This window comes from Phaseolus vulgaris, chromosome 1, assembly GCF_000499845.2.
Source record: "Phaseolus vulgaris cultivar G19833 chromosome 1, P. vulgaris v2.0, whole genome shotgun sequence".
In the NCBI taxonomy this organism is placed as follows: domain Eukaryota; kingdom Viridiplantae; phylum Streptophyta; class Magnoliopsida; order Fabales; family Fabaceae; genus Phaseolus; species Phaseolus vulgaris.
In genome coordinates this window covers 11,545,484-11,617,572 of record NC_023759.2, presented here as the reverse complement: position 1 = coordinate 11,617,572, position 72,089 = coordinate 11,545,484, and the positions used below count along the sequence as shown (strand labels likewise).

The window sequence follows — 72,089 nt, the reverse complement described above, 5'->3', positions numbered from 1 at the left end:
TGAATCATGACCCTCTAAAATTTGGAAAATGGTTAACCTTTATCCACTAGTGGGACATAGGCCACCAGTGCATTGATATCAGTTCCTTGAGCATCTTCATTGGCATTGCTTGATCCAGGAATATCATTAGCATCTCCATTTTTACTAACCCATTCATCATTGATCTTCTAAAAACTCATTTTATATTGGTTTGCTCTTAACAGAGTTACATCCAGTCTCACCTCACACTAAGGTGGATTTCATTAAAACACACAACTTCTGTACAAGAAATCACAAAATTGTTCATGAACACTACAAGAACATAAACCTCACTGCAACACCCTATCACAGTTGAGAAACATACCCAGGAACCCTATCTTGGCCACATTCTAATACAAAAATACAATACAGTATAGAAAGGCACGAATTAACCTGAAAAGTGAATCAAGAAACACAAATGGATTCCTTAAATTCATAGTAGTGTAATATCTTTGACCTCAATCTAGATGAAGAAAGTTTTTCTCCAAAAAAACCTCAAAAATCTTTCAAAAAAATATTTCTCACAAAAACTTGAATCACAAAGGCTCTCTCAGATGTAAAACTTGTAAAGTGTATGAGTAACCTTTTTCTAAAACAATGCAAACCCTTTTCTTAGAGAAATTTAACAAAAATGGATTTACTAGAAAAAGGTGTAGTTAAGTAAAATCAACATGTTGAAAAATTGAAGCAATATATTGATTTCACTTAAACAAATATAATATACATGAAAATTGTTTTTTCTCAAATGGAAAAAACTCAAACTGAAAGCATTTCTTATTTTACATATTAAAGCATGGTTTTCAGTATATAAAACATATTTCAGAAAAAGCTAAGACTTTTAAGTATTTTTAATCAATTGATTTAAAAGATAACAAATTGAAAAACTATAACTTTCAAGAAATCAATTTAAAAACTAGTTGAATATATTTGTTCTTGGATTCATCATCATTTTTTAAGGCAAAAGATAAATCAAGACACAAAAAATCAAAACTAAACTACCTAGACACTTAAGGAAACAAGTCTTGAATATGACTTCATCAAACACCAAAGTTGGATTCTTGATATTTCCAACAAGGATATCTTCAAAGAAAAAGTTTCCTTTTGGAGCATTTAATACCAAATTGATGATGTGTATACTCAAGCTTCAATGATCATCATTTGTAAGTTATATAAATAGCTAAAAGTCGAAGAACAAGACACAAAAAATACACGAGAAACACGAAAGAAATACAAGATACAAGAAGAAAATCATTTTAAAAAACATAGGATTCACATATGTTATATATAGAGCTTTTAGTCATTCAGGTTATGAGCTATCCATTGTAAATTCTTGACTTTGTGAAGTATATCCAATGAGCTTTCATTGTTCTCTCTTTGGGATTGTTTTTCTCATATTCTTGAGAGGTCTTAATCTTAGGAGGAGATTAAGATTGATGTACCTGGAGTAGTGAAAATACTTGTTGTACTTGAAGAGATGAGAATACTTGGTGTACTTGGATATGTTAGAATATTTGTTCTTAGAGAGGTGTTGAAACTCGGTGCAACTCGAAAGGTGAAAATATTTTTTCCTAGAGAGGTGCCGAAACTCGTTGTAGTCAAAGTGTTGTTGGTTAGTGAAAACTCTTGAGTGGTGCTTAAAGGAACTTGGCGTAGCACAATCAAGTTCTAGTGTGAACCAATATAAATTTGTATTTACTTCTCTATTTTCTTATTAGATGTTATTTTATATTGTCTTTGAGTTCAGGCTCCATTCAACCCCCTCCCCTCCCCCTTGAAGCCAGTTGTTCCTACAAATGATGATGTTATCGAACCAATATGTGATGATGATGATTATAATGATGACACCAGTGAATTAAGCAAATTTTATCAAGAGCATGATGGAACCTACATCGACAATTGGGACTTTGACAACAATGACGACTAAAGTATAATATATTTCTATATTATTTGACAACTCATATTAGAATGTGCCAAACTTAAATGATCATGTAACTTTGTTATTTGCTAGAAAAATGTTTAGGAGTAGAGATAGGGATGATTCTATTATCATACATATCCATTGTTAGGCGTAGAGTTCCCAACCAATACATGGTCATCTTGCAATAGAACTTGACTCCTCCCTTATTCTAGTCTGCCACCCTAACCTCGCTTTTCTCAATTTTTCATCCTCTTCCTCCACCCTATTATGCAACGTCAAAAACTTTAGTGGTTCACCATCTCCATTATCATAACATTATACGTTTATCTCATCTTCTTGTACCCCCTGCTATACCAGTAGAATCTACTATTTCTCCACCAATACAATCCTTTTTTGCTCAATAGTCCATCCCACTTGGACTCCCTCATTACAATCTACATTGGGTCCCTCAATCCAGTTTCTCGTTGCTCCATTAGTCCACATGACTCTTATTCTGCCAGTACAACCCTCCCATGCTATGCCAGTCCAACCACCCCACCTACTACGCACCATGATGTATTTGAGGAGGAGGTGCAACATGGTAGTAGTGGAAGGGTCATCATACGACTAGTGGGTAAATGGTAAGTTTACTATCACATTCAAATTTATTGTTCTTGTTTTCTATACTTAATGCTTAACATTTTGATTTGCATGATTCGTATGTGAACACCTATTCATTATGTAATTAAGGCAATTGGCCATAGAATCATGTCACAATTTAAGGGTCCCTACCATCACTACAACTAAACAACCGAGGAAGTCTAACTTAAATGGTGCACTGAATTTAAGGTCACCTTAACTATTCATTTTCACTCCTTCCCATTTAAGCGAAAATCATAGAAATTTACTTAATTGTGATGTTGTTTTTACATAATAGAGTGACTTTGGCTCCTCATGATGAATGAAAAATTAGAAAAGTGTACGAGTCAGAGGTTAGAAAACACCTTTGTGATATGCTTAGTAAAGCAAGGGTAAAAAAGACCATACCTAGTTGGATTGGTGAACAAGCATGGATTGGCCTTTTGAACTATTAAGATTCCAAAAAGTTCAAAGAGAAATCAATCCAAAGTAAATTGAACCGATCATTGTCTCGAGTTGGGGCATTGCACTCTATTACCCTTAAATCACACCTAGACATTGCATTGGGTCTAGTAAATACATGACTTGTATATTTCATTACATCTTATTCAATTTAGTAAGTATGTTTAATATTGCTAATTGTTTCCTTTTATTTAAGGAACATAAATATGATCTACCTGTTGACTCAGATGAGTTATTTATGGCTGCACACACCAAAAAGATTGGTGTTTGGGTAGATAGTCGTGCACAACACACTTATGTAAGTTATTGGTTTACTTTTGCTTACATAATTTATATTTCTAACTTATTACTGTAACATTTACAACTCCGACAGATCAACTAGGATACCATGAGCAGCTGAAAGTCTTCCAATCAGACAGCTCTGAAGGATCAACTTCCAACCTCCAACAAATAAATGCATGAACAAAGATCCAATGCTGGAAGGATGTTGTTGGAGGCAAAAGAAAAGGTCGATGTTTTGTCACTCTAGACTTAGTTGCCAATATTCGTAATGGAGTGTCATCCCTCACTCACCTTCATTATTATCTCCTTCCACTAATCACTTATTTGAGAATAAACAGTTTCATCAACAAGTTCTGGAAGCAAATTAAAACACTCAAGAAGCAAATGAAAGAAAATCAAAAGTTTGCAATGTTGAAGGATAAAATTAAGTTGATGGAGCAAAAATTAACCATGATGAAGAAATGAAAACATGGTTGCACCTCAACAAGCATGAGTCAGGTCCACCCTTACAATGTTGAAGACTTTCATGATCAACCCTTGCCTTCAGTTCATTATCAATGTAAGTAAAATTAATTCTAGTATCATTTCATGTACTGTGTTAGAAGTATCATATCTTGGATTATGTTAGAATAAATACACATGTATTCAATTTCATTCACTAATTAAAACTTGTGTGTTTAAAGTTCACTATGTTTTGGTTTATGTATTACTTCATTCGTTATTGTCATACAAATACTTATTTTATTTTATTTGTTCTCATTATTTTCAATGGTTCTTCCAATTGAGATTCCAATATGATGTTTCTGGCAACCTTGTCTATCTTCCAAAATTTCTTTTTTTCATTCTATAGGTCATTTTATCTTTATGTCCATTTTCATACATTATTTACGTTGACTAAAGTGAATGGATTTGATGTGCTCAAAGCTCAACCATGAAGGCTACAAAGTTGTGCATGTGTGTGTGTTTAGGTGGATTTTGTTGTATCTTCACCATTATGCCTTATGGTTCAAGACATCTCCAAGAAAACAATTTTAAAATCTGTTATGTTTTTAAATCACTTGATTCAGGTTTTTAATCGATTAAAATCACTTACACTGAAGCCTTATGACCTTAGTAAAGTATTTTAACAGGTTGATTTATCATATCAACTGAATGAAAATACAAAAGTCTTTTAAATGATTTAAAAGTCAAATGTTTTTATTGTTGACCTTAAGACTTTAATATTATTTTTTTCTTTCTTTCCAAATTAATGAAATCAACTAGTTATTTTGATAAATAAATCAAGTGTTTTAAAGTTGATTTCTTCTTCTAAATGAAAACAGTCATTTATTTCAAAGAATTAATTAAATGTTTTAACAAATTTTTGTTATGATTTCTAATCTTATTTTAATTCAAACAACTGTTTTCATTAAATGGAAAAATGTTTTTGGCAATCATTGTAACATATAAAAAGGTGTTTTATGAACATTTTAAAGTAATGAATTTCTTGAGAAAACAGATTGCAAAAAGAGTCTTTGAGTTCTTGGAGATTTCTTTTATCTTGGATCATTCTGTATTGTGAAGAAGTTAATCCTGAGTTTCTAATACGCTGCTTTCATATTGTGTAAAAGACTCAGGTGCTTTTGTTTCATATCCTCCTTGTATTATGTGCTTAGGTAGATCCATATAGGGTTTCTGGTTCTTGAAGAGTTCAAGAAACAAAGCTTTTGTGTGTAGTTCTTGTGTAATCTTTGATTCTGTGTTTAGTGAAATCTCACTGGGGACTGGATGTAACTCTTGATTAAGAGTGAACCAGTATAAATTTCTTGTGTGATTATCTCTATCTTTATCCTTTTACTAAAGTGTTGTTTTTTGGTTTCTGGATAGTAATCCAATCAGTTAAATAAACATAACAATTGATTTATATTTGTTTTGTACGTTTGTTTCTCCTTTAACAATTGATTGAACAATGATTTTAGTTGGTTGATTTTTTTGAAATTTTCAATCTAACTTAAACAATTGCGAAAATCTCTTGAAAACAATTCCCCCCTTATTTTTAAGTCACATATTCTAACACTTTATTATTAAGCAGGTACTATTGAAGTTTCAAACATGATTTATTGTTAAAATTTAAATGACATTTTTCTTTAGAATTATGATAATTGAAATTAAATTCTCATTTCACTTTGGTCTGGAATACAATTTAGTTATAATTGAAATTCATTTTTCATTTGGAATTGAAATTAATTTGAAAATATAATATATGTATTTCATTGAAATTGAAATTCGCCTTAAAAGTTTTACCAGATCTTACTTATCAAATTTTTAAATTCATTTCAATTTTGAAATTTGGATTGGAAGTTAAAAGCAGTTACATTTGTTATAAGTGTAAATTACTATCTTATAATTCAATTTGCTTATTCATTTGTAATCGGAATTTTGATAATTGTAGGTGTTATAACTTTAAATGGGTGTCTTATACTTCAAATTGCATATTCATTTCCAAAAATTGGAATTTGGATTGGAATTGCAAACAACTGGAGGAGTTACAAGTCTAAATTGGTGGTGTTATTAATTTATTTGTTATTCATAATTAATTTCAAAGTCTTCTATTCATTTAAATTGTATTTGGATTTAAATTTGATTTTGAAATTAATCCACGTAAACAAGTTTAAATTCACTATGAAAATAGGTTGTTAATATTTAATATTTGATTTGCTTTTCCAATACGAACATAAAAAGAGTCAAACAAAATAATATTATATCAATACTAACGTCGACTTCATCCATATTACTTTTAATATTTTTATATTTAATATAATTTCTGCATCAACTAAACCAAGTTTTAATTTATTTTTGTATTTTGTTTGTCCATTGTCGGCTACACATCCGCAATAAATAATATTATTTATATTAAATCTAATCTTGTGTCCGTTAAACTAACTCTTAGTTTAAATTTATTTTAATAGTTTGTTAACCGATATTACATTTAAATTAACATATAAATTCACTTATTTTGTGTAGACTTAGTCGACGACACTAAGTTTCAACATTGCATAGGCTTAGTTTTAGCCGACACTTTGCGTCGGTTGGAGAGGTACGTTCTATACCACATAGTTTCGTTTCATTGATTAGTGTACACTCTTTATGATACACTAAAATCTCTGTTATTTTATCGTTAGACTTTTTTCTTTTTTTATTGATGGTTTTGTTAGTGAAATATTCCGTATTTAATTAGAATTGGTTATATTTAAAGGTACTTGATTTTAGTTAACAATAATGTGTTTTAAATAATACTTGTCTTTAGTCATGAGTTGATTTAATTCAAAAAATATTTATATTTAGGTAAGAGTAGTTGAGTTCAAATAATACTAAATTCTGTAATTTGCAGCATTAGTTTGTCTTACTAGAACTTAGATTATGTTGATAGAAGTTGAAACTAGTTTGAGTTATAAAAAAATCAATATAAAAATATTTTATACAAATTTTTTTACCTTTTATATATTTATATTACATGTTATTAATTTTTTCTTAAGAAGTTTTGCAAAAATTTAAAAAGTATATGCAAAAATTTAAAAAGTATTTTTGATAACGCATCTATCAAACTTGAAATGGCATGCAATGTTCTTCATCATCAGACATGGTCTCTCAAAAAACTACTTGACAACATATTTGTCAAGTATATACTCTATCTATTCGTGTTCATGAGGGAAAGATTTAAACAAAATTAATACACAATTTAACTCTTTTTTTTCTATTTCTACATGCATGTTATTGAATCCATGCTAACAAGAAGGAAAGTTTTTACAAGCTATGTTTACAAAAAGTTTTAATAGATCCAAATGCATGAAATGTGCAGTAATTTGAATGCAGCGCCAATAGCCACCACAACCATAATGGAATAATCTTCACCACCACCGCTTGGCTAATTTGTAACTTCAATTAAAATCCACGTGTCTGCTTGCAACTCACGTATTCAATGCATCAAATCTCCAATTCTGAATGAATCGGTTGTTCGAATTCAAGCCACCGAACATTAATTCACTGTCAAATTCGATTACTGCCTCAATTATTTCAAATTACGAGAAACCTGCTATTTGTAGAAACTCAATTACAGTAACCGCACCGAGACCTTGATTCCATTAGAAAGATTAACAGTAATGTGATTAATTTATTTATAAGACATAAAATTGGAAAGAGAAGAAGTAACATGATCACTAGCACCCCAATCAAGAATTCAAGTTGTTGAATTTGTTCATTTTAAGATAATTAATTGTGATGGAATCCATTTTATATTAACATATAATATTGCATCAATACTATCTTGTTGTTTGGTGAATCAATGTCATTAAAGCCTGATAATGTTGTTGTGTTAGATGCATCTCTTGATAAGAAACAGAATGTTGGACGTTATTAGATTTTCATCTTGCCTCATATCCAAGATTTTGATAGAATTTTTGTGTAAAAAAGGAAAATAACACAATAAAATAGGGTTAAATTGTGTTTCGAACATTTTGTAACTTTTCACTGATATTTTTTTATTCAAAAGTTGTTGGGCGATATATAAAGAAAAGATTTGAGAAATCTTTGTAAGATTAGTTTTAATTTTCTTTCTTTCTTTAGTTAGTTAAATATTAGAATAACATTTAATGTAAAAAATTAAGGAAAAAAAAGATACTTAGTATTTTTATATTGGTTTGTCTGATCTTACGTTTAGTTCTTTACCAACCAATTAAGTTTTACTAAGCAATCTACCACTATGAAGTACAATTGAGTACTCTTTGATCAAGACACTTCTGGCTAATAATCTTTAGCTCATATCCAAAGGTATTTTTGAACGTTGTGGCTTGGTGCGTATTATCTTAGGATAAATGTAGAAGACATTCTCTATTTAAGCTTTGGAATATTATTCATTCAGGTCAACTTGAAGTCTTAGTCTGTACTTATCGTCTGAATGATCTTCAATTAACTTATAAAATGAATTAGAACTTCGCTCTGTTATTTGTTAGACGAAGCATATGCATTTGTGATCTGATCCACACTTGTCAGATGTAGTTGTTTCATGTGTTCTAAGCACTAGGCTTGTTTTGTTTTGGCACAATAAAAATATTTAGGGTGTTGTATTCCCGTTTTTTATGGTTCTTAAAACAATACATGTGACCATGAACAAATTATAAGATCAGATAAGCAAGAAAGGTTGGTCTTTATATTCTATTGATGAATATCTACAATTATTTTAACACTTGAGCAACAATCGACGGTTGTGGGTTGTTGATGTGAGTTAATTTTAAGATTGCACATTTTATGAGTTTCACTTTGTTTATGATGTTTGGGTAAGCAAAATATGGTGAGAGACCCATAGAAGATTGTCACTGAACACAAACTTAACCAAGTGGTTAAGTAAGTGTGAAGTTTCTCTTCTAGAGGGCAAAGAGAAAACACGATTATATGGTTATGATGATGATGTGTAGAAATAAAGAGCATATAAGATGAAAGGAAACAAGATAAAAATCGACCTAAAGAGTAGAATAAGAACTTAAAAAGGAATGGTAAGTGGCGCAAATAAGAAAGGAAAAAGATGAAGAGATGAAGAAAGCTTATGGAAAGGGAGCAAGGAATCACGCCACTCGGAATGGTGGATGGTTCTAAGATGATGTGAGTTGATTTTAAGATTTCACATTTTAAGGAGTTTTACTTGTTTATGAGTTTTTTATTTTAAGCGGAATATGGTGAGAAACGCAAAGGAAGATTCCCATTGGACACAAACTTAACCAAGTGGTTAAGTAAGTGTGAAGATTCACTTCTAAAGGGGAAAGAGAAAACATAATTGTATGGTGTTGATGATGAAGAGGTACGAAATTAAAGAACATATAATGGATAGAAACAAGATGGAAACTGTATAAGAAAGGAAGAGCACAAGAACATAAAAAGGAATGGAAATGGCACAAATAAGAAAGGAAAAAGATGAAGAGATGAAAAAATCTTATGGAAAATGGAGCAAGGAATCACACCACTTGGAGGGTGAGGGAATTCCAAGATGAGTGGTGAGGAGCCGCCACTTGGGGTGCACTACTCTTAAGATAAGACCCAAGAACAATTTAGGAGACAAAAGCTCACTAATCACTCAAGCAAAGTTTCTCTTCTTAATTCAAATTCAAGTGTGTGTAATACATGAGGCAAGACACTATATTTATAGCAGAGAGTGTCTTGGAGAACAAGATAGAAGGGTAGGGGTGTCATTTGTGAGAAACCTTCTAGAAGGTAGGTAAGAGAAACCCTAAACCTATAAGCACTTGTCATGAAAGGTGGGCTTGACACAAGCCTAATTTATGCGAAGTACACCCCCAATTTATGCTAAGTGAACCCTACTTACCTTATTCTTCTATTTGGACCCCCAAAGTGAGCCCAATTTATTTACATAAACTTGTCTTTTAAAAAGACCAAAAGAAATAACATCTGATGCGCTGGCCTGAGGTCCTTCTGAAGTTTAGTGGGGCCTTGTCTTGGATGCTAAGATGACTGACTTAATTGTTGTGTCCTTGGTTATCTCCTTGTCTAATTGGGTTGTATCAAAAGATGAGTGGTGAAGAGCCACCACTTGAGGTGCACTACTCTCAAGATAAGACCAAGAACAAATTAGGAGACAAAGCTCACTAATCACTCAAGCAGAGTTTCTCTTCTTAATTCAAATTCAAGGTGAAATTACACGAGGACATACACCCTATTTATAGGGGAGGGGTGCCTTGGTGGGCAAGATGAAAGGAGAGAGGATAGGGGAAAGGGGAGAGGTGGCCCTAGGCTGACTCTAGTCAATGCCACCCCCTAGTCCTAGTTTGTAGAAGCTAGGGTTACAAAGACCTAAACCTAGGTGCTCATGAATAGAAAATGGGCTTGGCATAAGCCCAAATTGCTAAGCACACTCCAATTTATACTATGTAAAACCTAATCTACTGAAATTAAAAACAAAGAGACTAGTAGCTCAACTCCCATCATGTGGGTTTTGCTCATGGTGATTCTCTGAGAAAGGATAGGTTAAGAGGCACTGGCTAGGGAATGATCCTGACCTAGCCCTGGTCCTATGTCATGCTCTGGTCATCCTTCTGGAAGGTTGGGCTAGCTCAGGAAAAGCTCTACTTCTGGAAGGTTGGGCTAGCTCAGGGGAAGCTCTACCTTTCAGGGCTTCATCAGTTGTGCCCCTTAGCTTGTGTCTCATGAGAATTTTCAAAGACTCTTGATGTTGGTCTTTTTCTTTTCTCTTCTTGGAGGCTTCTCTTGGATACTTTCCTTTCTACTTTTTAGAGGTTCCCCCTCAGAATGACATTCATCTCATTATGCCTTTATCTTCTTTTAAGCACGCGTTCAACTTGCTCCATCTTCATTTATCTTCTCTTCTTGCGAGTAAAACACCATACAACATGTCAATAACCAAACACTAATAATTTTTGTTATGAGTAAAGGATAACAATATTCAGTTTGTATAGTACATATATGAGCACTGGATGGAAAGAATGTAATGTCAACAAAAGGTATGGACGGAAGGGTGTTGACATATTAAAAAGGTTTCTCTTCTACTTTAAAACCACTTGTGATGTGATTCCAATAGCAAAGAAGAATGATTCTTGACATTCTTAGGAATCATCTTGAGTTGGTTAAGAGATAGGCACTTTATCATAGAAATGGATCAAGGTTCTATGAACAAGAACTCACCAAAACTAGTGCCAAAACACAAACTCATATAGAAGTTCCAATTATAGTCAAATTGAACCGAACAAAAAAGGCACAAAAGCTAAGCAAATTGAAATAGAATGCTGGAAATTAAATTGAACCGAACAAAAAGCTGGAAAATGAAGAAGAAAGATGAAGAACAGCAAGGCACCATAAAAGAACCGAAGCAACACAAATTAAAACTGAAACTGCCGAACCAAATTCAACAAGGAAACAAGCTAAGACAAGGAAATAACAAAAGAAGAAAGGAAGGAGAAGAGAGTGCTCATGAAGATGGATGTATGGTTGGATGATCACGCCACTAGAAGGATGGTTGCTCCTAGATGAGTGTGTTGCCGCCACTTGAGGACACCATGGATCCTTCAAGATAAGACTAGAGAAGAAGGCTCAAAAGCTCTCCAATGATCACTCAAAATTTGAGTATAGTTTCTTTTCTCTAAAATTCAAATCTGAAATTTACAAAGGGAGCACCTCTATTTATAGCCTAAGGTGCTGAAATGCAAGCTAAACAATTTCAAATTTGCCCCCTAAACACATTCTAGAACCGGCGCCTATTTACAAGGCATGAGGAAGGTGTGACCTCTTCCTTCACTTTGGCACCTCCTATTCTACTCCTACACCTATCTACTAATGCACCCCCCTCCTAAAGCTCCTAACTAAAGCCTAAAAGATGCTATAACAAAATAGGTTTCTAATGTTTCCCTTTAAGCACCTTCAACCAAAGAAATTACAAAAAGAGAAAATAAATGTCCCCTAGCTCCTAAAGCTTTGAACATGCTTCTTGTAAGCCTTTGAGGTGGGCTTTGACCTCCATGGGCGTCCTCCATTTGTGCATCTACCTCTTCTTGATCTTGTTGATTGGCCTCCATGTCCTCTTGAGCTTGATCTCCATCATACTCCCCGACTTGGAGAGAATTTGACCACGAATTCTGGAGGCCTACAGAAAAAGGAGTTAGATCGCTGACATTAAAAGTATGACTACCTAAGAATGTATCAGGCATATCTAACTCATAAGCATTGTCATTAATCCTCTTGAGGATTTGGAAAGGTCCATCCCCTCGAGGCATTAGTTTGGACTTCCTTTGAGTAGGAAAGCGATCCTTCCTCAAGTGAAGCCAAACCCAATCGCCCTCATCAAACAACAATGCTTTTCTCCTCTTATTGGCAAGTTTAGCATACTTGCCAACCTTCTTCTCAATTCTCTTCTTGATGTCTTTATGCAAAGTTTTCACAAAAGAAGCCTTTTCATCCCCATCTTTGCACAAGACATCTCCAAGAAGGGGAATAGGAAGAGGATCAAGAGGTGTTAGGGGATTAAACCCATAGACCACCTCAAAAGGAGAATGTGAGGTGGTAGAATTTACTACACGATTATATGCAAACTCAACATGGGGTAGTAAATTCTCCCACACTCTAGGATTCCCCGAAATAAAACATCTCAATAGTTGTCCCAAAGTTCTATTCTGTGGGTGGCAAGTGGTAGAAAATAAAAGCTTAGTCCCAAGCTTGCCCCACAAGGTCTTCCAAAAGTGACTCAAGAACTTGGGATCTCTATCGGACACTATAGACCTAGGAATCCCATGTAGGCGAACCACTTCTTGGAAGAAGAGGTTTGCAATGTGGCATGCATCATCCACTTTGTGGCAAGGAATAAAGTGAGCCATCTTTGAAAAACGATCCACTACCACAAAAATGGAGTCCTTTCCCTTTGATGTCTTGGGTAAGCCTAAGATGAAATCCATAGATATATCTACCCAAGGCATTGAAGGGATAGGAAGAGGAGTATATAGACCATGGGGATGCATTTTAGACTTAGCTTTGCGGCAAGCTATGCATTTATCACACAAACTATGAACATGTTTATGCATATGAGGCCAAAAGAAATGTTCATGCAACACATCCAAAGTTTTAGCAACCCCAAAATGTCCCATTAAACCCCCCTCATGAGCTTCTCTAACAAGAGATAATCTAATAGAGCATTGAGGAACACAAAGACGTTTTCCTTTAAAAAGAAAGCCATCTTGAATAAAAAAGTCTTTGTGTCCTCCCTTAAGACACTCTTGATAGATGAGAGAAAAATCAAGGTCATCATGATAAAGTTCCTTAATGTGATCAAAACCAAGATATTGAGAGGTTAAAAGATTTAGCAAAGTGTATCTTCTAGAAAGAGCATCCGCCACAATATTTACTTTGCCTTGCTTGTGTTTGATCACATAAGGAAATTGCTCAATGAATTCCACCCACTTAGCATGCCTCTTGTTAAGTTTGTTTTGGCTTTTCAAATATTTAAGAGATTCATGATCACTATGTATCACAAACTCTTTGGGAAAAAGATAGTGTTGCCAAGTAAACAAAGCCCTAACAAGTGCATATAATTCCTTATCATAGGTGGAATAATTGAGATGACTTCCCTTCAATTTCTCTCTAAAATAGGCTATGGGGTGGCCCTCTTGAAGGAGAACAGCCCCAATACCTATGTTTGAAGCATCACACTCAATCTCAAATGTCTTAGTGAAATTAGGAAGGGCCAAGATGGGAGCATTAGTCAATTTTTCTTTCAAAGTGTCAAAAGCATTTTGTTGTGCTTCTCCCCAATGAAAGACCACATCCTTTTTCACTATGTCATTGAGTGGTGCGGCAATGGTACCAAAGTTTGGGACAAATCTTCTATAGAAAGAAGCAAGTCCATGAAAACTTCGGACCTCATTCAAAGATTTCGGTGTAGGCCAATTTTGAATGGCCATCACCTTTGTTTTGTCCACATGGACCCCTTTGCAACTCACAACAAACCCTAGGAATTCTATATGATCAAGAGCAAACATACATTTAGCAAGGTTAGCATACAAATGTTCCTTCCTAAGGGTTTCTAAAACTTGTCTAACATGCAACCTATGGTCATTCAAAGATAAGCTATAAATGAGAATGTCATCAAAGTAAACAACAACAAACTTACCAATGAAAGGTCTAAGAACATGATGCATGAGGCGCATGAAAGTACTTGGTGCATTAGTTAGGCCGAAAGGCATAACTAACCACTCATATAAACCAAAGTTGGTCTTAAAAGCCGTCTTCCATTCATCACCCGGTTTGATACGGATTTGATTGTAGCCACTTTTAAGATCAATCTTTGAAAAGATTTTTGAACCATGTAATTCATCCAACAAATCATCTAGTCTAGGTATGGGATGCCTATACTTAATTGTTATGTTATTGATGGCCCTACAATCCGAACACATTCGCCATGTGCCATCCTTTTTTGGCACTAAGATGATAGGCATAGCACAAGGACTCATGCTATCTTGCACCCACCCTTTCTCAATCAAAGCCTCAACTTGTTGGCGAATTTCCTTGGTTTCACTTGGATTGGTCCTATATGCTGGACGGTTTGGTAAAGAAGAGCCCGGTATCAAATCAATTTGGTGCTCAATCCCTCTCAAAGGTGGAAGTCCATTTGGAGGATCTTGAAACACATCTTGGAACTCTTCTACCAAATTTTCCAAGCAATGAGGACTATCAACAAGTGATTCTACTTTAAGAGTTCTAGGGATGGCTAAGAAAAGAGGATGATGAGCCACTATTTCCCTTTCAATGTCACGCCTAGACACAAGGAGTGTAGGCTTAGAACTCTTATCTTTTTTATCTTTTTCACTCTCCCTCTTTTTCTTCATGATAACTTGGTCCTCATGGACTTCTCTTGGAGAGAGAGATTTTAAAGTAACCCTGTGACCATGGAATTCAAAAGATAGTTTGTTGGTAAAGCCATCATGTAAAACTTTTCTATCAAATTGCCAAGGCCTTCCCAAAAGAACATGAGTGGCTTCCATGGGCACAACATCACATAATACCTCATCTTTGTATTTTCCAATGGAGAAATGGATGAGGACTTGTTTATTGACAATTATTTCTCCTACTTCACTAAGCCATTGTAACTTGTACGGCTTTGTATGAGAGATAGTAGGCAATCCAAGCTTATCTACTACTCTTGTACTAGCCACATTTGCACAACTACCCCCATCCACTATCAAGGAACAAATGTTGTTTTGAATAAGACATCTTGTATGGAAAATATTTTCCCTTTGACTTTCATCAAAAGGTTGTGAAACTTGTCCAAGAAGTCTTCTCACAACTAACAAGTCCCCTTCAAGTGGACATTCGCTCTCTTCCTCACTAGATGCATGAGAATGCAATGAATGCTTAGGAGAATCCGAATCATGCTCACTAACTACAATGCCCTCATGCATGTACATACTTCGTTTGGAAGGACAACTTGCAGCTATATGACCATAACCCATACATTTAAAGCATTTAGTATTGGATTTTCTAGTGGGAGACTTAGGTCTAGAAGTAGATGGCTTAGTTTCCTTGGGTTTGAAAGAAGAATCTTTGGAAGGATGTTTAGAAAAAGAATTTTTGTTTCTCCAATTCTTAGAGTAGTATCCATCATTGGAAGCATTTCTGAAAGAGTTTTTCTTAGCAAGTTGGGCTTCCACCTTCATTGCAAGATGAACTAAACTCAACAATGTCTTGAATATCCTTCCTAAGACCACTCACAAACCTAGCAATCATAGCTTCCTCACTTTCTTCTAATTCAATTTTAAGCACAAGCGTCTCAAGCTCCTTATAATATTCATCCACATTTAGCGTGCCTTGTTGAAACCGTTGGAGTCTCAACATGAGGTCTTTCCTAAAATGTGGGGGCACAAACCTAGCGCGCATATGATCCTTTAAAGAGTTCCAAGAGTCCACGGGAGGACCCTTGTGATAGATAATGTCCTTTACAATTCCATGCCACCATTTCATGGCATAATCACTAAACTCTAGGGTGGCTAGCTTAAGCTTATGCTCATCTTGGATCTCATGGATCTCAAATATTTGTTCACACTTAGCCTCCCAATCTAAATATACATTAGGATCACTAGAGCCATTAAAACAAGGAAGCTTGACCGAAGGAAGCCTAGACTTTGCATCATGATAGAAGCCATTGCCGTAGTGAGCTCTTTCCCCTTGGTGATGATATCTTTGTCCATGGATTTGGGGTGGAGTTCTCCTTCTCCTATGCTCATCTTCACGGCCAAAATCATTGGAAGAAGCTCTTGTTGAAGGTCTATGATGCTCATCATGGATTGAAGGAGATGGTCTAGCTTGTTGCACCTCCATCTTTTGCAATTTCTCCTCCAAGCGTCTAATGGTTCTTTGAGCTTCATGTAATTCACCAAGGATTGAAGCTTTGGAAGGAGAATTCTGCTTGTATGATGCATCACTTGAAAATCCAGCCATTTTGGAATTAAAAAAAAAAAAACAGCAAACACACAAAAACAGCAAACAAGTTAAGAAACAAAAAATTAGCAAAAAAACAGTGAGTGTGTCCAGCAAGAATGCCGAAGTGAAAAGAGGCAGAAAAATAGGTCACTCTCAAAGAAATAATTTCCTTGCACCAATCTGATCTTGAGGCCTTGGAATCCTCAAATGAAAGATGTCAAAGCAAGCACACCAATCTCAAAGGCAACCACCACAAAACCAATGAAACAAGAAAAGGTATAAGCAAAGAAAGGTAATTGCAAAAGGAAAACTATATGTAAGACAAACTCAAAGAGTAAGGAATGAAAGACAATCAAGAAAATAAAGAACTCAATGAGAAAGTAGGCACACAAAAGAATACTTAAGGAAAAGCACTAAAGTAGATGAAGAAAACAAAAATTTAGCTACTGGAAAAAAAAAATTAATGCAAACTGTGCTTGATATTCACTGATTTAACTGGAATGATGTAGAGCGAACTGGATTATGAAATTTAAACCACAGAAACTTCAAGATGTTAACTCAATAATGGCACTGGAATCAATTAAAAACAGTAAGCCAATTATTTGAGATAAATTTTTTAAAATCGCTGCCAGATTACTGTATTCTTTTCGGCAGAATTGTACACTTTTTTATTTTATTTATCATTTTTTGTGTACTTTGAATTTTTGAATGATTCTTTTTTCTAATCTTTTCTAACACTTTGAATATCACAAATCCAGAATTTCAGAATTTTCCAGTGAGTAAATCAATTGCAATAAGGAAAAACAGTAAGCACTTTTTTTCAGAAACAGAGGAATCCTAATAGGAATAAAAAAACAGAATTATGAACTAGCAAAGACATAATGGAAAATGATGTATTGGAACTTGTATAGGTCTAGAATACAAGTATGAACTCAATTCTAAAAAGAAAATGCACAAATGATCAATATCAATTCAGAAAATTATATGACACTAAAGCAAGAAGCAATCAAAAACAATAAAAGTACTACTAGAAGTAATGACAATTATGGAATAACATGACTAAGACAAAACTTGACATGATTCAAAAAGGAAAATACTCAAACATATGATAGGCAAAAGAATTAAAACAGCAAGTAAACTCAAAATAAGCCTAAAACAGAAACTTAAATTGCAAGAAATTAAAAGAGCTCTTGAAATAAAGTGCTACACAACTCAACAATTAAACAAGAACACACCTAAACTCTTGATACCACATGATGTGATTCCAATAGCAAAGAAGAATGATTCTTGACATTCTTAGGAATCATCTTGAGTTGGTTAAGAGATAGGCACTTTATCATAGAAATGGATCAAGGTTCTATGAACAAGAACTCACCAAAACTAGTGCCAAAACACAAACTCATATAGAAGTTCCAATTATAGTCAAATTGAACCGAACAAAAAAGGCACAAAAGCTAAGCAAATTGAAATAGAATGCTGGATATTAAATTGAACCGAACAAAAAGCTGGAAAATGAAGAAGAAAGATGAAGAACAGCAAGGCACCATAAAAGAACCGAAGCAACACAAATTAAAACTGAAACTGCCGAACCAAATTCAACAAGGAAACAAGCTAAGACAAGGAAATAACAAAAGAAGAAAGGAAGGAGAAGAGAGTGCTCATGAAGATGGATGTATGGTTGGATGATCACGCCACTAGAAGGATGGTTGCTCCTAGATGAGTGTGTTGCCGCCACTTGAGGACACCATGGATCCTTCAAGATAAGACTAGAGAAGAAGGCTCAAAAGCTCTCCAATGATCACTCAAAATTTGAGTATAGTTTCTTTTCTCTAAAATTCAAATCTGAAATTTACAAAGGGAGCACCTCTATTTATAGCCTAAGGTGCTGAAATGCAAGCTAAACAATTTCAAATTTGCCCCCTAAACACATTCTAGAACCGGCGCCTATTTACAAGGCATGAGGAAGGTGTGACCTCTTCCTTCACTTTGGCACCTCCTATTCTACTCCTACACCTATCTACTAATGCACCCCCCTCCTAAAGCTCCTAACTAAAGCCTAAAAGATGCTATAACAAAATAGGTTTCTAATGTTTCCCTCTAAGCACCTTCAACCAAAGAAATTACAAAAAGAGAAAATAAATGTCCCCTAACTCCTAAAGCTTTGAACATGCTTCTTGTAAGCCTTTGAGGTGGGCTTTGACCTCCATGGGCGTCCTCCATTTGTGCCTCTACCTCTTCTTGATCTTGTTGATTGGCCTCCATGTCCTCTTGAGCTTGATCTCCATCAACTTGTATAGTCTACACAAAACTTGTATCTATCGAACAAATGCAAGTCATGACACATCTAAAGATTTTTCTTTTTTAATAAGAGATTCCAGAATATTTCGTGTTAACCAACATTGAGACTCTTTATTTTCGTATTAGACGCTCTAAGAGAAAACTTCTTATTTGAAGATTTTTATATGTAGTGAGTGTTTATCTGTTAATGTTGATCTTCAAAATCATTCTACATTTGTACATCTTTAGACTTTGAAGCTTGATTCTTCTAATCTTGAAGTCTTCTTGAATCTTGTATTATAGTACTTTCGTTTTCCATTAGACAATCTATAAGGAAACTTTTTATTTGATCTTATTTCGCATCTTTAGTGCTATAAACATTTTCTGGAAACAAATTGAAATTCATAATTAGAAATAATCATCATTAAATCAAATGGGTAATATCATATACATTTAATTTCAAAATCTCAATTTAAAGACCTTTTATACCATAAACTTTATTGGTAACATGAATTCAAAAACTTTATAAGTATGTATAAATTTTAAACATTAAAGTAAATCAGATTTTAATTGAGATTCAATACTCAAACCTTGATTGCGAAATCAGATTGAATCTATAATAAATTATATCTCTATTTTTCAAAACTTTCTTGTTAACCACAACATTTTTAAAACTTTCCAATACTGATATAACTTTTATTGTTAAGCATATTAGTACATAAAATAATTTATAATCATCTCTAACGATATATTTTAAATATCATAAAGATAGTGAAGATATGATTTTTTAAAATGCTTTTCCAGATCAGTACAGTTGATGCGTTTAACTGAAATCGTTGATTTTGAGTGGTTAAATACTATCAAGACGAAGTTCGACGACATTTAAATAAGATTGCAGAGCAGTTTAAGAACATAAGCATTAAGTTTAGAAACTCTTTAATGCAATAAATAGTTTATCGTGAGAATGAATACTAGATTGTCTAATGTGATGATGATGATTAGACCATCTAACATGTTTCACGTTTCGAAATTGTCTAGCATCATGCAATTCTCTGAGAACGTCGAGCAAGTCTAACATAAAGAGAATGTCTAACATGTTTAACATAACAAGACCGTCTAACACATTTAGTATAATGAGATCGTCTAACAAGTTAATCATCGTAAGAACATTTAGCATGTTATATAAGAAAATGATAAAAAATGGTAAGAAGAAAAGATGTTTCTTATTCTCTTATGTGTATATTACATCAGTCATGTATAGGAAATATATAGGGAGTTTCTCTCTCCCAAATTACAATCTAATTAGGTAGGATACTAATCATGAGATTCTATAATTATTAAATTAATTGCATATAATTGGGTACAATATCGTCAAATATTGCATACAATAATTGCATATAATTTTATAATTATTATTTCCTTAATACTCCCCCTCAAGTTGGTAGGTGAAGATCAAGAACCCCCAACTTATGTCGTAGCGTCAAAAATCGTTCCTTGCCCAATGCCTTCGTAAAAATATCTGCGAGCTGATACTGTGTCGGTACATATGAAGGACTGATTATCCCAGCTTGTAATTTTTCTCGCACAATGTGGCAGTCTATCTCAATGTGTTTTGTGCGTTCATGAAATACTGGGTTTGCTGCTATATGTAATGCCGCTTGATTGTCACAAAAAAGTTGAACTGGCAAGTTACATGGCACCTTTAAATCCTGCAACAGATATCGCAACCAAACTATCTCCAAACAAGTATTGGCCATTGCGCGGTATTCTGCTTCCGCTGATGATCTTGATACGTTTGTCTGTTTTTTTTACTTCCATGAGATAATAGATGAACCAAGAAAAATGCAATATCCAGAAACTGATCTCCGAGTTGTCTGACAACCTCCCCAGTCTGAGTCGCAATAAGCTGTCAATGTCAGATTGTTTTCGGATGGCAATAACAATCCTTGTCCTGGTGATCCTTTGATGTACTTTAGGACTCGAATTGCGGCATCCGAATGAGGTTTCCGTGGATCCTGTATATATTGACTTAGGGTCCGAACCGAAAATGCTATGTCAGGCCGAGTAACCGTGAGGTATATCAGTCATCCCACGAGTCGCTTGTATTTGACTGGATCCTTTAATAACTCTCCATCGTCTGGTGTGAGTTTTAGGTATTGTTCCATTGGAAATTTAAAAAGTAAAAAAACAGCAAGACAAGTATGGAATTTAAATGACAATATGAAATAAAGAAGAACTGAAAAATTTAAAAGACCAAGCTACTCATCTTGAAGAACCAAAAGCTCTGATACCAAATGATGGCATTTTCATGTGTTCTTCTTGAATCAAAGTAGAAAATAAGGTGCGGAAGCAATGGGTGAGATGATCAAGACCCTCCTAGGAGTTGTGTTGGCCTTGTAGGTGCATGATAAGTATGGTGTTTGAGTGGTTCGGCCAGCTCAAGGGATAAGGTGAAAGGATTGAAGTTTAGAGCCTAGATTTCTAGGAGAAGTAAAGCTTGTGCACAAAAATGGCAGCATAACCTTACTCAATTAAACTTGAAAATACAAGGTGTAGGCTCCTCCTTTTATAGGCTAAAGAGGACCATAATGCAACCCTAATGCTAGCCAAATGAAATGTAAATGTGAAGCACATGGGTGCACATGGCACATGGGTGCACATGGGGAGGGGTGTGTCTAGTTTTTATGCTCACCCCCTCCATGGTCTTTCTAGAATGTTTCACACAAATATGCTTTCTACACTACTCTAATTACTAAGCACCCCTAATGGGCCTTTATGTAACAATTACAAAGGTCTTCTTTTCCCAAAACCGTAGCTTTGACCCATGTGTATGTGAAGCTAGACGGTCTAGAAGGAATCCTCATCATGGCCTAGACGCTCCTTATGTAGCCGCTCCTCATCATGGCCTAGACGCTCCTCTTCATGGGCTAGACGCTCCTTTTTGAGTCTAGACGCTCCTCATTATAGGCTAGACCGTCTAGTCTTGGAGGCTTGGCTTTCATCGTGTGGTGAGCTTGGGCCCTCCTCCATCACTATGTGTAGAAGAAAATCGTGAATTAGAAAGAAAATGATGCATAGGATACCTGGTTCCATTCTGTCGGTCTTGGGCAGTGGTCGAATGATTGGCTTGGGATCCCGTTACGTAGTCTTGAAGCCAGGAAGGTTGGGTTGATGTGCGACTGGATCGTCGAACAGGAAGGTCGATTGGAGAAGGTTTGGTAATGGGTGCTAAACTTCTTGGCATGGGAGAAGAAGGTTGGTCTACTGGAGGTTCAGGTGTATTATGACGAGTAGGAGAAGAAGGTTGGTTTGATGGAGGTTCAGGTGTATTGTGACGAGTAGGAGAAAAAGGTTGGTTTGATGGAGGTTCAGGTGCATTGTGATGAGTAAGAGAAGAAGGTTGATCGAGTGAATGTTGGACAGGAGTGGGTAAGTCAATGTCAATAGTGGGCAAAATACCTTGTAATGGAGGTGAGGATTGCGTCTGTGACTGTTGGCAGAATGGGAAAACACTTTCATGGAAGATGACATCCCGACTTGTAAAAAAAGTGCCTGCATCTATATCAAATAATTTGTATGTTTTTTGACTGTGAGGATAACCAATGAAGATGCATTGTCGGGCACGCGGATCAAATTTTTGCTTAGGTGAAACAACAGTTGCGTAACAAAGGCAATCAAAAGTTTTTAGGTGAGAGAGTGAAGGTGGTTGATTATATAGTAGCTCAAAAGGTGATTTATTTTTTAGTAAAGGTGATGGCAAGCGATTAATGATATATGTGGCGGTTAAAACGCATTCTCCCCAAAATTCTAATGGTAAATTGGACTGAAATAGGAGGGCTCGTGCTGTATTTAAAACATGTCTATGTTTGCGTTCTACTACCCCATTTTGTTGAGGAGTGTAAACGCAAGTGCGTTGACATTCAATACCTTTTTTGAGAAAAAAATCATACATTGAAATAAATTCCAGTCCGTTGTCAACGCGGATGGTTTTAATAGATGCCTGAAATTGATTTTGTGCAAATGTAATGAATGACTCTAAGAGATGTTGGGTTTCAGATTTGTGATTCATAAGAAATAGCCAAGTACATCTAGTATAGTCATCGACTATAGTGAGAAAAAAACGTTTTCCAAAATGAGTTGGGGTTTTATGAGGACCCCAAATGTCACAATGCAATAGATTAAATGGAGAATGAGATTTTATTGTGCTTAAAGGAAAGGGTAGCCTTGTCTGTTTAGCTTTGGGACAAATACTACAATGATTATGAATGGGAATGAGATTTTTACTGATAGGGATAGGTAGTAGGGAAGATACAAGTTGTAGACACGCTGGAGAAGGATGTCCAAGGCGCTTATGCCATAAATCAGGATCGGTCGATATTTGAGATGCGTGGGCTTGGTTTGGAAGAGGGGACATGTAGTATAAGCCTGCGTGTTGTTTACCCGAGCCAATCATCCTCCCCGTAGCCAAGTCCTGTAAAACGCAACCATGTGGAGTAAAAACGACACAACAATTTAGTGAACTGGTTATCTTACTAATGGACATGAGATTTAAATTAAAAGAAGGAACACAAAGAACATCTTTGAGAGTGATTTTGTCATTGAATTTAATTGTGCCTGTAGATGAGATGGGCGCAGTTGAGCCTGTGGGCAGATTAACATTTGAAATAAATGATGATGAAGTGTGTGTGAAAAATTGTGAATCAGATGCAATGTGATGGGTTGCTCCGCTATCCAAAATCCATGGTTTCGTAAAAGCAGAATTAGAAGAGGAGTTATGGGCAAGCAGACCTGCAGAGCTAACAAACGTGTCAGATACCATATTAAGAAATGGGCTTTAAGCCTAACTCAACCCCATAAAACCGGCTCATAGGGGTGAGGTTTGCACCCATTTATATATTATGAAATGTCCTTATCTCTAGTCGATGTGGGATTTCCAACACACCCCCTCACGCCGAGGCTACCAACTCGTGCGTGGAGATATATGTTATGGGTGGTCCGGTAACGGCCCGATAGCGGGTGGACTGATAAACCCAACAAATACTCGCTAGGATAGGCTCGAAATGGCTCTGATACCATATAAGAAAATGATAAAAAATGGTAAGAAGAAAAGATGTTTCTTATTCTCTTATGTGTATATTACATCAGTCATGTATAGGAAATATATAGGGAGTTTCTCTCTCCCAAATTACAATCTAATTAGGTAGGATACTAATCATGAGATTCTATAATTATTAAATTAATTGCATATAATTGGGTACAATATCGTCAAATATTGCATACAATAATTGCATATAATTTTATAATTATTATTTCCTTAATATGTTAACTTGAAGCTTTGATGTCTCCAAATCCATCAAGATTGCTTGAAGACAACGTTGCTGCTTGTGGGCATAGGTTCTGGGTATATTAGAATTTGTCAATCCACTCTTAGCTTAATCCAAAACTAAATCAATCAAGTTCTTTCAAAGTAGTGGAAAACAACCTATTGATTTTTCGTTTCAATCGGTTGTTTTACACTTGGTGATTTTGGAAAGGATTTGAAAAGGCTGAAATTGGTTGACCTCACAGTCAAGGCCAATTCAATCGGTTGAATCAAACTTTCAATCGATTGTCTTTTAAAAATCTTAACATAATTGGTTAAGTCTGTTAAATCTATTTTTCATTATTCAAATTTGTTTTGGCCCCTGATTGAAAGTCTAAAATGGCTATTTTTTAGGCTATATAGTTGGTGTTTACATCTCTAAAAAATAAGAGAGGTCAGATTACCAAAAAGATTAAAAGTTTTCCAAGATTGCAAGATTGCTTTAGGATTTGCTTTGGTTAAGAGTGGAATAGGAACTGCTATAATCCTTTTGTATCAGGTGTGATCTTTCCTATTCTTACTTGTATTTCATTTCATATTTGTCAAACTTGAAAGGTACTGTTGTCTACAGTCAGAGGGTGTTCTGACTTGTAGTGTTTGTAATTCAAAGAGGACTAGTGTATTTTTGTTTAAGTTTGCACATAAAGTAGCTTTGTTAAAAAATGTAACATATCTTATAATGTTTTTTATAATCAAAATGTTCCAATGGGCATTAGATAGTCTAATAGAGACTAAATCATCTAGTGTCTTAACATTGTGACGCTTTCTTCTGAAATCACCGGTCTTTGTGCAACCAACCATTTTCCCTTTGGATGCCATTTTCTTCTTCTTCAATTCAGAAATAAGAATGGAAAAACCTCCCCTTTTAATGGAATTTAAGACTTGTTTCAATTTTGCATTCCTTTCCTTTTGGGAGACTGTGTCACTATCAACAATCAATCTATTTTCTTTCCACGTTCCTCTAATAAATGGCGCTTGGAAAATATGAACACCTGTCTTGACTCATTCTCTGATCATTTAATTATCACTAGCATATTTTAGAGGATGAATAACAGAGAAAGTTTAAGCTTCATCTACATAATCTCACACGTATGGCTAGTATTGTTGGACCAATTAATCGTTTTCAAATTCAATCAAGTTCAAATTTGTTTTAATAAAATTAAATATTTCAATAGGTAGCATTTGATGAAAATATCAGCTCATTAGTGATTTGTCTTAACAAATTTTGATTCAAAAACAGGTTTTTAAACCTAATCATGAATGAAGTAATATTTCATTTCTATATGCTTGGCCTTTGAATGTTTCATTGGGTTCTTAGATAAATTGGTTGCACTAGTATTATTACAATATACGTGTATATTATTTTGAAAACTAGATTAATCCTCAAGTTAATATTTAACCCACGATAGTTAAAAGTAGTACCCTACAGTTGACATGTATTTTGCTTAGAGCAATTGAGTTTTGTTTCTTGCTTGACTAAGTTATGAAACATGGTCCAAGGAATTGGCAACTTCCACTTTTTCTCTTTTGAACCCTTCTAACCTGAAACTAATATCTTTATTGTAACACAAACACAAATTAGTGGTTTCCACAAGATATCAAAATATTCATTTTACAATTTTTTAGATGAGATTCCTTAGGATCTGACTGAAATTTTTTACACATAGGTAGACATTATAATGTCATACCCACTACAAGTAAGATAGAGTATAATGCCAATCATACCTTTGTAGATCGTCTAATCTACTTTCATACCATTTTAATCCTTACTTGATTTCATATGTATGCATGGGTTTCTTCATTGGCTTTGCGTCTGAAATGTTGAACTTTTTTAGCATCTCCTTTATGTATTTTTGCTTATGAATAATGATCTCTCTTTCTCTTTGACGAATTTGGAGGTCTAGAAAGAACTTAAGTTCTCCCTCATCAGGCTCATTTCAAATTCTCCCTGCAACAACTTAGAAAACTCCTTGCACAAGGACTCATTAGTATCATCAAAAATTATATCATCTACATAAACTTAACCTATTAGAAATTCTTTTTTGTATTCGTTCCTTAATAAAGTGTTATCGCCCTTTCCTCTTTTGAACCACTTTCTAGAAGAAAATTGCTCAATAATGATGGTTGTTGTTTTGGGTTTCAAGATCTTGGGCATGTTGTCTAACAACTTCAAATTTATCTGAGGTTTGGAGAAGCTTTGTCCCAACGCTTCTATACCATTTTGGAATGCATTCTTCCAAACATGACATCCACGCTTTCTTCCTCCTCCATGGTGAAGGACTAATATTTACAAGAGTTACTGCTTTTTGGAGCTAAACATCTCCATTTCATTCATACTAAACCACTACAAAATCCCAAATCTCCTTTGTAGTTTTTAATCTACACATTTTCTCGTATTCGTTTATGGAAAGTTCACATATAAGCGTATACCTAGCTTTGTTGTTAAGCTATATCTTGTTATAGTCTTCCTCATCCTAGTCCTATTACAAAGATGTGATTTTTATATTTTCTTTGATAATGATTTTTCACAACTGATAATGTGTGTATTTTGTGTACATTTCCATTCTATCTTTTGAGTATGGAAAGTCTTCTCCAAGAAATGTGGGAGGTTTGGATAGCAAAGTTCCTTCAGCGATCAGTTATGGATCCATGCTTGCGAAAAGAATATTTTTCCTCTAACATTTTCAAGCGCTAAATCCTTTAAAGGTTTGAGCTTTGACACCAATTATGAAAAAAAAAAAAAAAAACAAGAAGAGAGGGTTGAACTTTGTTTCAAAAAATTTGTAGTTTTTCATTGATATCATTTATTCGGTGTTGTCAAACAATATAAGTATAAATAAAAGATTTGAGAAATATTTGCAAGATCAAATTTAATTTATCCTTCCTTCTTTGGCTAGTTAATTAGTAGAATAACATGCAATGTAAAAGATTAAGGAAATAACAGACACTTCGTACTTTTATACTAGTTTGTCTGGTCTCACAAACTATGTTCAATTCCGGACCAACCAGTCAAGTTCTACTAATCAGTCTACCCCTTCAAAGTACAATTGAGTACTTCTTTATCAAGCCATTCCTAGGTAACATTAAGTATTCCTAACACTAGCTACTCCAGTCTCAATATTGAGTCTTCTTGACACTAACAACTCTTGACTCAACACTAAGTATTTTTTACACTAGTCACTTCTGGCTCAACACAATTACAAGAACTAAATTATAAAAAAAATCACTAGTTTTTATTATTAGAGAGTGTAGTGTATTTCAACGTATACAAGGTTTGAGCTATCTCAACTACACTAGTGCAAAAAACACTTTTTTCGACACTACATTAAAGGCACTTTTACAGTCAGACGTTGTCCTTCAAAACGTGATGGCATTTTTTAAATTAAATTACTCTATAAAGGCGGCTATGAGGTAAAACCACCTTCTTACAACAAAGCGTTTCGTGTAAGAAAATGGTTGTGAGGTAAAGCCGCCTTCTTACAACAAAGTGTTTCGCCTAAGAGGGCGGTTTTACCTCATAGGCGCCTTCTTACACTAAGTGCTTTGTTGTAATTTTTCTCATAGCCACCCTTGTAGAGTCTTTTTTTATCCTAACTCATAGCACACCAGTTACGCTTTTTCATATTTTCTTTGTCTTGGTGCTTCGTTTTCCTCTTCTTCTTTGTGCTTCTTCTTCGTTTTCCTCGAGCCATTGTCTTCTTTGTGTCATAGGGTAAGTTGCTTTCGAGCTCTCTACTTCTTCTTCACCATTGCTTTTTGTTTTTTTTTCTCTTATTTGTTTCTTTTCTACCATTGTTGTGAAGGTCACCATTCCTACTATTTCATTTCCTTCAACGTTATTCTTTGGGTTTTCGTTGTGCCCCCATTTGCTCTGTCACCGTTGTTGTTCACCACCACCGTTGCCTTCACGCACAAGGTTGGTGGTGTTTTATATTTTTAGGGGGGTTTAGGATTTATAATTTAGATAGATAGAAATATAGGTAATGATATATGTTATTAGTGTTTGTAATACACTTTTATCAATATATATAATTTGATTTTCTGAATTTATTTATTTGTGTGGTTGGGTTATAATTGAAACAGGTCAATTTAGATGGAAATTACCATTAAAAAGAATATACTAAAAAAAATTACCATCTACAAGGGCGACTATTTACCATAGTCTCTTTTTTAGATGCTCTGCAATGGTTTGTAAGGGCGACTAAGGAAAATAGTTGTCTTTTTTGTTTGAATCTAAGAAGGCGACTAAATAACCGCCTTCTTTGCTTTGGGACATAAAACTACACGTTGATCAAAGACGGCTAGAAAGCAGTCATTTTATAGTTAAAATAGTCACCGTTTTTAACCTTTTTTGCACCAATGCTAGTTGGCAAGAATGAACACGAACAATGTTCTTACAAAGCTTTAAGGCATAAGAAAAATTCAGAGAGTTTCAACACTTGCAAAGTATGGTTCACTATCTTCTGTTCTTTTCTTTGAATCTTATCTTATAGGCTTTAGGAAAGTATTCATTGCATTCCCTTTTTGGTTATTGAGTAGCTTTAAACTTTTTTCGTTGTTTTCTTTCTTCTTTCAATATCATATGATAACTCTTATATTGAGAAGCATTAAAGGCATGGCATTGAGTATTAAATTTTCGTCTCTTCTTTACACAACCTCTTTAATAGTTGGCAGTACTTATCTTCCTTAGTAGCAGATCCTTTTACACCAAACATTAGTTAAAAGTGCACGTCATACAAGATAGACAACTAAGTTATAGTTGAAACAAGTCGTATCAAAGAACTTGGTGGTCATTTCAAGTTTAGCTCATATCCCAAGGTATTTTTGAACGTTGTTGCTTGACGTAGATCTTGGGACAAACGTAGAAGAATTTCTTTGTTCTTCATACTTAAGCTTTGAAATATTATTCATGTTGGTTATTAATTCATATTTTATTATCCTTAAATGTTGGTTATTAATTCAGATTTTATCATCCTTAAATTATTTACTGTTATTATTGCATTAATGGTCAGTTTACATGACTGTTAATAATCCTATTTTATAACTTCCAGTAATTGTAATTTAATTATATATAGTATTGAAGTATATCAAAATGAATGAATCAGTTCATCAATTTTGCAATTTTGTGCAATTACGTTCAATCAGTTTCTACAACCTTTTGTCTTCTGTTATTTCCTTCAATTAGTTTCTACAACTGGTATCAGAGTCAGTCTGTTATCATGAACTTTACCTAATTATCAGTCTCTATCCTTAATGGAAAAAAATTACAATCAGTGGTGTGTGCAGATGAGAGTTTTGTTTGATTATCATGAGTTATGGGATGTCGTTAAGAGTGGAGTGTCTGCATTAGCTGATAATGCAAATGAGGCACAACGAGTAGCGCATCGTGACCAAAAGAAGAAGGACAAGAAGGCTTTGTATCTCATCCATCAAGGGATGAATGATGAGACGTTTGAGCATATAGAAGGAGCAACAACTGCAAGTGAGGCTTGGATCATTTTGTCAACCAATTATAAAGGTGATGACATGATCAAGAGGGTGCGTCTTCAAACCTTAAGACGCCAATATGAACTGCTGCAGATGGAAATCACAAAGGATGTTGATGTATATATAAATAAAGTTCTTGCCTTGATAAATCAGATGAAGACCAATGGTGAAACACATTCGGAGCAGGCAAAGGTGGAGAAGATTTTGAGATCTTTAAATCCCAAATTTGAACATGTTGTTGCCACAATTGAATAGGCCAATGGCATTTCAACAATGACAGTAAGGTTATTGTCTGATTTCCTACGAGCGCATGAGCAACGGATGAATGACAATAAGATTGAAAAACCAATTGAACAGGCTTTACAATCACAAGCCTCAATTGGTAGCTCCTATCATAAACACAGTAGTTCACGAGGCAGAGGACGGGGACATGGTGGTAGCTATTCCAGCAAAGGTCCTGGTGGCCAGAATCATGGAGGTGTTGAGCAAAACAACATTGGTTCCAATCATAATCCAAGTTCAAATAACTCTTAGCGCGAAGGGCGTGGTCGCGGAGGACGAGGAAGCATGTATAATAAATCAAATGTGGAGTGTTATAACTGCCATAAACGCGACCATTATGAAAATGAGTGCAGATCAAAAGGTGATAATCATGTTGCCAATTGTGCTCAAGAAGATAGTAATCGCGAACAAAATAAAGAGGATCATGTAGTACTAATGGCAGCCACATCAAATGAAACTCCAAACAATCAGACTTGGTATTTGGATACAGGTTGCACTAATCATATGTGTGGTCAGAAGGATCTGTTTGCATATTTGGATGACTCATTTCGCACAAAAGTGAAATTCGGTGATGGCAGGTTCGTTTCGGTGACTGGAAAAGGGCGAATTCTTATCACATTGAAGAATGGTGATCAGAGATACATCTATGATGTTTTCTATGTACCTTATATGAAAAGTAATTTGTTGAGTATGGGACAGCTGGCCGAAAAGGGTTACGTGATGCACATAGTTGAAAAATAATTCTCATTTTTTGATAAAAAAAAAGGTAGTTTGATTCTTAAAACCTTTTTATCAAAAAAACCACATGTTTCCAGTAGATCTTCATATGGGTGATTTCAAGTGCTTGAATGCAATAGTGAGTAATGAATCGTGGTTGTGGCATTTACGCTTTGAACACTTAAATTTTCAGAGTTTGGAAAATCTTTCCAAACGAAATTTAGTGAGTAGTTTACCCCATATTCATCATCCTGATCAATTGTGTGAGGCTTGCCTTTTTGGAAAGAATCACAAGATACCATTTGTTAAGGAGCCTTGGCATGCGAAATTTCCTTTGGAGCTTGTTCATATAGATGTTTGTGGCCCGATGAACATATCATCAATTGGAGCTAATAAGTATTTTTTACCCTTTATTTATGATTTTCCAAGGAAAACCTGGATTTATCTATGGAAAAGCAAGGATGAGGTATTTCAGTGCTTTAAAATATTTAAAGCATTTGTTGAAAGACAGAGTGGCAGACTAATTAAGATGGTGCATAGTGATGGAGGGGGTGAGTACAAGTCTAATGAGTTCAAGAGGCACTGTGAAGAACTTGGGTTGCAGCATAACATAACATGTCCCTACACACCTCAACACAACGGAGTTGCCGAGAGAAAGAATAGAACAATCATGGACATGGCGAGGAGCATGCTTAAAGCGAAAGGTATGCTAAATTATTTTTGGGCTGAGGCTGTAACATGTGCGGTATATTTGATAAACAAATCACCCACTCAGAGTGTTCCTAACACAACTCTGATTGAGGCATGGAGCAGATTCAAACCCAATGTGCAACACTTGAAGGTATTTAGGTCAATTACTTATGCTCATGTCCCCAAGGCAGGAAGATCGAAGTTAGATGATAAGGCAGTGAATACCATTTTCATTGGATATAAGCATGGGGGATACAAACAGTACAATCCATTGACAAAGAAGGTGATTGTCAGTCGTGATGTTACATTTGCCGAAGATGAGGAATGGCAATGGAATGCAGCTGCTGAAATGGATTCAAAAAAACGATATATTTACATTTTAAACGATGATGTGGAAGATGGAGTCACTCTTGAAGCACCTGCAGTTCAACCTGAAGTTGCAGCTCCAATTGCAACTATGATGGAGCAACTAAGAAGGCAGCAACGACAACCTGTACACCTTCAAGATTGTGAAGTAAATCTTGATGATGAAGTCGATGACAATGGAGATTTGGTTCACTTTGCTTTTCTTGCAGATTCAGAACCCGTGAGACTTGCAGATATCATTCAACACCCCAAATGGAAATAGGCTATAAATGTAGAATTGATGGTGATTGAGAAAAACAATACATGGCAGCTCACTGATCTTCCAAAAGGACACAAAGCAATTGATGTGAAGTGGGTGTACAAGATTAAAGTGAAAGCAAATGGTGAGATTGATAGATACAAGGCAAGGTTGGTGGCAAAGGGATTAGAGCAAAGAGAAGGCTATGATTACGAAGAAATATTTTCTCTTGTAGCTCGAATGGAAACAGTGAGATTAATCATTGCTTTAGCTGCACAAAGGCAATGGAAAATTCACCAAATGGACGTCAAGTCTGCGTTTCTAAACGGCCCACTTGATGAAGAGGTTTATGTAAAGTAGTCGTCGGGTTTCATACAATCTGGCAAAGAGGAGAAGGTGTATAGACTAACTAAGGCTTTATATGGTCTAAAACAGGCACCAAGAGCTTGGAATAAAAGGATTAATTCATTTCTTCATGCCACTGGATTCAAAAAAATGTGCATCAGATCATGGTCTTTATGTAAAGACTAATGATTATGGAGATTTGCTAATTTTATGTCTTTATGTTGATTATATGATTTTTACAGGAAGTAATCTCAAAATGATTGGTGACTTCAAGCATATCATGATGAAGGAATTTGAGATGACTGATCTCAGTCTTATGTCCTACTTTTTGGGCATTGAAGTCATCCAAGGAGACGATGGAATCTTCATTCATCAGAGGAAATTTGCTACTGAGTTTTTAAAGAAGTTTAAGATGGAGGATTCAAACCCAGTTAAGACTACAATTGAAACTGGAATTAAGCTTACAAAGGAAGGTGATGAGCGAACTGTAGATGCAACATACTTTAAGCAGATTGTTGGGAGACTTAGATATCTCACGTGTACTAGACCCGACATATGTTATGTTGTGGGATTGGTCAGTCGATAAATGGAGTCACCTCGACAAGTTCATTTACAAGTTGTAAAGAGAATTATGCGCTACATCAAAGGTACTACAGCTTTTGGTCTATTTTATTTTTCATCTAAGAAGATTGAGATTGTCGGATACTCACAGTGATTAGGGTGGAGATTCAGACAAGAGGAAGAGCATTAGTGGTCATTGTTTTATGATCGGAAAGACTGTTTGCTTATGGTCATCAAAGAAATAGTCAATTGTTGCATTATCTACTTATGAAGCTGAGTATGTAGCAGCAGCAAGTGTCAATCAGTTTGGCTTAGCAATATCATGACTCAAGTTGGTTTTAATTCCAATTAAGATTTATGTTGATAATGTCTCTACAATTAATCTTGCAAAGAATCTGTTTTTTCATCAAAGAAGTAAACACATTGATCTTTGATATCACTTCCAGCGAGACCAAGTTGGGAAGAACATGATCAAATTATAATACTGTAGATCAAAAGATCAGATGCAAATATTCTCACTAAGCCATTAAAGATCGATATTTTCATCAAGTTAAGATATCTTTTGGGCATGAAGGTTGTTTCAAATCAGAATTAAAGAAGAATGTTGGTTATTAATTCAGATTTTATTAGCCTTAAATATTGATTATTAATTCAAATTTTATTACCCTTAAATCATTTACCGTTATTATTGCATTAATGGTCAGTTTACAGAACTGTTAATATTCCTATTTTATAGCTTTCAGTAATTGTAATTTTATTATACATATTATTGAAGTAAATCAAAATAAATGAATTAGTTCAACAGTTTTACAATTTCGTGCAATTAATTTCAATCAGTTTCTACAACCTTTTGTCTTCTGTTATTTCCTTTAATTAATTTCTACAATTCATTCATGTAAACTTAAAATTTTGGTTTGCACTTATCGTCTAAATGATCTTAAATCAACTTATCAGTGAAACTTGGCTCTATCATCTGTTAAATGAAGTATATGCATTTGTGTCTAATAAGTGTTTGTAAAAGGTAGTTGTTTCATGTATTTTAAGTACTAAAAGCTTGTTTTGTTTTAGCATATAATCAAAATATTTAGGAGGTCATTTTTACTCTAACAATTACTCTTTCCATTGTAATATATATGTTTAGGTGAGTATCTGTGATTCTTGTGGTCATTCTTACCACATTAAACGCAAATCTTCTTATTTATTGTATTCTTGGAATTCTTGTTTTCATAATTTGAAGAAAAACCATGTTTCCTGACTTGATCTACCATAGTGGGTGCATGATAGTCAGACAATTGCAACATTAATCTTGGTATCAATCCAATGAGAAAATTGTTTCCCATAACCTATCTTTCTTGTTAAGCTACATTAGGGAAAAAATTAATGATAAAAGGTATTGGTTCATTTGAGCTATATTAGGAAAAAAAATAGTGATAAAAGGTATAGAGTCTATTAAAAGAACATGAAACCTGATGTTATTATATTAATCATTCAAACTCCTTAGAAATTGTAGAGAATGGTCTTCACACTTGTTAGAAATATAAACTGAGTTCGAGAAGAGAGTGAAATGAAATTTTAAAAGTTTTCTTTAAAATCTAAAATGAAATTCTTAAAAAAGAACCAACATATTAAAATCTAGAAAACAAATTGAAAATATTATAAACTAATAGAAAATAGAAATTTTAATCAGTTAATTTTTACCAAATCACACATTTAATCAGTTGAATTTCTCAACAACCAAGAAACACTTAAAATTTAATTACCGAAATATAAAATGAGAAAAAAGAAGAACCACACACAAGTTTTTATATTCATTCACTCTTTCTTAAAATTACATTCAATATTCAGTTTCTTAAGTGATCTTCAAACCTAAAATTACCATCCCATAAAACTCCTAATTTATTAAAGACTTCTATCACCGTGAAATCTCCTTATTTCACAGATTAAGCCTCCATCTGCAGCTCTAAAATTCTCAAAAAATTATCTTGAAAAAACCCCTATTTTTTAAATCATTCCAAATCTCTTCCGTTTTATCCATCTAGATGTTTTGCCATATAGGAGTTGAGACCAAATGAACAAGCCAAAGAACCATAATGTTGTTACATCATTTCCAAACTTGATAAAAAAAAACATCTTCTATGACAAAGAGACGACAGAGAGCGGAAGATAACAGATACTGAGAGCAAAAGACGATACAATGTCAGTTAACTAGCGTCCAGTATAAGCTATAGTATGATACTTATCTTCTGCTGCCTTCATTTTGTTGGAATTTTGATTATTTAATAAAAATTCACAATTATGTTTTGTGGATTATTTATTCACAATCTACAGATTCTAACATAAAAAAGATAGTGCGAATGTTAAATAATAGATTGAAATGGTTCAAAAATCAAGCATACTGTACATGTTCCGGGGAAGATGGTGAAAGTAAAAATTCATAAGGTATATATAAGCCATGATCAACTGCTATTTTCCAGCGTGACTGCAGCAGCATCCTCACCTGTATTAGCCTTTTTGGAGGTAGCTCGACGGTGTATTCTGAGGTACCCAAATTTTCCAGCACCTGGTGATGAACCCTCAAAAATAAAAGGCAAATAACCAGTAGCTTTCTTGTATCTCTGCTGAACCTGCATCAAAACAAAACAGCATCTCCTGTGAGAAAAAGTTGGTTTAAACATGCTTTTAGTTTTTGTAAATAGGAAAATTTTGCTTTTACTCCCTAAATAAATTGTTTCCTTTGAGTCCCTCATTTTCCAAGTTGTCTTCTATCCATAAGATATATTCAATATTTCTTAGTTACAATATTGTATTAAATTAAATTCACAATAAAATAAATACCTCGAAAATGTGTTCACTGCTCTTGAGACAGTTTCTACCAATCACACAAACTGTTCCGCCTGAACCACCACCAGTTATCTTGCCTCCGTATAAAGTCCCACCTTCAGCTTTAGATTCTGCACTGTGTTGCAATTCTTGCACTAAGTGCACAAGCCTATCTGTTCCATCAGAGCCAAGTCCACAAGCACTGTAGCTGTAGTGGCACTGCATAAAATAGTTAAAACTAAATTACTTTTTCCCATTTGTAGTTTGGTATTCTTCAGTTCCAAAGCCGAAGTTAATATTCAAAAAGGGAACCATCAAACGAGTAATAAGTCTGTTAATTGCATTTTATCCAATTAACACTAAATAATGTAGACATTCAACTAACTATTCTAATCTTCCTGTTATACACATGTTAAAAGAAAGTGAATGGTTCATAATATGGAGAAAAGTCTAGTTTAAAATACTAAAAATAGGAACCAAAGCCAATATCAGCGATGTGTTCACCAAAATTATTTTTCAGTATCATTATAACTTCAACAGTGGACAAAAATTAGTACGGTAGGTTGATCAACTGAAGCTGTAGATGTACCTGATATAGCAATTCTCCTAAAGATGTAAGCTGATAGGTTGAAGATGCAGATGATAGAAGTGCCTTGAACGTCTGCACACAACATGATGGAAGAGAACTAGTTAAAATTCAAATAATTATTACAGGAAATGTGATACATGATTGCTTCATGATACCGGGTGAAAGTTACCGCGTATGAAAAAAATGTGTTTTAAGAGTCATCGTCTGTTGTAGAATGTGGATTTGGTATGACGAAGGTATTCAAATGTACAGAGTTATAGAATCTTATACATTGGCTTGACTACATAGTTAACTTTCCAAAAAAAAAGTATAAAGATAAATTTTCCAAGTACAAAATTACCACAGCAGAGTTTTACTGAGACTTGAACATAATAATTGGGCAAAAGAACGCAACAACTAGAACAAATCATCAGTTACTTATTTAATGCTTTAAGAAAGTCCTAACCTTGACTCGGAAGTTTTCATAGATTGGATGCGTTGTGGGAGCTTTAACTCCGTAAGTACGGTTGTCATCAATAATAGTGACAGGATCATTATGATCTTTAAGTTGCTTCAAAAATGTCTCACCAACAATGGAATCGGGAAGAGACTTAGCATATAGACCCTCAAATCTGCAAAACAAAAATGAATAATACTTAACGTCCAAAATTGTAAGGATTAGATCTAGTATCTAAAAAGGAAAGTTGATGAAGAAATTAAAAAGGTCAACACAATGTTAAGCATAATAATGATCCAATTAACAGATAATGAGACCATTTTTACGATTGCACTAGCAATCATAGGGTGATTATTATTAAGTAATTGAAGTAGTTCTATATGCAGATTTAATTTATTTGGCATAATAATCCACTCATGATAAACTATTTTATGGAAAGGAGAAAAAAGGATTTACCTATGAGGTGGCAAATTACATAAGTAATCTAAGGAGGCTTCTTGTTTAAGTAGTTCTAGATCATCTTGTTCCACTTCATCATAGCTCAACCCATTAGCAGCACAACTCTTGGACAATTCCTCAAAAGCCTTGGTCTTTATCATCTTCATACCCATAAAGGTGCCAATTCTAACAGAACCATAGTCTGCACCTCCAACGCTGAAATAGACCACAATTACGATAGTTCATGAACATGCTGAAGATAGAATAAGGAGGACTAAAACAGGATATTCTTGATAAAGCATAGAACGATCCAAAAAGCTTATGGAGTTAAGGCTCAAAATATTCTTATATATCAAAGTGGCATACCTTCATGGAAGTTACAATTACAAAAACCATGAAAACAGATCAAAGATTAAACCCTAGCATGTCTTACAAGTTGAGCATAAACTTTTGTTATATACACATACCACAAGTTCAAAAATATTCAATAAAAAAAATGTATGAGATCGAAAAACTTTACAAACACAAAAATAGAGCCATATTGTACATAGACATTGCAGAAAGTCCATTTTGAAATGATGTTGGCAGTTTATGCAGAATGCCAGAAACAAATATAAATGGATAATTAAGGGACATGAGCTGTAGCCCAGGGGTCCTAATGAATTTTGTTAATATTATTACACTTGATCAACAAGAAACTCATCCTAGGTGAATGTTCATTAATAACAGCCAGGTCCATAGTGAAATTATATAAAAGGAGAATGGAAGAAGGAGTGGAGAAATAGAAGAAGGGATTGGACCCAAAACAAGACCGGTGTTTGTATGAGAGAAGAAAGAATCAAGTGACCCATGTGTCAACAGCTGAAGTGGAAAAGCAAGATAGAGAAGGTGGGCATAACAGCACGGGCAGCTGGCAAAAGGAGAGTGAGGAGAGAGGTACGGGAATAATCAAGGATGTGTTTTTTATGGACATAAAACAACTACATACAAGGAGACATCATTGTAGCATCGATTGAGGAAAAGATGACACAATTTGTTGTGGTTTTGCCACATGCAAAAGAAGGACATTAATGAGGAAAGTCGATTGCATTGTTTTAAATCCTAAGAAAAGGCATAGAAGTTGTCAAGAGATGTGTTCTCGGTCTTTAACCAGACCGAGTAATGTCATATGATTCATTTAGCCTACCTCAATAAGTGGGATAAGGCTTTTGTTTCTGCTGCTCTGTCAAGTGTAATCCTTACAAAACTTCGGGTAGCAGAAACTTTCACTATTTATATCTTTAATCCCATCTCTCTCTCTCTCTTGTTGTATAATGGATGTCGAGTTTAGTACCAATAGCTTCATCCAAGTATAAACTATCTATCACCATTGTCGCACCACAGGTGAGTGGTGGTTAAAATATCTTGCCATCATGTTTCCTCATATTTCCCCAAAAGACAGCCAAAATTCTAGCTTTATTAACACAACCAATAATTACAGTCTCTTAAGACTAACAACACCCACATGGTTAGACCAAAGTGTGTTGAAGTCTATCTTTGATTGTAGCCTCCCATTATCTCGAAAAGTGTAATTATTAATTACGTGAAACCCACACAGATGGTCTCAGCAGAAAAAAGATGTATGCAGGAAATTTGGTAAACAATGATAGACCACCAACCTGTGTCTTATTCCAGAATCAATTCCCCAGAAACGGATATGGCTGGGAATGTCAACAAGACCAACAATCTCTGCAGGCTGCATCAATAAAGAGCAGTACCGTGATATAGTGTCTAAAGAATAAGAAAATATATTTTTAGATAGCTTGTAATGATGCACACCTGGCAAACCATAGCAAGTAGTTTGTTGGCTTCACCACATGCTGAAGCCATCTGGTCCATGACACCACAAGGAGCTCCTACAATGTGGTTTTCCACCTGATGAAAATTTGAAGAGATTGATAGAAATTACATCTAGTGGACAATGCATGCTAAGGATAAAATAAAAAATCTCAGGAAATCAAAATGGATCAGAGTTATGGATAAAGTCTAACCTTCTGGCAGAGTATGGCCAGTTCCCTTGGGCTGATATCCAACCCTGAGTTACAAACAGAGAAATTAATTTACCCACATGACAAAAACTGGATCTATTTAAGCATTCAGTAAACACCAAAACGGTATCAAGATCAGAAAAAAAGAGAAGTTTCTCTTTTCAATATAAGAGAATGAACCATTGATGAAAGAGATCTGCTTTATGAAACAACTTTTCCTAGAAGATTAATTTTACCCAATGAGAAGAAGCAATAAAATGACCAAAAATAATTACCATGAGCAGCTGCAATAGCAGACATACTAGCTACCTCCACAGAGGCAGAAGATGATACACCTTTCCCTTCTGGAACTGCAGATGAAACCTACATATTTGTTTACAATGCATACGTCTTAGAATATAAAATAAATATGGAGATAGAGTAAGTGACACAATTATAGGCCAGGGTAACTGTTTCAACATTGCACTAAAGGAGGCAAGATATTCCCATCCAGAAATGAGTTGAATGTGAAAATCATTGGCAAAAATGTTATCAACACCCTTGGGGAATTCTATAAGCATTCAGTAAGATATTTTATTGTTAACTAAAATGAAGTATCAGTAACACAGGTTGAGAACAGGAGGTACCAGCATGCTTATACTATCTTCAAATTGAACACCCAATTCAGTCATTAAGACCAAAATTGTCCCTGCCACATATGCTGCCCACCTGTGATAGTTATTCATATTAGCCCAATGGAATGCCAGACATGCCTTATTCGTATAATAAAATCATGTACAAGTGCTACCCACTTTTGGGAAGGATCTTGAGCAAAGTATCTCTTTGCTTTCTCATATGTAATTGGTTTGCCTTCTTCCATAAAATCAGACAAATCCATGTCAAATGTTGGGCTTCGATTACTCAATTCTGATCCATATGATACCTGACATGATCCAGATTCATTGAGAACACACAATAAGAAAGTCTTATTACAGCAAAAACTGCAAGGACACGAAGATATCCAGCTAATGTTTGTAATTTTATCATCAACATTATTCACTTCTCAAGCTTAATAGTTACACAAACTCCAATCAATAGTTGTCAATGTTAACTGATAGTATAAAGAAATTTCCAAATGTTCTCCAACATACAATTTGCAAGACAGCAGTTGGATTTCCCCCGTTGTCATTCTGCCGAGCCTCAGCATGTTTCCACAGTCTATGTTTACTAGGATGGATTCTTTGCAAAGCGACATGGCAGGCTTCCTTAATTGGCATCTACAGAAGAGTGAAAGAAAGAGAATAAAAAGGCCATAGTGAGTAGTCGTTTTCAGATTAACTTTGTCAGTTCTGTAACATTTTCAGACAAAACCAATCATAAAGAAACGTCAGTCATTGTTTAGCACTGTACATCTCAGTTTTAGTAGTAGTAGTAGCAGTGTTATGTAATACAGTAGTAGTACTATAACCTATCGTCGATGTTATGTGTGTATTCCTTTTTTAGAACTTCCGTGTTTGCTTTTTAAACTAATTCTCATTAAATTTTGTCAGAAATATAAAATGATAGTAATTGCTATTTTCTAATGGGATAAGATACCTCTAACAATAATATATCCTGAAATCTAAAAGTTCATGATCAAACTAACAACACCTGATCCCACTTTAAATTTTTTTTGGAGTAGAAACTTGTAACACAGCATATTCATATACTGCGTGTATTAGTTGGATTCACTAAAACTAAACTTTAGAGCTTCAAGTCTACAACAATGTATTATAATAACATTAAAGTATGTGAAAAAAGTTAACAGTTGAAACTAAATGTAATGAACACTAAAACCCTTAGGAGATTGATTCAACCTGGAGGACAAGACTTCCAGAATAGTCAGCAATACCACCCATAACATCTAACCTTCCAGGAGCTCTAGTCACAAAAATGTCCTCCTGTCACGAGAATAGAAGAATATCAAAAGTTAAAGAACAAACAGCAAAAGAAAGTATTTGAATTTAATAGATAATGAAGTGTATTGTCATAGTAATGCGAACAAACAGCAAAAGAAAGTATTTGAATTTAATAGATAATGAAGTGTGTTGTCATAGTAATGCGATTTCGTCAGTATTTCAATCACTAAAAGGATTGCTTGTATCCACTGAGAGCTCTTAGGCCAGAAGAAAGAATTTTATAATGGATTGACCACACAAAATGATTAACACCTGCCAGTTGAAGAGACTGGCTGCAGCCTTACGCTCCCGCCTTTTGTGCTTCTCCTCTAATTCAGATAGGCTACGTAAGAATGCCATAGTATCTGGAAGTCCTTGCACATCTCCATGAAGAATGTCAAAGTTTTCAAAGTCCCTGAAGAAACAAAAAAGGAGAGAGTTATATTATCAGTTATTAGGAAACAGCCAACAAAATTATACCCCCTGAAAAAGTGAGGTGATACCCACGGGCTTAATGCAAAGCTTCCATCATCCACAGGGGAAACAGGTGTTGAGTGCCCAAGCTGGTCTTCAGCAGTTGCATACCATTCTGGGATTGTAATATCTCGGCCAGAGGCCCTTTGGAGTTGATACCCAAGAACTATGGCATCACGCAACCTTCTAGCCCCACTAAGCTGCACATTATTAAGTCAAAATTGAAATGAAAATTAAATTTGTTAATCATTTTCACTATATCTTCGTGAAACCAAAGTTAGCGAAGGCTGGAAAAAAATTTTAAAAAGCCAACAATGCAAAAAAATTATATTCAGAAGTTGTTTACCTTATCTGATGCATAATTTTTTCCCAAAGCTGTCTCCTGCAGGATGCGTGCTGCCACCTACATTTTCAAATGTTTTATAAAAAATAATCACTTCTTTTGGAATAATTAAAAACCTCAATGATGACATAGATCTACATGATCAATGTGGGGAAAGGAGCAACCCTAGAAAAATTTAAATATCCAGACACTAATTGGTTGATGATTACAATCCAATAAAAAGATAAACATTTTAATGTTTAGTTAAATTACAAAAACAGATCATGATGCTGAACCATCTACCCCGAGCAGTAAAATTACTGGAAATGACAATGCTAGGTTAAATATTACCTGTCTTATTGTTGTAATGACTCATCAGATAAATTCAGAATAGTGATAACTTAAAGAATTTTTAACTCAAAATTCTAGTGTAGGTTGTTACAAAGGAGGACCAAAGAATTAGCTTTATATGTATCACTACAACTAGGCCCTTTGGTAAAAAAAGTGCATGATTCAGCCAATTTGGGCTCCGACTGTCTTTGTATCTCCATTGCAAACTTTCTTTGCTCACAGGGGTCTTTTAACTTTTGAAAAACTATGTTTTTCCCTAAATCTTGTTTTTCCGTTTAAACAGTTTCAATTCATTCCATTATTCAAACAGACACTTTATGGTCATGAGATAACAAATAGGGAAGGTTAGAAATTTCTATCATTCCTAATATAATAGTTTAGACAAATAAACTTGATTCTTATACACTATATTTCTTCAACATGAGTCCATACCCTACTTCTGTCATTGACCAGCCGTTCCTTTATTCCACACAAACTCTTCATAGTTAAAAGAAAATTTTACAGGTCGCATAAATATATACAGTTACACAAAGTAATAGTTTTTGAAGAGTAGATTAATAAAAAAATAGTACCTCGCCACCATTAATGCCTGCCTCATAGCTGGGTTTCAAACTTATTGCACGTTCAAGATAAGGTCTCCAATGACCAGTCAGTAAATCCCTCCTAATCATTTCAACACCACATTGATAATGCTAAAAAACAAAGATAATTACTTGTAAGGTACTCGACACAAATAACATCGAAGAAAACAAAAAAAAAAAAATACTAACATAGAGAAAGTCAGACTACCTCAAGCATATTTCTCAAAAAAGGTTCTTCATTGAAATAATCTCTTCGTACAAATACAAAAGGACACTTGTATGCCAACGCCTCGCTAACTGTGCCATATCCAATTTTCCCTATAATAACAAACAGCGATTAGCAACTCTTTCATTTAATCCATTTTTAGTTTTGACAATATGTGCTTCATACTGACCAAGCATACAGTCAGATGCTGCAATAATGTCAGGCGTATATGCATCCTTAGCAAGTTTCATAAAGTTAGGTGGAAGGTCATCACTCTTAGAAGCACCACAAACCTGGATCATAGAAGTAAGACATCACAATAATGCACAAGTACGATAAATGATTATTTTAAATGAGACAATGATACATAGCAGACTGGTTGAAGAAGTACCAGACACAACCAGCCAGGCGGTAAGAATTCCACCTTTAGCTTCAATCCTGATGGCTGGAGACAAGACATGACAGATACAGAAGTAAGACGAAAAGGGAGCGACTCTTTCAAACCATTAGTAGAGTTCCATGCCCCCAAAATCCAGAAAAGTGTAAAATTTACAGGTGTATGGTCAATAGATGACAAGAGATCAATAACAAATCAGTATTGACAATATAAAGATCCTGCAAAATATCTTTATAGGAACTCTAAACTTCATTACGAATTTGTGTTAGTGCCAGAAATGGTAATTGGAACAACACATGAATATATGCCCAGCTGATTTTATAGAACACAAAGGAGTACCCACAGTTCTATCAAGAACATTATTAATTTCATGAGGAAATAATCAGCGCAGGTATGATAACTGAAATAAATGAAAGAGTGATACATAATACTCATTATTATACAAGTGCTTTAAATTAGTTAATTCTAATAAGTTGTTAGTAGAGTTAGCTCTCCACAATGTATTAAAGACTGTATGTGACCACATAGTGTAACAGCAGATTTATAATCATGAGATTTTAATTGAAACTTCTGTTCTGTCAAAATGATGGTCATAAGGGAAGATAATTGCAGAAAAACTGGAAGAACGACATTAGGAATGGGGGCATCACACTGTTTTGCGTTTGATACTTGTGATGGGATAATTAAAGCACCCCACACAACCAAAACATATCATTACAATAGCATTCCACAATTCAAGTACATGAACAACAACATAATAACAAGAAAGCTCAAAGAGACACATAGCAAGCATTTGTTACAATGCATCCCAAGAAAAAATCAAGGTTTGGTCCTTAAAAGAGGAGCACTAGATACCTGCCCACCAAAGTTGAGAATAACTAGCTTCACATCATCAGTTACCCCAAGTTCCTTCCTCACCTTCAACAATAAAAATCACAAGCTTGGATTAAGAGATAGATGATCGTATCATAAAATTCATAGAGGTTTGTAAGGTATACCTCTTTTGCAGATTTGTGCAATCTCCTTACTACGAGAGGGACGTCAATAATGTCACGAAAAGCAGGCACTGCAAAAGTTGGAGATACCAAATTCTATTTAATCATTCCTATCACCACATATAAGTGGATATTCAATTAATATTAGATTATTGCCATGAAATTATATAAAAATTGACTTACTTGGGCAATATCCCGGGAGGCGGATAAGGAACTCACAATGTGAATAGTCCTCCGCTATCTGCAGCAGTGTATATGGGGGTACACTTATTTATCATGATTCAAGCACAAAGCCATAACAAGTGATAAAGGACAAAACTAGGAGCATAATTGTCCATTTAAAAGTTTTACTTCCATTCAGCTTATTGTTATGCTTCATAGTTATTGTTAGAAACAGAATAGGCCATATTTGAAGCCATTGCAGGGCATCTTAACAATATCACATAGCATTAGAAACTACAAACATAGCTGACATAAGTCTATTTTTATCAAAGTATATCCTAGCGAGGTTTGTTCAGTCTATCATACCATCTGCTATTGGGAACCACCATACAAATATCTAGTCTCACATTCAAAATGTCGAGACAAGAGAGAATATGATAGAGATCCCACATCGACTACAGATATGGTCAAATTATAGTATATAAGTGAGTGCAAACATCACCTTACAGGTTGGCTTGTGATGTTGTGCTAAGCTTAAGTCCATTTTCTATGAAATTTTAACAATTAAATTTTGAGAGATATTTACTAGTTAGTAATGCATTCAAGAAATGTGGAGGAAATTGCAGAGATGAAGCATTAATTTATTTGTGAATTCTTTCATGACTGTTACCTTGATAGCTGAGAAACATTAAAATGTAACAAGGAAAATTAAGTATATGTTACAAGTTTTACAAGTGATTAAATGCTGAGCATACAAAATTCCAAATTCTTGGACAAATCAGAGAATTGGCAACTTCTAACATTTCTCTCCACAAAGAAAGATATGAAACAAGATAACTTGCTATATGAAGAAGATTTTGTAACCTCCCAAACTATTGAACGATGATGAAGTCCAGCAGCCATGACATATTCAGCATAGATGAAGTCCCAACTGAAATCCGAAAGACATGGAACGAGACTAAATATGGGCACTGAACAAAAGCAATCGCTCTTGGACATAAATGTACATTTAAAGTTTCAATTACTACAGCAAGACTACCTAAGGCAATAAAGTAGAAAGTATATACTTATCCCCATAATCAACTTAAAATTGATGTATGACGACCATTTGGCAGAATGAAATGATGATGAAAGAATACATAAAACTCATGAAAATATATTTGTCAGCTAAATTTTCTGAAATCATAGGCAAATAGCTCATGTGCTCCCTACACATGATGGTCCTCCCTTAACCAAATACTGTAAGAAACAAAAGAAGAAGAAAGCACTGAGGTCTGCATAAGTTACCTGAAATTGGTCACACAAACGGAGCGAATGCCGGCATCGGCTGCTGCTCGACATGCAACAGGAACAACATCTGAGACCTGTTTTCTTGTATTAGTTTTACAAGGATCCACCAAGTATATAATATAGAACTTCTATTTTTGTAGAGGAAAAAATCATGTTCTTTCTAAAAACATTCATAAAATATTTAAAGGTTTTTGGATAAGCTTTTGGGGAAAAAAATGCAAAATCTGAAAATAATCAGATCTTAGCTTTTTCTTAGAAGATAGGAATAGATTTCTGGAAAAAAATGGTGATGAACAAGAGAAAAGGTTGTGAGAAAGAAAGGGAAACTTACAAGTCCTGTTCATACAGACAAAAGAATCTTGCTGAATTTAAAATTTACAAGTCCTGTTCATATTTCTTTTACAGATGCTAAGTAATCTTTCCAGAAAAAGGTACTTTCGCACAGACAAACCCAAACAACCTATTTTTTTATAATTATAATCAAATCAAATTCAAAATTACTTCTGTTACATAAAATCTTTATCATACAATCAATTTTGTACTCATCCTTATAACACTAGCTTTTTCAAAAGCCCAAACTAATGTGTTAGAAGTTATTCTAAGCATTATGAATTAGTTATCAGTTTCCCTTTCACTTTTGCTTCAAATAAAAACGGGGAGGACATATCTTGTACCACTAAGTCAGCTTCGACAGAGTTCAGCCACTCAGATTCTTGAGCCAAGATTTGTGCACGGGGCTTCACTGCTGTTTCAGAATACTAACATAACCACAAACAAGTAAGAGATAAGTAACAGAAAGAAACAACATTAAGGAATCTCCCTCAAAGCACAACAACTATAAACAATCCAAAAGGCAATGGCATTGTCATACCTTAGACAGAGAAGCAAGGCGATCAACAGTCAACGCATCTGCCTGAACAGCTCCACAATCCAAAAGCACCTATTTTACACCGATGGATAAACAAACGTGAACTTTAAAAGCAGTCTCTTTAAGGCATTGTACTTATATACAAAATGAAAATTCTCACAAACAGTTCGATCTGATCTGGGTTGTCATCTATTGCAATTGGGATCATCATGACACTAAAAGCAATTCCACCGAAGAACAAGTAGCAAACCTTAAACAACATTTTTTTATCGCACAGAACTACCCTTTCTCATCAAAATCATGAATATACCACAAGCAACAAGAACAGGCTACGACCCACAGGTTATACATATGCGTTTAGATATTACTTCTTCCTCAACAATCATATCAATTATTAACTAGATTATGAACACTGCCTTTCGGATAGCATTACAAAGAAACTTAAAGATAAGAAAATAGATAAATAAGCAAACAAACAAACTCACTTTGCGAATGAACAATCGAGGAGACTGTATTTCAGTGGTGAAAACGAAATCAGGAGCACCAGTGACGACGTGAACATCATGCCCCGCATGAATCAAATGCCGCACCACCTAGCATACAATCCAAATAAAAACTCACATCACAACAAAACGAAAAAGAAAAAACTATCCCCACAAAACAGAGACACAGAAAAATTCAAACTTTTTTTTTTTCATTTTATACCAGATGATCAAGGCCAAAACTAAAAACACAGAAACAAAATCAAATTTTAAGAATGAGTGATAAAGCACCCATTTAATAAAAAAATGACTTGATATAGACAAAGACCTCAGTGACTCGAGTGGCATGGCCAAAACCATGCCCAGTAACATAATAAGCAAATACTAGGTGCTTTGTGGAAGCGGAGACTCCATCACTCTCTTCCTCGATCCTCATTTTGCAGTGATTCAACTTCTTTTAAAGTCTCCCACAAGAGAGAATGATAGTTTGTATGTTTCAGATGATGAATTTCTGTTTATATATTATCCATGAAGAATGAAGGATAATTAATTATTAATTAATCAAGCACATATTAATCACTTTTTCTATTATTATTATTTATTTTATTCAATTTTATTACTTTTCATAAAATATTTCATCAATTTTCATAATTTTAAAAATGTAACAACTACTGTGTTTCTGTATTTTACGTAAACTACAATGTTTATTTAAAAAATGTAAACCGTGTTGTAATGAATTTTATAATTATTAGTTCTAAAGTGTTGTAATGAATTTTATAAACTGTTATTATATATTAGTTCTAAATTATATTCTCCGTAAATTAAAAAGGTTAACATTTGTTTGTTAATTATTTTAATACGTAAAAAATAATCACATATTATATCTTTAAAAGGTAATACAGTTATTTAACATTTTATTAATAGGGATGAAATCAATTAAAATAAATAAATAAACTAAATAAATAAATTAATTATACATCAAAATGGGATTTATTTAAGTTAAATATAGGGATTTTTTTTAACAATGATATAAAATTAAATTAAATAACATGAAAAAAAAATTGTTTTAATTTGAATACATAGAAAAAATTAGTCATGGGATTATATTTTTTTTTCCAATAACATACTATTCTATGATAAATTTGTTACATTTTATAATTTGTAACAAAATATTATATCATAATTTATATATCGTTAATAAAAATATATATTTATATATTATAAATATTAGTTACATGATATAAATATTTATATTACAGGTACTAAAATACTAATTTTATATACATATCTATATATAATTTTATTTTTTTATAACCATTTAGATTATTTATTTAATCCTTAGTTTATTCTTTCACATAAAAAATAAATATTTAATGTAAGTCTAGTGTTCATACAAAAAAAGTATTATATTTTACAGTCAGAAACGATAATCAATTAGAATAACGTTTTAACTTTATCAATAACTTCAAATTGAAGCCTGAAATATATAGATATTGAGATCATATTTGTATTAGTTTCAAATGATATTATTTTTTACTAAAAAATCATTAAATATTAATTAATTTTAGAATTAAATTAAATATTATTATAAATTAAAAAACTAATTTTATTAATAGTAAAAATTTATAGAATAATTTCTAAACTAATAACTAACCTTAATTATCAAAATTTTATATGTTAACTATTTTATATTTTAAATTATCTATTATAAAAATTAATTTAAAATATAAAATAATTAATAACTAAAATCTTAATAATTAATATTATATATTAATTTAGAAATTTTTTATAAATTTTTATTGATAATAAAAACTAATTTAAATATTAAGATTTTACTTTATAATATTATATCTAACTTAGTTAATATAATAATTAATTACCTTTTATTTTTAAAAATAATTGTTATTTAATAAAAAAAATAGTGTTTATTATGTTTTAAGAAATGTTTTTTTCTTTTGACCAGAAAAAAGGATTCATCAGTAATCTTTTACAAATAACATCATTTATTTATTCACAGAAAAAACAAGTTTTTTTCACTAAGAAACAAAAGGTTTACATATCCAGATTATAACATTATTTTATGTTTAAAGCTATGCTATTAATAAGAATTATTTAGCAAAATATATTATTTAAATAATTTAATTTATTAGTACTGTACCTAAATTTGATATCTAATGAGATTTGAACTTTAGATAATATTACTATAGAATAAAAATTGTTGTTATTTGCATCATCAATGCAATCATTTATTAAAAGAGTTTAATTCTAAATAGTTAGGATATGGCAAAAAATAAGATGATGATGATATCGAAGAGATTTGGATTTGGATAGGATAGAGATGCGTGTGAAAAGTGAGTCCTTTGCGTCCAGAATTTGTTGAAATCATGAACCCATTGTTTGTTTGGTTTTATTCATAATTGTTTGTTTGGTTAGTTGGGAATAGTAGAAGAATGGGGATATAACTATTCTTTTATGCGAACGTGTGCTCACTATTGTGAATAAGACTATTCTGGTGGGGAAGTACATTAGGTAAAGGATCTGTACTCTTATGGATAAATCAATAAAAAAAGTTGTTCTGAAAAGGATTCGAAAGGTTTCTCAGACAGATTAAAGCCACCAAAGTTTTCTTTTTATGTTATAACACTCTTCTTTTACAGTTTTTTCTAAAAGGAATTGATCAATTCTTCCTCCACCTTACCAAATTGACATGAACTGATTACTTTTAAAATTTTTAAAATCACTTTTTATTTTAAATTTGTAAAATTTAGAATTCAAAAATTATATTTTCAAAGAACAAATATAAAGCAGATTATTGTGTTTTAAAAAGAAAATCTATAGTTAAATTTAAAAATATTTTGAAAAACAATTCAGAATAAAAAAATACGGAAAAATTCTAAAAAAAAAATTGAAAATATATTTAAAAAGTTCTGAAATTTAAAATATATTTCAAAAATTTAAATCCAAAAATGTGTTTCAGAAAGTAATTTTTTAAATTATTTTTCATTTATATTTCTTCTTTATTCAAGAATATTTTTATTATTTGACATGTAAATCGGAATTGAGATTCAAATTTAATCAACTATATATTTGATGTGCCTCCCAACCTTCCATTAGGCTTTGTTGAAAGAAAAGTCCAAAATTGTCGTTCTTAAGAGATAAAAGAAGTGATAGTATATTCGTGTTCCGGATTACAAAATGTAAAATAATTTTTTAATAAACCCTAAGATTTTTGGAATAGTGATGGCATTACGTGTTATATTTCGAAACGGAAATTTGGAATGCTGAACTGTTTAATATGTACTTTCTAAGGTAAAGTGCATTAGGGATATTGTTTATGGAATCTTGAGATATTGAAAGGACTTGACTGATAGCTTCACACTACATACAGTAAATACATCATGTTAACAAACAAATAAATTAATATTTTAACTATTTTAATCAAATTAAATAGTGGTCCACATTACTGTTTTGTGTTAGTGAAAATATGTGTTACTAATTTGTGGTCCAGATTGATTGTTCTGTAACATAAAGAGAATTAATTGATTTTATTTATAATTAGGATAATTAGTGGTGATTCTCAACCAAAAAGTATGGGTACGGGTGAGGCCAATTTTCTTTATATGGTGGAGTGCAATTGGGGCATCCAATGACATTAAAATGATAATGTCAAAAAAAAACTCACAAGAAAAAAAAAAACACAATGATATCTAATTATACATCTAATAGTTTTATTTTGCTTAAAAATTAAGGTATTTTTTCTTTTAACTTATTGAGACGTTTTTTAAAAAATAAAATCGTGATGGAACTCGAACTTCAAAGCAGACAATATCTCAGATGTGGTACTTGATCATAGTAATGTCATCTCAACAGACTTTAGGTTAAAACGTTGGTGTCTTTTATAAGAATCGAAAACTCGTTCTTTTAGCCCTCGACTAGGGGGCTTGTCTAGTACGCCCAAAATATTCTCATATCGTTTAGGAATCGAGGTCAATAATAATTTATATACATTTTTCTCTTTAACCCTCTAAGACGCATTTTAAGAACAAAATCATGACAAAGTTAATACCTCGGATCTCATGATTGATCTCAGTGATGTCACGTACTACCAAGTCCTATATTTAAGGAACAATTTTTACCCACTAACAAAGTTGATAAAAACCACCTGCAGTATGTAAATATAAGCATCCACTATGACTACAAAGGTCAGTACTGATTGAAAAATCGAAAACGGTTATTTATACTTAAAAAACTTACAAGTCTATAAATACAATAATCAGGGAGTACTTCTGACTCACTCAATACTTGATATTCATTTATTCCTCAGAGATTATTATGCTCTTACTAACTTGAGCATCGGAGAGTCTTCTGTGGGTGAAGTTCCACTCAGCATTTGGTGATAAAGCTCGACAATCCTCCAAGGAGAAGCTCGGTGATGAAGCCTAGAGAGATAGAGAACCCACTGAGCTAGTCCAACCTTCCAGAAGGATGACTAGGAGCATGACACAAGACACAGGGCTAGGTCAGGATCACTCCATAGCCATACCTCATAACCTATCAATCCTCAGGAGCATAGCCCACATGATGATGGGAGCTTAGCACCAGCTAATCTCTTTATTTTTAATTTCAGTAGATTAAGGTGTATATAACATAATATGGGGTGTACTTAGCATAAATTGGGCTCACTTTGGGGGTTCCAAATAGAAGAATAAACTATAGTAGGGTGTACTTAGTAAATTGGGTTTGTGTCAAGCCCACCTTTTATGACATGTGCACCTAGGTTTAGGATTTATTTGACCTACCTTCTAGAAGGTTTCTCACAAATGACACCTTACCCATCTCACTCTTGTTCCCCAAGTCACTCTCTCCTATATAAAGGGTGTTTTGCCTCATGTATTTACACATTGAAATTGAATAGAAAATAAACTTTGCTTGAGTGTTTAGTGAGCTTTGTTCTCCTAGAGTTCTTGGGTCTTATCTTGAGTGCACAACACCTCAAGTGGCGGTTCTTCACCACTTAACTTTCTCTTATCTCTTCATCTTTTCTTTTCTTCACCATGCACCATTTCCCTTCCTTTTTTATGATCATATGTTCTTCTTTTTCCCTTTTTGGTTTGTATATTGTTTGTCTTTCCATTTATGCTCTTTAATTTTCGCACCTCGTCATCATCGTCACTTTATATTGTGTTTTTCTTTTTACTCTCTAAAAGTGAACATTTACACTTACTTAACCACTTGGTTAAGTTCATGTCTAGTGGGAATCTTCTTTGGGTTTCTCACTATATTCTGCTTAAAATAAAAACTTATAAACAAAGTGTCACCATAAAACGTGCAATCCTAAAATCAACTCACACCACTCGTTCTTCACCAATGACTCGGATTCCACATCTCGAAAGGCCTAAAGTCAAATTTGGTAAGAACATTTGGCGTCCACCATGGGGCCTTGGTAAAAGTTTTCAGGACCACTCTTTCGCATGGCATTCACCAAAAGTAAAACAACAGCTAACACATCTTACTCCACAATGGACCTTCAATCCTAGAAGCACTCAAAGCTCACATTGATTCAGCCATGTAGAAGAATGAAGACACGGTATAGAAGGTCATCGATTTTACAACTCAAAAGAATGTAAATCCGGTTCCAGATGTTATCATTGAAATATGAAAAGAGATGGAGACAATGCAAGCCTTGCTTCAAACTAAGCTTTGGAATATCCAAGAACAACAGCTCGAGGAGATTCACATTATTTGGCACGAGATACAAACTCGGATTGTTCAAAGGTCCGAGCATTAACCAACCCCCGAGCTTGAGGGCTAGTCTCAACCAACTTAGCAGAATGAGCAGCAGCGGGGTTCACACACGCCTAGTCGCAGTCAATGATAGTCTTCTATAGCCACACATAGAGCTCGAACACCCTTCCAGGTTACTCTTCTGTGCCAACAAATTCCCTTTAAAGCTCTCCTTCCTCCACAAGGGTTTGTGAGTATACAAGCCTTAAACTCGTTTCTCTCGTTCACCGAGGAGATCATGCAAGTTTAACTCTCAGACTCCCTAAGGTGGCCAACCTTGGAGAAGTTTGATGACACCACTGATCTGAATGCTCACGTAAAAAGGCCTACTTCGCACAGGCCAACCTCCTCACCGATGATCAAAGAATACAATGCAGATTGTTTCCACATCCCTAAAATGAGCAACTTTGGAGTAGTATTACTCATTACCAATTAACTCCATTGACTCATTTGACACCTTTTATGACATGCTCACAACTTGATTTGTTGATAGACAATGCACACTATAAAAAGAGATATCTGAGTTAAAAGAAATGTTTTCCCAATTTTTACAAACCCAGGACAGTAAATATAGAAGATCTAGGAGTAGACAAGGTGAGAGGTCTAACCAAAGAAAGAGTCATTATTCTTACCATCCTTCTGATAAGTGTCATATTTCAGTAGTATTTCGTATTAAAAGATAGGAAATTACAAATTTTTAATGATAAAATAGCTAAAATTTAACCTCTAATTTATTAATTTAATTTTTTTTTACATATTTTGTGATTATAATATGAATAAGAACGAATTCTTCCAAAATTTGTGTTAATTTCATGATTCTATGGGAAAATGGAGATAAAAGAACTAAAAGAAAATAGACAAGATGAAAAGGGAAAGTTGGAACATTGGAAACTCGCTCAAAACTTTCTCAAACTATCCTGAGCAAGATCACTCCAGAGGAACTCGTCCAAAGCTCGCCTAGGCAAGTTCACTCCAGTGAAGTCGGGTTTTTTCTCGTCAAACTCGCCCAAGCAAGTAATAACTCGCTTAGGCTAGATGTCATTTAGCCCAAACCCAACTAGGTTAAATAGGAGGTGTGAGAAAAAAAACCCTAGACATCATTAGGAGAAAAAAAAAAAACCCTGATGCAGGTTTGACTGCAAGACGTTGGTATTGGAGGACGTCGGGAATCTCTAAACACATCTCATTTGCGTAGGGGTGTCTTGTAAAGGAAGGAAGCAAGATGGCATGAGCTCTATCTGTAATAGGGGAGGACTAATTCAGATGTTGTGGTGATGTTTTTTGAAAGGAACTCCGAAAGGAAAAGCCGAAGGAGTTGTAACAAAATGGCCCTCATGTAATCTGTTACAAGGCCTGGATCATAACTCAAAAGGGTTGTTAGGAAGTGTGAGGCAAGTCTTAAGTAATTGTAGGTTGGTTTCTTGTTTTAATGTAGATGCAGGGTTGCTGGTTTTTCTTTTTCTGTGAAGGTTTTCCCATCTTACAAGTTTTACATATCTAGGAAGCAACCTCTTTGTCATGAATATTATGTCTTAAGCTTCTCTATATAATTTATTCTTATCCAGTAAGTACGAGGGAAGAACGATGATTTTTGTATAAGGGTTGGATACCCCTGAAGTATCCCATTAATTTAATTCATTATTTGCTGATAAAAAAAATTAGGAGAATAGAAAGAGATAGAAAACCTTAGAGGAGACAGTTGTCAAGGAGAAACATCCTAGTCTTCAAGAAATTTTCAAGTTACCTACTAATAATTACCTACATATTTGGATCTCTAGATAAATAAGGACTTTCACACAAAGTTTACCTACAATTATTATCCATACGTAAAATCGAGTTACCTACAAATTTTTTCGTATATAACAATAAAGTAGTTTGATCGCAACAATCCGTACATAAAATTCGTATGTAACTTTGGATAGTTGGGGTGTGCAAATGTTATTCATGTTATTATTAACATTATTAATAATACTATTAATATTATTATTAATATCATTTATTAATATTATTATTCTTCTTCTTCTTATTATTATTAATATTAATATTATTATCAATAATAATATTATTAATATTATTATTTGTATTATTAATAATATTAATTATTATTAACATTATTATTAATTAATATTATTTATAATATTATTAATAATACTATTATTAATAATAATATTATTATTAATATTAATATTTTTATGAATATTGTTAATATTATTATTGTTATTGATATTACTATTACTATTAATTTTATTTTTATTTTTATTTATATTATCATTAACATTAATAGTAATAATATCAATAATACTAATATTAATAATATTATGTTAAATTATTAATATTATTATTAATAACATTATTAATATTATTTAATAATAATCATTATCATAATCATGATAACAAAATAATTATTATTAAATGATAATAAAATTTGTTAAAACTTTTATGTATACTTGAGAAACCTGAATTTAATTGCATCCGATTATGAAAATCAATAATAAAATAATAAAGAAAAAATATTCATGCAATTTTGGTAGGTTTTGGTACGTAGGAAACAAACACTAACATATGTCACCTTTAATTGTGTTGTCCTATGCTTATCTCGAATTTAACGAAGTCCATGATTTGAAATATATAAAAACCTAAAACATGGTTCGGATAAAGATCGATTACGTGTGACATCAGGTTGCAAAATTTGGATGAGGAGTTCCTTAAAAAAATATCCATCCTCAAAATCTCGTCTAAAAAAGAGAAAATATAAATACACAATTTTCTTTTCTGTTTAACGGAATAATAATGGAGAAAGAGGACTCATTCAACGTGAAATTACCAGAAATTTTTTAAACAAACAAACATTTAGGCTGTTAACATGAAAAATCCAGAAACAACCTTTGAGCCAGAACAAATTCGTGGAGACGATAAACTATTCATACACCTACATTATGATTAAACAAAATTAAGGCTACAACACCATACGGAATCAAAGACCAAATGCAACAATAAAGACGGAAAATGAGACATCATTAGTCAAGTAACTCATGGAAATTATGTGAGAACTTCGACGGGATAACACAGAAACTAGAAGACAAACTGAAGAGTTCTAAGTGGCACAAGAGCATATACGGAAGGAATCCAATGCAGCACAAGAACGAATGCGCCTAGAGTTACAAAAAGAGCATGAACACCGATAAAAGGAAGCTCATGAGGAACAAATGAAACTCAAGGATGATGTAGAAATGGCCCAAAAATTAATGGAGGACGTTGTTAAGATATAAAGGGAGAACAAACCTCTGAGAAAGATAGCTCATGATCAAGCAGGTAGGCGAGGAGGTGTAAACTTGCAATCAAACTAGGAAAATCCCTAACCATTCTCCAAGCAAATAATGGATGAACCATAACCCCCACATTTCATGGTACCTAAAATCGCACATTTAAAATCAAGCCACCAAGGATGGCATATTTATTTGATATAAAGCAAGACAAGGGGGACTACTTGACAACTATCTCAATCGCTTCTGCGAGGTGTCAGTGCGTATGCAATAGCCAAATGAGAAGATGGTCGTGGATACGTTCGCAAAGGGACTACAAACCATTCCCTTCAGTGAATCAATACTTAAGAATCGAGCAGAGTCAATGGCCAAAGTTTGAAAGCGCACCTCAACATACATTGAATTCGAATTAGCATTTTGAAGAGAAAGGGAAGAGAAGAAGCGAGCACGCTCAAATTTCAATGGACAAGAAAACAAAAAAGTAGCGGACACCTAGATAGGGAGGAAACCCGAATGGTGATATTCCCATATCTTGCCAAACGGGACAAGAAAAGAAGAGGAACCCCCAATGGGCACAATGAGTGTCCCTCATAATCAACTTTTAAGAGATCCTGAGGTCCCAAACAAGGTAAATTTCTTAAGCGAATGGATCAACAATTAAGTCATTGTCGAGAAGCATGATGTGAGTTTCATCGGACATATGGCCATGACACGAAGAATTGTTACGTTTTGACGGTTCAGCTTGCCTGGTTAGCTGGCAATGACACCCTACAAAGACTACAGGAGCTAGGTGAAAGGAAGCATGTGACACCAATGGGAGGCGTGACACCAGGGAGCTCGCGAACGAAACCCCAATTCTCAGAGAATACCATAGCCTGAGGATTCTCGAGAGGAAGCATTACTTCGTCTAGTCGAAAGAGATACGCCCGATCGATATTATCATTGGAAGCCTGGAGACCACCACAAGCCCTCCTTATATGTTTCTTAGTGACCGATTTGGACGATGTTGCACCTCGTGAATATGACCCAACTGTAATATTAGTAATCGCCATGGGTTGCAACGTCCCCCGAGTTCTGGTGGATCAGGGAAGTTCAACAAATATCATGTTTTGGGAGACAATGATGCAATGGTGCGAAATTGAAGAGAATAAGGCAAAGATAACCAACAATTTAAGAGACAAACATGAAAGTATAAAAAGTTTAGAATTGCACATTTTATTGGTTGCTCTTTGTTTATGATTTTTTATTTTTAGCAGTGTAAGGTGAGAACCCAAAAAAGATCCCCATTGGACACGAACTTAACCAAGTGGTTAAGTAAGTGTGAAGGTTCACTTCTAGAAAGCAAAGAGAAAAACACAATTATATGGTGACAATGATGCAATGGTGCGGAATTGAAGAGAATAAGGCAAAGATAACCAACAATTTAAGAGACAAACATGAAAGTATAAAAAGGAATGGAATGGAGGGCACAAAGAAAGATAAAAAGAGGAAGACATAAAGAGAGCTTATGGAAGAAAGAAAGATGTCACGTCACTCTTGGAGAAAAGAGGACTCCAAGATGAGTGGTGCAAAGAGTCGCCACTTGAGATGTTACCCACCCAAGATAAGACCTAAAAATGAGAGCTCACAAGTCTCACAAAATCACTCATACAGAGTTTCTTTACTATTCAAAATTCAATGTGACAATACGTGGATGAAGACACCCTTTATATAGGAAGGAGTGACTTGGAAGGCAAAATGAGTGAAGGGTAGAAAAGAAAAGGAGAGAGGGGCGTGATGTTTTAAAAAATGTAAAACCATGAAACCGCTCAGTAAGTGACACATGTCGAGAATACACTGGTGCAGAAACATAAAACAAGTGCGGCTATTTCGAATTTATAAATGCGGCTTTATAACCGCATTTGATCAACACGCACTTGTAAATCAAGAAATATAAATGCGGCTATATAGCCGCATTTATAAATACCATTTACAAGTGCGGCTATTTGCTTTAGCCGCACTTGTATATGCCAAATCATTAAAAAAAAATTAAAAATTTTAAAACATCGTCAATCTTGTGTGAAGGCAACGTTGATGATGAGTCACGGGAGCGCCAACAACGGTGGCGACAGCAGAAGCGACGACGGACAGGGAAGCAGCAATGGAGCAAACCAAAAAACCCACAAGAACCCACGAAGACAATGAAAGTGTACTGAGCAATGCAAGAAACCAAACAATGTAAGAAAAATGAATGTCAACCAACGAAACAGTGCTTCGAGACCACCAATGCAAGGAAAAAAACATATATAAGAAAAACGAAAACATCTATGCATATATTTGTGAAGTTGAAGAGGAAGAAAGAGAGCTCAAGAAACTTACATTGCACAAATGGAATGCAGATGTAGCAGAAGGAGACGAACTCAGAGTGCGAACGCGAAACGAAGGCAAAGACGAGAAAGAAAATATGAAATTGTGTGTGGCGCGCTTCAAAATTTAGGGTAAAAAAGGATTTACGAATGCGGCTAAAGGTAAAACCGCATTCGTAAATCAAAGAGTTTTGATTTACGAATGCGGCTATACAAATAGCCGCATTCGTAAATCAAGCGCTTTGATTTACAAGTGCGGCTATACAAATAGCCGCATTCGTAAATCAAGTGTTTTGATTTACAAGTGCGGCTATTGATGAGTATATATTTATTCACACTCACTAGCCTTATTCATAGATTATTGGACTATAATAATAAATAAATCCATTGTTTTAATTAATATTCTTATAATTGGGTTTATTTGGGCCTTAACTATTATTATTGTTAATTTTGTGTTTTTAGAGTAAATTATCCAGAGGAAGCATCTACCTTTGTGAATGAGCCAAATATGCAAAAGTCCAAGTTGCTTCTTGAACCAAAACAGAAAAAATATTCTGAGGAGAAGAAAGAGAAAATAAAAGCTACAAGATTCCAGAAACAGAATTGGAAGCAAATCTTCTGCAAAATAAAAAGAATTATGGAAAGTAAAATTGTTTACAAAATCTAAACTGCAATATTTTCCCAAGATCCTTGGAGCAGAAAAGCCTATAAAAGGACACAAGCATCAAGGAGAAAAGGGAGAGCTTCATAGGGTTTTCTTAGTTTATTTTCTTCTTTATAATTCTTTTGTTTTGCCTCCGCATGGAAGGCTAAACCTTTTTGGTTGATTCTTTTGTAATTCCCCATTGAGTTCTGAGGTTTTGTTCCAATAAAAGTTTCGATTTTTAATTCTCTATAGCAGTTGTTTTTATTGTCTAATCTCCTGGAAAACTGGTTTTTGTGAGAGGTTGTACTTGAACGCATGATTGAGAGTCTTCCTTATCTTAAACTTTGGTTTCTTAGTTAGTTCGCATTGTTCTAATTAATTTCTTGGGCGCATGATTCAAGGGAGAGGAGGTAAGCATTCCCATGGAGTATACGCATGGAACAAAGTGGGTATTGATTAAACTAGTAGACGCATGCTTTACTGGTGAGTTTCAGTTGAATCAGATCGGCGCATGTTCAATCTGGTTTAGCTCTGTTGGAGGATTGAGAAAAGATTAATCTTTAGAGAACCTGTGAAGAATTCAATGGTGGAAGAACTTGGGATCAACCGCTTTTTATTTGCTATTTTAATCTCTTTTATATTTTTCTGCACAACTATCTCAAACCCCCTTTTTATCTTTATTGTTATTGCTAACTTTTATTGTTTGCAGATAAATTCTAAACCCTGATTAACTGAATCACTATGGGATTCGTTGGGAGACGACTTGGGGTCATCTGGCCACAATTATACTATCATCTCTCTAGTGTTAGACAAGTCTACGCTAGAATCATATTAATATGACAGCAAAACGACAGCTATCAGCTATATAAATAGCCGCATTCGTAAATTCCAAATAATTTCAAAAATGCCACCGCGTTTTTTACGAAAGCGGGTAGCGCAAAAGCTGCACTAAATAAAGAGTATCATTTTCTTCTTTTTGCAATAGTGATAAAATAAAACCTCCATGCTTGTAAACCTTTTTGCTTCTTCGACTTGAGGTTGGGGGCTTGGTTGTCGTGGGCCTATCCAAAATTTTAAGAAGGACCATGACTTAAAATAAGTTATCTCGAGTAAAAATCTAAAGGCATGACTCAGATAAAGACTGATTACATGTGATATCAAGTTGTGAAATTTGGACAACCAGAAGATCCTTAAAACAAAAGAAATAATGTTTGTCCTCAAATCTCGCCTAAAAAGGAGAAAATACGAATAAACGATTTTGTTTTGTATTTAACATAATAATAATGAAGAAAGAGGACCAATTCAATGTGAAATTGCTAGAAAAATTTTAAACAAACAAACGTTCAGCCTATTAACATGAAAAATAAAGATTTTTTCGAGATATTTTTTTTCTAGAAATAATCTATAAAAAAAATTGAAGAGAAGAAGGGATTCAGAAATTAATTTGGTGTTTATTCAAGGAAAAAAGTTCAACCCCTGAAACCCAAAAACAACCTTTTGAACCATAACAATATTATTCATTATATGAAAGAGTTTTTACATAATATTTATTGTATGAAAGAATTTTACTATATTTTTAAAACATTTATATTCTGCCTTTTATCTTCTAATCACACTTATATATTCTTAAGAATTTCATTTAATTTGTAGTTGGAAATTTTATATATCATATTATCTATTTATATTTATACCACAATAACAAAGCATTTCAATCACATAACAAAACTAAGTCAAGATAAATTATCTTTTAATCATTAGAATTTGTATGACAAATTGTGCATAATAATTTTGACTTCTTATCATTCACTTAAGATCCCACACTTAAAAAATGCTCATACCAACATTACTCCGTAGCAAGTTATATTCTAAAAATACATTATCCAATTTTAAAACAATTAATTAACACAAATCACTACTTTTTTACACCATCAATATGTTAAAACTAAATATAAATAATTTATCACTTAATCATTATATGAGACTTTGAAGGATTAGTAATTTGACATAGCACAAGGTCTCTAGCCCTATTAATAGTCATGAAACACAAATACAAATGTTCTTCCAACTCATCCAATTGCTCACTAAAGCTACAATGGTTCTTCTTCAACAACCGCACAACTCCACCATCGGCTTCAACTTTATCCTCCTTCCTCTCAAGCCAAAACCTCACCGTTGTTCTCATGTACTCCAGCTCATCATTCAGCCGAGCCACAAGCCGAACCGTCGTCTCCAAGTCCTTATTCACTATATAACTTCCTTTCGCAGCGGCGTTCAGCTGAGCCGTCACCGCAACCAGCTTCCTTTCCGAACCCAAATTCACTGCAGCCATTCCGGGCATAGCCACAATCAATGCAAACCCATGAGACATAACAAGAACAACAAGCGAAGCCGTTACAGCCACAAGCAGACAAGCCGAACCGCATTTTATTTTAGCGGCTAACCGGAGCTTTGCTCGCGCCCTGTCGCGGCTGGACTCAAGGCGGTTTTGCAAGTCGGAGCATTGAGCGTGGGTGGGCCGAAGCAGACCCGACGCGGCAAACGGGTTGGAAAAGTTTGAAAATTCAGTTAGATGGGTTATTAGCATTGGTGAAGGGATTTGGTTAGATGGAAGAGAGTGAAGAATGGTTTTGAGTGATGTGTACTTGACACGCAGGCGATCAATGTCTCTTAATAGGTGGCTACAGAGAAGAGAAGCGCCGGCAGTGTGTGCAAAATAGTCTGAGAGTAGAGAGTGGACCTTGGGCCTGCATTGGGCCAGGGATAGGGCCCGGGTGACGGTGGGCTGATCGGGGTCCAAGAGATGCTCCGCGAACAAACGGTAAGAGGGGAGACGCGACGAGGTGGTGGAGCCTCTTGACAAAGAAGAAGATGATTCATTGTTGGAATACGCAAGAACACGTGTCCAAAACTCAGTGTATGATTCCGTACGAAATGCGTTGGCATATTCCTCGTGCACGTCCCAACTGGTTTTGTGATTAGGAGAAGTGCTACATTCTGCTGCATGCCATTCTCTTCAATGCATCAGGATCACTAAATGCATGCAATGATTACCTGAATACACAAAGAGAGGGAAAAGAAGAACACGTGATTACCTGAATAGGATAGCAACTCTTTGATCCGGCGAACCAATTTGTTCTTCATTCCTGAACGTGATAGACGCTGCAAATCAGAGAGAAAAAATCAGATGGCATGCAATGAACTACAGTAATTGTCAGAAGGATCAGAAAAAGAGGAAATTAGGTGTAATACATGAAATCTTTCTATGGAAATTAAATTGGATGTTAACCTTTCTGAGAACCTAAATGAATGAGGCTTTGGCACTAGATTCTTGTTGTGAATGATTGTTATAAGGTGGTACTGTTCTTTCTGAGAGATGAAATTTTGCTTTCTTTTAATGATGCAAAAAACAGCCATTTTTATGGTCTTGCTTGTAAGAAAGACTTGTGAAAATAAGGCAATGTAAGGACATCTTGTAGTGTACGTGAAGGCTGCGTACTGATATCTGGATTTGGCGTGATGGAACGAAGGGAAATCTAGAACTATTTTCTGTCACTACAAAGCTAAGTAACTGCTTCTGAATAAAGTCAGAAATATTAGTTCTTTATTTTTATTTTTTTTTAAATAAAGGAAATATGAAGAAAAATAATTCCTTCCAATTTAAAAGTAATCTCTTTCATTTTATTTTATTTTTTTGGTTTATTTAAAAAATAGGCATTTTATAAAAACTAGAAAAATAATACATAAGAATTAATACATAGGCCTTGATGTAGTTAAGTTTAGTAATTTACTGCTAAAGTAAATGGTCAATTGAATTTACCTTTTTTTTAGAGATTAAATCCAATACAATCTACTTTAATTTAATTAAGTTAGATAATACGTTAAGTGATTAAAAAATATTTTATTTTTTTAAATGTTATAAAAATAATCATAAAATATTTTACAAAACAAATGTGTGTGTATTTTTATAAATATGTGAGGAATCAATGTTTAGGAGAATTTCTTAATATTACCATGTTATTCAAAATACAAAAGAGTAAGAAGGCTCAATCCGAATGGTATTTTTTCCAATTGAACCAACAAACTCTTTAGCTTGTTTTCTTTACAATTCTTGCCATCATTATAACAAACTTTTTATTTGTTGTCAATTTTAAATTTTAAAAGTTTTTTCTTATTACTAGTAAATCCTTGTGCTAACCCTTTATTTAGTTGTCTTATATGATATTAAGAGGTCAAATTCTCAAAGATCAATTATTATTTGAATCAGAGATGGAAGGGTAGTTAAAAAAAACAGGAAGACAAAGATAAAAGAGAGACAAGGAGACACTAGAGAAGAATCCTCAATCATTTCTTCCATTCCTATTAATATTTTTCTAGAGGAAAGCAACATGAAAGAAGAGCAAACACTAAAACCCTCGAGGATTATGCCATGCAGTAGGGGCAAGGCATTTTCTAGTATTTTCTAGTATTGCAATACCTGCTAACACTTACCCTCTTTCAATTATCAATGTCTCTTTCAATATTTGAATTAAAAAATAATTTTTTTAAAAAATATTTTGCCTCGACTACTCATTTACAGTATTTAATTAATTTTTATAATTTTTTTTAATTATTATTGTCAGTTGTGATTTATGAATTGGATCCTTGATTTTGTTAGAAAATGAAATATTTCTTAGAGTATTAAATGATAAGTTGGTAAGTTACCAAAATGTCATATTTATTCACTCCCTTCCAATTATTTAGTTATGTTTCAATATTTTAATTTTAAAAATAATAAATTCATTTTGAAATTTTTTGAATCAATTATCCTTTTACATTAATTAATATTTTGATTGTATTGTATTTTTTAAATATTATTATTGTTATTATTATTTTTAGTCTTTAACGAATCATTGGTTTTATTGGACTAAAAAGTTTCATGTAGTATTAAATGATAATTGATTAAGTTAAAATTTGTTCATCCTTTTTCAATCAATGAGAAATCAATGAGATATGTTCCAATATTTAAATTTATACAACAATAAATTTGTTTTTAAATATTTTGCATCAATTACTCTTTTATAATATTTACTTTTTTAGTATCATCTTTTAAATTATTGTTATTTATAAACTGTTTTTACAATATTTACCTTTTTTATCATGTTTTAAATTATTGTTATTTATAAACTGTGTATTTGGTTTTATTAAAATCTGACAAATTTCGTTAAATGAGAATTTATTAAGTTACCAAAAATGTTAAATTTGTTCACTCTTTTTCAATTATTTGTCTATTTCAATATTTGAATTTGAAAACAATAAATTCTTTTTTAAATTTTTTGCATCAATTACTCAGTATTTAATTATTTTATTGTATAATATTTTTTAATTATAATTGTGTGTTTGATTTATTAGAAATTGAAAATTTTGATATAATATTAAATGATAATTTGTTGAGTTATCAAAATGTCATATTTATTCATTCTCTTTCCATTATTGAGGTATGTTTCAATATTTGATTTTAAAATATTTGATTTATTTTTTAATATTTTTGCATCAATTATTCATTTAAAATATTTAGTTATTTTATTGTATCATATGTTTTTAATTTATGTTATTATTATTACTCATTTACGAATTATGTGCTCGGTATATGAGAAACGAAAAACTTTCTTGCAATATTAAATGATAATTTACTAAGTTACGGATAAGGTGAATTTTGTCCACTTAAATGATAATTTGTGTTCCAATATTTAAATTTTAAAAATTGTTTTTAAATATTTTGAATCATTTATCATTTTATAATAATTAATTGTTTTATTGTATCATGTTTCTTAACTATTATTATTATTAGTATTTTTATTACTCATTTATGAAATGTTTACTTTGGTTAGAAATTGTAAATTTTCCTGTGTTAAATAATAATTTATTGAGTTTCGAAAAGGTTAAATCTATTCTCTTTATTTCCATTATCGATATTTGTTTCAATCTTTTAATTTAAAAAGAAATTAAAATATTTTATATCAATTACACATTTACATTATTTAGTTATTTTATTGTATCATATTTTTTAATTATTATTATCATTATTTATTTACGAATTGAATGTTTGGTTTTGTTAGAAATTGAAAAGTTTTTTTTATAGTATTAAATAACAATAATTTGTTGAGTTACCAAAATATCATATCTATTTACTTCCTTCCAATTATAATTATTGAGGTATGTTACATTATTTGAATTTTAAAAAATAGTAACTCCCTTCAAACACAAGCATCTTCATATTAAGGTTATGAAGTTGTAAGGTCATATTACTCTATTTATAATTATATGAGTCATAAAAATAAATCAGATTGAAGAATATGACATCAGGAACAAATATATTGATTAATAAACAAGCATTTTTTCAGACAACAAAATCATTATGATATATGTTACTTTGTTTGAAATTTTGTTCTTGTAATTATTATTCCAAAATTATGTAATAGTAAATTTTCATATATATATATATATATTATGTTATATATATATATTATATTATATATTATAATATATTGTTATCGTTTTAAATATATATATTTTAAATATTATTTGTTATCGTTTTAAATCCTTTTATTTTTTGAAATTAAAATTATATTACAAATACATTATATTTTTAAATTAAATCTTGTGCGTTGCAACATGGTTTATACGTTTGTCGTGATCTATTTTGTAGGGGTGGCAAAACGGGCTAGCTCCGCCCGTTTGGACCCAACTCGCCATTAGCCCGTCAAAAGCGGGGCAGACAGGTTGGAAATAGTAACTCGTCCAGTCATAGGGCGAGTTGGTAGACTAGCTGACCTGCCACTTTTCAATCTTTTAACTTTTTTTCTTTTTTGTTTGTTTTAAATCTATTTACTTGGTTTTAATCATTGTTATCACATTTTGGACAATAAAAAATAATAGAATTAAATCAAATTTTAATATTTTATTGAAAGAATGTTTAATACTTAACAAAATAAAGTAAATACCAACAATACTTCAATGAATCAAATGATGTATAAAGAAATTCATGTAAATAAAGTTCTATATAAAATATTGACCACCACCAATTTTTATTCTAAAAGCATGAAATTCTTCTTTAAAAGTGTTAAAAAAAATGCATGTTGGCAGGCCAACCCGCCTTGCCTCGCCAGTGCCCCACCGAGTTGGTAGGTTAAGCGAGTAAAGCCAATATGGGGTGGCGGGTTCAAAAGGTTAACCCACCCTTCCAAGCTCGACCTGTTTTGCCATCCTTATCTATCCGTGATCTTTTACATATTTGAATTCTAGTTGTATCATTTCCAATTATCATTCTTACATCTAATTTTTACTTCCTCTAACTATTTTCCTTTCTTGTTGTTAACCATAGGACTGATATTGTACTTTACAAGGACAATTATGATTTAAAACAAAAACAATTATAATTATTTTTTTATTTTATTTTATTTCTTATAATTGTAATTCAATTTTTTTTTAAATAAATTGAGTGCATTGCATGGTAAAGTACTAGTATAACAACAAAGGAGGAGCATTGAGATACTGTGTTTAGAAGAAAGAAATCCTAATTGTGAAAACTTTTGGGTTCAATAGTGTCAAAGTTCAAGAGGGGGTGAATTGACATTTTAAAAGTTTCGCGCAGAATTAGATTTTATCACACTACACAGAAAATAAATCGATTTATTTGGCAATAAACAGATTTATTTTTACACGATTTATGTTTTAAAAGCGTTTATATCAGCCAAGAAACCGAGTGCAGGGATAAGGAGAAATGAACACACAACAGTTATATTAGTTATATTGGTTCACTCAATTGAGCTACATCCAGTCTCACCTAATCCAAGGTGAAATCCACTAAACAAAACGTACCAAAGACACTTACACAACCACTGTTCTTGAACCCTACACGAAACGGCTGAAAAACACTTTTACAAGAATTTGAAATATGAAACGAATACAACTGATAGAGGATGCAGAAATCTGCCTTAGACCAGTAGAACAGATTGCTCACATAGTAGCACCACCTCTAACCAAGCCTTAGAGCCAACCAAAACAAACACACTTTTGATTTGTAAAATCTTTCAAGAACACATGCTAATTCTCTGTAAATCCTTAATTCCTTGTTGTAAAACTTGTTTTCTCAATTGTATGATTCACTTTTAAACGCAGGAACAAGTTTTCTTTTTATAGAAAAACAACTTATAACAGATTTTAAAAAAATCAGTTAAAGTTGTTATAAAAAGAACATATTGAAAATAAAATGAACAGATTTATTTTCAAAAGCAGTTAGAGAATCTGTTATGTGAAGGAGACTCAGTCAACCACTCTGGTGCAAGGACAAAACGAAAAAACCTTTTAAGATAAACATGACACCAGACTAAAAAAGAATCTATTCATTTGCAAATGAACAGATTTATTTTTCAAAACGATAACAGAAAAGACTTAACTATTGAAACACACTCGTTTTGAAAGAGTGAAGACTTAGTCAAAATACTTTATGCACAAAACCTGATTTTCGAAAGACTTAGTCAATATCAATTTAAAAAAGAATCCATTCATTTAGAAAAGAACAAAATTATTTTTATGCAGTAAGGGTGTTTTTGCAAAACATGTGAAAAACAGTTTCAGAAAAATTTGTGCTTGCTCTTATCACATGATCAGGGATTAAGAGGTGAGTTACCTAGCAAAAAGCTTACTCTAAACAACCTCTAAACTATACCTAAGACATTCTTAAAGCAAATGTAAATACAAATGAAATTTACACAAAAGGCTTCATCAAACATATGTCTTGAAGGGGCAACAACCATCTTCAACAAAAACAAGACTAGTTAGGTAAATGATTACACTTCACTAATCATATGTTTAATACTTAGTTAACTTCTAATCTACATTAGAATATGAGATGGTTCCTTGATTTTAGGAAAGACACATGGCTAGTTCCTTGTTTTGAGGAGAAACACATGGAGGTAGTTACATGAGTCATATGGATGCCCTTCAAAAAGAAGGGAAGAAACATGTGAAGTAGTTACAACCTTCACATACACTTGAAAATGACATATGGAAGTTGGTGATAATTGTCATTTAGCAGCCAAATTAAAATCATTCCAGCGTAGACCTTATAATGCTAGAAGGATGATAGTATAATGGTGGTCAGATAATCCCAAGTCATCTCCCAACGAATCAAATAGTAAAATAAGTGTTCAAAATTGATATGTAAACAAGAAAAGTTAACAATAATAATAAAGATAAAAGGGGGTTGATGTAGTTGTGCAAAAAAATAAAGTAGAGATTAAAAACAATAAAGAATGTAGGTTGACTCCTAAGTTTCTCCACCAATGAATTCCTCACAAAGTTTAAGACAAGCAAAACTATCAATCACGCATTCAAGTACAACATTTCACAACAACCAATTACCTAGGAGATAAGAAGATTAAAACAATTGTTACATAGAATGGAAAAATAAAACTTTTATTGCTCAGAACCTCAAAACCCAATGGGAAATTACAATTGAATCAACCAAAAAAGGTCTTAGCCTTCCATGCGGAGACAAAACAAGAAAAAAATAAAACTAGGTCTAGAATGTGTTAGTAGATATGAAACGCGATCCGAAAGCTCTTCTTTCTCTCTCTCTCTGAAGTCTGTGTTATAATCTTCGTTTCCTTGCAAAAAATCGAATTAAAAATATGTCTTATGATATTTTTTTTACAATTATCATATGTTTTCTTTCTTGATTCAAACTATTAAACAAATATTTTCATTCCTAAACAAGTCTCAGATTTTATTCTTGATTCTCTTCCAAATATATTGTTTCCAATCTTGTTTCAAATTTCCGCATTGGTTGTAATTGATTTCAGCCCTACTATGAGATTTTCTTGAATAATATATTTAAGTATATTTTCTCTATTTTTGAAGGGTTTAGCATAGGAGTTTTAATTTCAAGATTTGAGAGAATATCCTGCAAAAAATTTGCTTTCAATTCTTTCTTTGTAGATTTAATTCTCTAATTCTTTATCTCAAAATTCATTTCTTGTTTTGATTCAAAAGAAACGTCTTGAGTTAAAATATATGTTAGAATTCAATTACCTATAGATGTTCATTCTTAAAAAAAAAACTGAAATTGTGGAAAGTTTAGTGTTTTTAAAATTATTTAGTGTATAAGTTTTATGTAAACTATTAAAATAAATTAATTAATAATTAATACATATTTTTATCATTAATAATTCATGAATTTATGTGTGCACTTTATATATATATATATATTTAATTTTTCTTAATTTGAATTTATGAGTTTTTTTTATGATTTCAATGAATAATATTTAGGGTTTAGGTTCAATGATATTTATGATTTCAATAATATTTACGTTTTTAATGATAATATTTTGGCAACTGGGCTACATTTGAAAGAGTCCAATACAATGTGGCCCAAAATCCGTAACAGTTACACTGCATTCTCAATCCCTTGATGCCTATATATACTCTCACCAATCCCTCTCTCAAACTCGTACCTAGGGTTTACGAGCGGCTCACTGTACTTCAACAGTTGCGAGAGGATAGAACTGCTACCTCTGTGTCTGTTCTCAATTCTGTTTTAAGGTTTTTCCATCTGTTGATGATTTTCTTCTATCTTAGGTTTATGTTTTTTGTCACTCGAGGGTCTGGAGTTTGGCTCTTTGGCTTTTAACCCGTGCCTTAGAGATGAATGCAGCACCCAATACTGAGTCTTTCAACCTTTTCACTAATTTCGCTACCACGTTTGTTTAATCAGTATGCGAATCTTTTCACTGAGGTTGATACATTTTTTTGTGATCATTTTTATTCAAAATTCTTGCCGTTTTTTGTTATTATTAAGGAATATGTGAAGGTTTAGATCCGAAAATGTGGCTATCGAGTAGTTATTCAGGCAGCCTTCTTGCCACGATTTCTTAATGGCATGAAAGGTGTTAAACTGCTCGTACATAAAATTCTTTTGCTCTTCAGACTTGCAGAAATTAATTTGAAGCTGGTCTAGTAAGCTCAAGTACATTCTTTATCATTATCATTAAAGGATTCTTCACCTTATTTTTGTTTTCTTTTGATTTAATGAAGTTCATATTTTTTTTGAATGGGTGAGGATTTAGGTTTTTATTCTTTAATATTTGATTTCCATTGTTGTAACATACGAAGCTCGCATTCTCATATTAAATAGCTTGTCGGTCTTATATTAAATAGCTTGTACGATATGTATCAAAATATTTATTATATGGTTTTAACATAATTTTTGTTTAAAAAATATATTCTTATTGGGATTATAAGAAATAGAAGTAAATTTGAGTATTATGAGAAATATTTTTCTGTTTAAGAAATAGAAGAGATTCAATCAACAAACAAACTGAAAATGTTCTCTAATTAGGAAAACGCGAGTTTTCTTGTACAAAAATGGTGAAGTATATAATGGTAAAATGGTTTTTTTAATAAAGAAAAAAATAGTTTTCTACTATATTCTTGAAAATAATTTTCCCAGTAACAGTTTTAAAACATGGTTTCAAATGTTATATTTTTATAAAAGTAGACCAAACATAAAACAAAATAATGTTAATTTTATACTTTAAAAAACACAGAATATTTTACCACTAAGCTTATCTGTAACGTCAGGCCCAGGCCCATTAACTAATTTTGAAGAATGCTAATAATCTTTTGGCAATTACTTCTTGCACCATATCACTGTACCCAGTTTTAAATCAAAAGACAAAAATACCCTTAAATAAATAGGGTTATACATTATGGATTTTTTTTATACCGAACGAGATTTTGAATTTTGAATTATGGATATAGTTTTTGAAATGTATTATTTTTAGTTCTGGATCTATTGTGAAGGGCATTTTTGGAAGAAGTTGCCATAATCTTTCTGTCATCTTTCATTCTTTTCGGAACGAAATTTTCATAATGTAAAAATATATTCGAAAAATTTTATTCCAAAATGAATTTTGTGAAGTTATAAAATATAAAAAGTCCATATATTTTTCGAAGTTCCAGATGAAGAATTTTTCTACTTTTGGTCACACTCTTCAATTTCTGTTCAAGTATTAATTAGACTCTATTTTTAGTTAATTTGGTCATATTAAAGATGATAATACAATTCTTTAATTTATGATTAAGAATGCGGAGAAAAAAAAAAGCTAGACAATAATTTTAGATGACAAGCTAAAAAGATAAAACAAGATGACTAAACCAAAAGAATAATAGTCTCGTGTAGATCATAAATCAATTTTTTTGAACTTTTCTTGCTTGATTTTTCTTGAATAAGGTAAGGCTTAATTTCAATTTGTCCTAGGTCTTTTAATTGTGTTTCCTTCACAAGTTGGGTAGACATTGGTCTATGGGTCCCTAATGTAAAGATTGGTTTTGCTTTTGTAATTCTTTGTCATGAATATCAATTTTTCCAAGGTCCTTGCAAGATTATCACACTTGTAAGCATAGTCTTGAGAAATCAATCATAACAACATTTGGTACATATACTAATAAAAGAATAATTAATTAGCTAAAGTAACTTGACTCCAAAGAAAGAAACTTCAAATAAACATTGGATTCAGAATGTAAGGTAGGACAACAATTAACTCGAGAAACGCTTTAATTGATTCAAGGTTAAAAAACCCAAAAACCACTAAGAGAAGATATTAGAGACCGAATAGCTATGAATATAATGTCCAATAAAGAACCAAAAACAGTAACCAAATTATGGAACAATGATGAAATTAGAGTAAGATTCTGATTAGCGACAAATTTGCAAAAATTGGTTCTTTTTGGCACCTTTGAACTTTGGAGGTAGAAAAAGCTTAAAGTGACTCTAAGCTTTTGTACCACTTCATACAAACTTTTTTTGAGAAGGTTTAAAAGGGTCCATTTTTTCCACTCAAAGCTTCACACTCAAAGGCAACGTTAGAAGAAAAGAACAACTCCTAAAGGTTAGACTTGCTTAGTTGATGTTTTTGAAGGTTGGAAGGTATAGAATTTTGAAAAGGACTAAAATTTTTGATTGAACCTTGAAGCATTCTTAAAAAGTTTCTTATAGAAAACTTAGTAGAAGTTATACAAAAGGCGATGATGGATCTTTAACTAATGCCATGACTAGAATATTGGAGGAGGAA

The 72,089-nt window shown here is 33.2% G+C and overlaps 3 protein-coding genes and 1 non-coding gene across 5 annotated transcripts; 2 read left to right on the top strand and 2 right to left on the bottom strand.

Annotated features, from left to right (window-relative positions):
• The first annotated feature begins 29,153 nt into the window (after positions 1-29,153).
• LOC137815527 (uncharacterized) lies at positions 29,154-29,642 on the top strand. Its single transcript, XM_068618642.1, has one exon. It carries the CDS (start codon positions 29,154-29,156, stop codon positions 29,640-29,642), a length of 489 nt encoding a protein of 162 aa, XP_068474743.1.
• A 5,290-nt stretch (positions 29,643-34,932) lies between these two features.
• LOC137813573 (L-arabinokinase-like) lies at positions 34,933-47,482 on the bottom strand. The gene is made up of 29 exons (XM_068615906.1): positions 47,268-47,482; positions 46,943-47,050; positions 46,461-46,529; positions 46,264-46,347; positions 45,587-45,663; positions 45,164-45,230; positions 44,321-44,378; positions 44,141-44,208; positions 43,998-44,060; positions 43,137-43,190; positions 42,936-43,038; positions 42,749-42,858; positions 42,532-42,651; positions 41,633-41,689; positions 41,320-41,486; positions 41,086-41,227; positions 40,732-40,815; positions 40,027-40,152; positions 39,688-39,818; positions 39,523-39,604; positions 39,172-39,259; positions 38,900-38,943; positions 38,688-38,783; positions 38,528-38,604; positions 36,888-37,085; positions 36,441-36,606; positions 35,996-36,067; positions 35,422-35,625; positions 34,933-35,210 (listed from the first exon to the last, which is right to left on the bottom strand). Exons 1-29 carry the CDS (start codon positions 47,373-47,375, stop codon positions 35,043-35,045), a joined length of 2,991 nt encoding a protein of 996 aa, XP_068472007.1. The 5' UTR covers positions 47,376-47,482; the 3' UTR covers positions 34,933-35,042.
• A 13,444-nt stretch (positions 47,483-60,926) lies between these two features.
• Positions 60,927-62,384, bottom strand: LOC137815448 (UPF0496 protein At3g49070). Of its 2 annotated transcripts, none has more exons than XM_068618576.1 (3): positions 62,264-62,384; positions 62,070-62,136; positions 60,927-61,974 (listed from the first exon to the last, which is right to left on the bottom strand). In XM_068618576.1, exons 2-3 carry the CDS (start codon positions 62,116-62,118, stop codon positions 60,938-60,940), a joined length of 1,086 nt encoding a protein of 361 aa, XP_068474677.1. In that variant the 5' UTR covers positions 62,119-62,136; positions 62,264-62,384; the 3' UTR covers positions 60,927-60,937. The 2 variants fall into 2 exon arrangements, with proteins under 2 accessions (XP_068474677.1, XP_068474678.1); XM_068618577.1 differs by having other exon boundaries at positions 60,927-61,971; positions 62,264-62,350.
• A 7,479-nt stretch (positions 62,385-69,863) lies between these two features.
• On the top strand, positions 69,864-69,989 carry LOC137816759 (small nucleolar RNA snoR77). Its single transcript, XR_011081873.1, has one exon. It is a non-coding gene; the product is annotated as a small nucleolar RNA snoR77 (small nucleolar RNA).
• Positions 69,990-72,089: the final 2,100 nt, after the last annotated feature.

What these genes read in the sequence shown, in the direction of transcription:
- LOC137813573 (XM_068615906.1), bottom strand. Translation starts at nt 47,375, where the DNA reads ATGAGGATCGAGGAAGAGAGTGATGGAGTCTCCGCTTCCACAAAGCAC. An exon ending in CTCGATTGTTCATTCGCAAA is followed by an intron (nt 46,530 to 46,942) that starts GTGAGTTTGTTT and finishes GGTGTAAAATAG; the next exon opens with GTGCTTTTGGATTGTGGAGC. An exon ending in CGCCTGGCTGGTTGTGTCTG is followed by an intron (nt 43,039 to 43,136) that starts GTACTTCTTCAA and finishes TCTATGATCCAG; the next exon opens with GTTTGTGGTGCTTCTAAGAG.
- LOC137815527 (XM_068618642.1), top strand. Translation starts at nt 29,154, where the DNA reads ATGGAAAAAAATTACAATCAGTGGTGTGTGCAGATGAGAGTTTTGTTT.
- LOC137815448 (XM_068618576.1), bottom strand. Translation starts at nt 62,118, where the DNA reads ATGAAGAACAAATTGGTTCGCCGGATCAAAGAGTTGCTATCCTATTCA. An exon ending in AGAGTTGCTATCCTATTCAG is followed by an intron (nt 61,975 to 62,069) that starts GTAATCACGTGT and finishes AATGGCATGCAG; the next exon opens with CAGAATGTAGCACTTCTCCT.